At 43.3% G+C, this 72,089-nt stretch overlaps 2 protein-coding genes and 1 pseudogene across 2 annotated transcripts in view; 1 reads left to right on the forward strand and 2 right to left on the reverse strand.

The window, feature by feature from the left end:
* Window positions 1-6,042, reverse strand: part of LOC133792292 (uncharacterized) — a gene marked incomplete at its 3' end in the record, with an annotated part of 23,345 nt that extends 17,303 nt beyond the window's left edge. The window contains exons 1-2 of the mRNA XM_062230197.1: window positions 5,991-6,042; window positions 5,163-5,687 (exon numbers count right to left, since the gene is read on the reverse strand). Coding sequence (XP_062086181.1) covers window positions 5,163-5,687; window positions 5,991-6,042 — 577 coding nt within the window. The remainder of the gene's footprint in view (window positions 1-5,162; window positions 5,688-5,990) is intronic.
* A 10,294-nt stretch (window positions 6,043-16,336) lies between these two features.
* On the reverse strand, window positions 16,337-20,481 carry LOC133789956 (uncharacterized; the record flags this gene model as incomplete). Its single annotated transcript, XM_062227605.1, has 5 exons — window positions 19,208-20,481; window positions 18,586-18,838; window positions 17,511-18,144; window positions 16,610-17,378; window positions 16,337-16,474 (listed from the first exon to the last, which is right to left on the reverse strand). Coding segments are annotated over exons 1-5 (3,012 nt in total), but the record flags the coding sequence as incomplete, so codon positions are not given.
* A 6,755-nt stretch (window positions 20,482-27,236) lies between these two features.
* On the forward strand, window positions 27,237-40,005 carry LOC133792293 (uncharacterized; annotated as a pseudogene).
* Window positions 40,006-72,089: the final 32,084 nt, after the last annotated feature.

Here is a 72,089-nt window from a genome sequence, read left to right on the forward strand (position 1 = left end):
CACTATACTATTGTTCCAAATGAGCAGGCCCTGAAGTTTAACAACACCTGGGAAAGCAATCGGTTGGCCACAGTGATACTGGGAGTTCGGCGTCATTGCCGCCGAATCCAAACCTAGAATACTTAACTGCGGTGGAAATGGAAAATGTGTAGTTAAGAAGCAATCTTGCTAGGGAAAATAGGAAAATCAAGGAGGTTTTGGCTCGGTTACCCCCTCTTGCAACCAAAGTTAATGTTGGAAAGAGGCAAAGTGGGTCTCATAAGTCCCACAGGAATAACTGATCCAAGCCAAGTCGATTAGTTAGAACTGCCACCCCAAGTTTTGTGCCCACAGCACAAGATCGCCGAACTACTCAACCTAGTGGCCCTCCCAGGGGTCATCGAAAAATTAGTCGGTTGGTCAGAACTGCGACTCCAAGCTCAGTACCACCATCGCACGCACATGGTAATACCCATGAATCAAACCAGAGCTTAGGTGAACCAGGACACTCCTCCTCCGATAATAGGAGGAGATATAGCCACCATATCGGGAGGACCTCATTTGGCAGGCACGAGCAGAGGTGCCAAGAAGATGTATATCAACGAGTTGAAATCCCATAACAGAGTCGAGTTTGTCCCGGAGCAATGGTTGTCAAAGAAGCAGCGATTGGAAAAACCACCAATCAATTTTATAGAGGAAGATGCTAGCCACGTTCAGTTCCCACATAATGATCCTCTGGTGATAACCGTTTAGCTCGCCAACAGGAGAGGTAGGAGGACGCTAGTAGATAATGGAAGTTCCGTGAATCTACTCTTTAGGTCCACTTTAGAAAATATGGGATTGTCTGTAACTGAGATAAAGGTCACCTCCATGATTCAATATGGGTTTTCTGGTGAAGGTTCGACAGCTATAAGAACAATAGAGTTAGTGGTAACATTGGGTGAAGGTCGGCGAACTGTCTCCAAACTTCTCGAGTTCGTGGTCATCGATTGTCCAGTTGCATACAATGCAATTTTGGGTCGACGTGCATTGATGGCATTCGAAGCCATAACCTCTATCTGCCACCTAGAAATCACATTCCCCTCATCCACAGGAATATGCACTATTAAAGGCGATCAGCTCGCTGCCAGGGAATGTTATAGCATTTCCGTGAAGGGAAAATCACAGCCCGGGTAGCATGCAATGGCCATAAATGACGGAGGTGAGGAGTCCCAAGAAGTAGAAGTTGCCTCCGGGACGGAAGAACCTCAAGGAACAAAGGATAGAGACGTCGCCCCAAGTAATGACATCGATCGATGAATGGGCGAAGATAGGTTAGAGATCCAAGCTATGAGGAGCTCGATGAAATAAATATAGATCCCGCAGACGCTTCAAGAGTCGTTAAGATTGGACAAAATCTTGGCGATGATAGGAAGAAGGAGTTGATTAATTTTCTACAAGGGAATCTAGATGTCTTCGCTTGGTCTCATGAAGACATGGTGGGAATAAGCCCAAGTGTGATCATGCATACCCTAAACTTGGATGAGAACGTGCCTGCCCAATCCCAAAAACAGAGACGTTTGGGAACAATCCGAGCTGAGGCATTGGAAGAAGAAGTAACTCGATTATTAAAGTGCGGATTCATTCGTGAAAAAAAATACCCGATCTGGGTAGCGAATCCTGTCCTGGTACCAAAGTCGAATGGAAAGTGGCGAACCTGCATCGATTTCTCCGATCTGAATAAAGCTTGTCCTAAGGCTTGTTTCCCATTGCCGAGGATTAATCAGTTGGTAGACGCCATCGTGGGACACAAGCATTATGGATGCATACTCTGGATATAACTAGATCGTGATGAATCCTGTGGACCATGAGCATACTAGCGTTATGACTCCAACGAATGTATACTGTTATAAAGTTTTGCCCTTTCGGCTGAAGAACGCTGGGGCTACCTACCAATAGATAGTCAACAAAATGTTCGTTGATCAGATCGAGAAAAACATGGAAGTGTATGTCGATGATATGCTATTCAAGTCAAAGACTGACGATAACCATGTTTCCGATCTGAAGGAATGTTTTGAAATCTCGAGGAAATACAATATGAGGCTAAATCCCCATAAATGTACTTTTAGAGTAGCGTCGGGAAAGTTTCTGGGATTCATAGTCAATACAAGGGGGATAGGGGTGAACCCAGAGAAAATCAGGTCATTGTTGGAGATGCCTTTGCCCAGCTCGTGCAAAGAAGTTCAGAGCTTGACTGGAAAAGTGGCGGCACTAAACCGATTTATTTCAAAGTCCACTGACAAGTGTTTGCCGTTTTACAACTTGCTGAGAGGAAATAAGAAATTTAATGGACTGAGGAGTGTGAGCTGGCATTCCTCTCCCTAAAGACGCATTTGGCCGAACCCCCAGTATTGTCTAAGCCTATATCTGGAGAACCCCGTTCCTATATTTGGCCGTAACAGAAAACGCGGCCAGCACCGTGTTAGTTCGGGAAGAAGACCGTGCTAAAAAACCAGAGTACTATATAAGCAAAAGACTCCTTGGGGCTGAATCACGGTACCCACTAATAGAAAAGATAGCATTATGCCTGATATTGGCTTCCAGGAAACTTAGACCATATTTCCAGTCCCATTCAATCAATGTCATGACCGACCAACCTCTAAGGCAGGTATTACAAAAACCTGAAGCATCGAGACACCTTTTAAAATGGTCAGTAGAACTCAGCCAGCTCGAGATACTGTACACACCACGAACCTCGATCAAGAGCAAGGCCTTGCTGATTTTGTGGCTGAATGCACCAAATTTCAAGAGGAGAATTTGAAGGAGCCGGTGCAAGAGTTGTGGAAGATATTTGTGGATGGCTCATTTAACGAGAATGGATCCGGAGTTGGGATCATATTGATCTCTCCAGAGGGGCATCGATTCCATACATCGCTGAGATTCGGATTCGAAGCATTAAACAACGAAGCCGAGTATGAGGCTTTGTTGGTCGGGCTCAAAGTGGCAAAGGAATTGAAAGCAGGGGTCATCCAATGTTATAGTGATTCCCAGCTTGTGGTTAATCAAGTTCTGGGAGAATATCAAGCGTGTGGTATCAAGATGGCAGCTTACCTAGCCAAGGTGAAGAAAGAGCTGTTAGAATTTGAATGTGGTACTGTTGAACATATCCCTCATGAGAAGAACACTAATGCTAATGCTTTGGCAAGACTTGCCACCACCAAGGAAGCTGAGACTTTGAACATAGTACCAGTGGAATTCTTGGAGAGTCCAAGGGTGTTAGAAAAAGTGATAGAGGTTGAGATGATTAACACAAGGCTGACCTGGATGACCCCCATAGTGGAATACCTTACAACAGGAAGGTTACCTGAGGAAAGAAAGACAGTGAGAAAGATACTCTATCAAGCTCCGAGATATGTGATAATAGATGGAACGTTACACGGACGTGGTCATTCACAACCTCTTCTACGATGTGTTCTGCCTGAGGAGGCTAAAACCATTCTGCAAGAGGTGCATGAAGGCTTTTGTGGAGATCATGCTGGGGGGCAAAACTAAGCCTTGAAAATATTAAGACAGGGTTATTTTTGGCCCACTTTAACAAAAGATTCCATCTCCCATGTTTAGAAATGTGACAAATGCCAGCACTTCACCATAGTTGCCCGAGCTGCTCTAGTTGAGCTGACAATGATCTCATCCCCATGCCCATTTGTAGTATGGGAAATTGATTTAATAGGATCTTTACTTATGGGAAAGGGAGGAGTTCGTTATGCGGTGGTGGCTATTGACTATTTCACGAAGTGGGTAGAGGCCGAGCCTTTGGCAACCATCACTTCAAAGAGAGTCCTCGACTTTGTGGTTAAAATCATTGTGTGCCTGTTTGGGCTTCCTAAAAAGATCGTGTCAGATAATGGAACCCAGTTTGATAGTGATCTCTTCACCGATTTCTGTGAAAGACACGGCGTAATCAAAAGTTTTTCTTCGGTTGCATATCCACATGCCCATGGACAGGTCGAAGCTGTGAATAAGACCCTAATAGCGAGCCTCAAGAATAGGTTAGATGAGGCCAAAGGAGTCTGGCCCGAGCAGCTCCCACAAGTTACTTGGGGGGCATATAACCCGAGATGAATCAGAGCAAGGTAGCCGATTTAAAATCCTGGATACAACCAGGTAGAAAAATATCCTGGATATAACCAGGTTGGAAACTTAGAAGCTTGGAAAATTAATTATTTGACGGCTTCTTAAGAGCACAAGGTGTCAATAAACCTAGCGCGAACTAAGCTCAAATTACTTAAAACCCTAGATACAACTAGACCCAAAACTTAGAAGTTAGCAAAATTTGAATATTTGATGGCTTTCCAAAAAGCTCAAGATGTCAATAAACCTAACGCAAACTAAGTTTGAAATATTTAAAACCCCGAATATAACTGGGTCCAAGGCCTGACACATAACAGGTACGATATAAATCAACACATTTAATTTGGAAATTACCAAACAAAATATCTATCCCGTTCTAATGATCAATTCCTAAAATCTTGAATGTGCAAGTATCATAAAGCATAAACATGAGGGATAATCAAGGAAAAGACAAATAGATTAAAAATTAGATATATAAATTAAAATTCAAGTTTTCCCGAAAAAAAAACTCGAACTGGCCCAAGGACAATTGTTTACAAACACATAAAAATAAAAAAGAGAAATAAAAAAAGGCTTCATCAAGCCCCTCCAGAGCGTTCTGAGGAAGCATCCCCAGTCTCCGACTGCTCTTATAAGATCCGGGCATTAAATTTCTCAAGGTATGGATCCCACAGCACGGGAGCCATGAAAGAGAAGTTGCCATCCTGGTTAAATGCCCAGCAATGGTACAACATGCCTTCCATGGAGGACATTGAGGCCGTTTTCTCCTCCTTAACAGCGACCTCAGCCTCTAGCTACTACTTGGCTTTGGCCTCAGCAACCTCGACCTGAAGGGCAGCCAAGGCAACCTTTGCAACCTGTTCGTTTTCTTGAGATGATGCAAGGGCATCCTGGGCATCGTGCTCGCCTTTTTGAGCAGCTACAAGGGTAGCTTTGGCAGTTCGCTTGCCTTCTGGAGCAGCGGTTAAGGCGGTCTTGGCAGCCTGGAGCTTAGTTTGGAGTTCATCATTCCTAGCCCTAGCCCGGGCTATATTGTGGTGCTGAGCCAGGGTCGAGACAAGTTAGACGCATACTTGGGCAAAATGAAAAGAAGAAATTCACTAAGGAACGATATCTTACTTTGAGAGTCATCCCCAAGGCGTACTCTAGGACGTTCTCTGGGCTCCTCTCTTCTAGCGTCCTCAAATCCCTCGGGTTGGCTTTATATACGTGCTCCACCATGTGGTTCCCTGTCTCGTAGAGAGTTCCCCGAAAAGTATCGGGGATCTTCTCCAGATCCTGAGGATTGATTGGGATACGCACAGTAGTGGTGGGGACAAAAGGAGTTGGGGGGTCAACTTGTATAACTTGATCCCGAGTAGGAGCAAGTGGAAATCGAGGAGGAGGCGGAGGAGGAGGAATCCTTTGCTCTTTCACGATGGAAGTTGGAGCTGTTGAGCTCGTAATTTTCCCCTTAGCAAGAGATTTGCAGGTGTTTCCTGCCGCAGGAAGCATTTTCTTTGCAAACCGGGGCTTCTTTATGGCAGAACCCAAGCTGGTTCTTCCCCCCTGGAATGCTGTGCGGAGGTCGGGAGCTCTTGATCGTTCCAACTCTTCGCCTGAAAATAACAAGAAGGGAGTTAATACACAAGTACAGTCATAAATTTACATGAAAGAAATAAATGAAAGTCCTACCCTCTGGGCTAGGGGAGGAGTCTATTATCACGACCTCCGGCCTTGGGATTACTGGAGGAGATGGGGAGTCTAAGTCTACAATTTCTTGGATTATAGGAGGTTCGGGTTCAAGTTCTACCTCGGGGCTAGACTCATCTACATATTGCCTAAATCCAGGGCCAAAGGTGCCTTGGAGTAAAGAAGGCCACGACCTACGATTTGTCCCATGCACCTCAAAAATGGCTGACCTAAAAAGGTTGCGGTGTTATCTACAACAATAGTGCCCTTAGGATAACCCATATCATGACGCAACACTGGATGGTCCACACACAGGAGTAGGGTTATGTTACGGTCTGGATTGCTAGGGTGGCAGTGAACGAGCTGATTTGGGTTAAATCTAACTAGCTTAAAATCGGCGACAACCCTATCTAATTCCCTATAAGGGTATGGGTTACCTTGGCCGGAGGAGCCGGCTGCTGCCCACTATGCAGCTCGTTCTAGGTCAGGGTCCTGAGTAGCCTCAGGAGCCTGCCTCTTTCGCACAAGAGGCACTTCATCTTCTTCTTGTTCCTCCTCTTCAGCAGCCTTAGGGTCTCCTTCTTAGGGAGGCGGGAGCTCGTGGACTACCGGAAGGGTAGCCCGTGTCCTTCTTAAGGCCAAAGTTCTGGCTTCACCAATCAATTTGCACGCCAACATTGTGACGTCAGTCATGAGCTAACTGTAATCCTTCTCGCGGGCCGAAAGCCCAGATAATGTGTCATACTTGATGAGGACATCAAGACTAACGACCCAATTCAAGTTCCAGTTGGTCCGATGACGAGGGTGTGAGCTAGGAGATTCAAAGAAGAACTTAACCACTTAGTCCGGAGAATTATACAACAGGAAGAGGTCGAGTTCACTACTGAGGGTGAACAAAAGCTTGTGTTGCTCATCAAAGTTGATTCAGTTTAGGGGCTTGTTTCCTTTTATTATTTTGGGCTTTTGTTATTTGGAGTCAAAAGACATGTCATTTTGGGCTTTTGTTTTGGGCCTTTTCATTATGGTTATTTTAGGGTTTTTATTTGTCTAAAAACATCCTCCTTGTATTTTCGGCTATATTAGGCCTTGTGGACAACTTGGAATTCAGATTATTTTGTTTAATGAAAAATATTGTGAGGTTTTCTTCTTGAGTTCTTGAAGAGACTTTTCGAACTTATCAAGGGTTTCCTTGTGGCGTTCAACCTGACTTATCAAACGGATATTCCATCCCCGTTTGTGGCGTCTTTCACTATACCAAGGTTCGTGCTTTACTAAGTGTTGATCCTCATAATCTCATTGATAGAAAGCATGAGGTCGAGGCAAGGCCCTTAGGCCGCCGGCGTCTCGGGAAGCCATCGCACCATTGCAACACAAGTCTGGGTTCGTTTCTCGTGGGGGCGATGCCGAGTGGCCCACGTTGGCAAGGCATAGGTGCCAAGGCTCAGTAGCCTCGCGAGACCCATCTCACCCACGCACTCGGCCCCATTGCCTCGCGAGACGCCTAGGCCACGCCTCCCAAGGTGGCCCCGCGAGATGCCTAAGCCACGCCACCCAAGTGGCCTCGCGAGATGCCTAGGCCACACTTCCCAAGTGGCCTCGCGAGACGCCTAGGCCATGCCTCCCAAAGTGGCCTCGCGAGATGCCTAGGCCGTTCAACCCAAGTGGCCCGCGAGTTTCCTAGGCCACACTTCCCAAGTGGCCTCGCGAGACGCCTAGGCCATGCCTCCCAAAGTGGCCTCGCGAGATGCCTAGGCCATGCCACCCAAATGGCCTCGCGAGTTGCCTAGGCCACACTTCCCAAGTGGCCTCGCGAGACGCCTAGGCCATGCCTCCCAAAGTGGCCTCGCGAGATGCCTAGGCCGTACAACCCAAGTGGCCTCGCGAGTTTCCTAGGTCACACTTCCCAAGTGGCCTCGCGAGATGCCTAGACCATGCCTCCCAAAGTGGCCTCGTGAGATGCCTAGGCCATGCCACCCAAATGGCCTCGCGAGTTTCCTAGGCCACATCTCCCAAAGTGGCCTCGCGAGATGCCTAGGCCATGCCACCCAAGTGGCTTCGCGAGTTGCCTAGGCCACACCTCCCAAGTGGCCTCGCGAGACGCCTAGGCCACACCTTCCAAAGTGGCCTCGCGAGATGCCTAGGCCATGCCTCCCAATGTGGCCTCGCGAGATGCCTAGGCCACGCCTCCCAAGTGGCCTCGCGAGACGCCTAGGCCACACCTCCCAAAGTGGCCTCGCAAGATGTCCAGGCCACGCCACGCCTCCCTAGACATCTGTCAGGACCACATGCCTATCGCTCATACTCGTGAGTGACCTCAGGAGGCTTCGGATATCTTATACCAAGGACTCAAGATCTCCACCTCACTCCAAGGGTCCCATTCCTTACACCTTGAGATTCCTATGCTTAGGAGATCCAGTACGAGTCGAATGGGACATACTTGTACGACCAAGTACTGAGTACGGATACTAGTGCCAGTGAGGCTGCTGGGGTAAGGATCATGGTCCGTACGTCTACGGTGGTAGGTCAGAGCCGACACCACTACCTCCTGCCCCACTACGCCTGCCACCACGCATCAGATATGGGTACAGACAAGTAGTGGAGACATCTTCCTGACACCTGCTCCTGTACGGGATGTACGACCACAACCTCTGAAGCCACTCCCCTAATACAGTACGTATGTACCACTTGGTCCCCTGGACCACTATGTACCTAAGGCCATTAGAGCCTACTATAAAATGAATTCTAAGACCACCTGGAAGGGGGTTGGAAATTTTACTGTAGCAGAAGCTTAAGTGTAAATGAAAGACTAAATTCTCCATTATTGATCCATCATTGTTCCTGAGTTTTTGTTCAAGTTTTTACAGCTTTCCGATTAGCGATCTTAATTTGACAATTTTTCCAACTTAACTTCGTTGACGAGTTCTCACCGTCAACAGTTTGGCGCCGTCTGTGGGAAGGTTAGTTTCAAGCTACTGTTCCACCATTGTTTCTGACAAGAAGAAGATGCCAAGACGCTCGAAGCGACTGAGGGAGATGCGGGAGGTAGAAGTTCACCTGAACGGAGTCCAGCTGAAGGCCTCCATGAAGGACGCTCCTCCACCCAGGGACATGGAGCCCCCGAAAGACCCTGAGGTTCACGGAGGCGACAGGGTGGCCTCATCGCCGGCCGCTCCACCTGGAGGGAGTCCTCCCTGAGCACCACCGGTACACACTGATGAGTCCCCTCCTCCAAAACCGCCGCGGGCACCGAACTCCGGCCGGCAAGACCCGGGCCCTTCCGCCCGTAGGCCTGACAAACACCCCCGGGTCCACTCCGTTAGCTCGAGTTCGAAGTCCCGGTTTTACGAAGAGGAGATACGTGAGCTCCACCGTAAAAACCAAAGGTTAGAAACTACCTTAGAAAACATGCAAGAGGTCCTTAACGGCCTGCTGCAGGGTAAGTCCAGCATAACCTTGCCTAAGGGAAAGGAGAAGGGCAAGGATGGGGTGGAGACCACTGTGCCGGTAGATGATGGAAGAACCCGACATTCAACTAGCAACACCCCGCGCAAAGCAACATGATCACCCCGAACCGCCTAAGCAGACCCAGAAGCCAGCGCCGAGGACAAACGCTGCCCCTCGCCATGAGGATGAGGTCACCTCCAAAAGAACACCCCCAGACTTGCGGGAGGAGCTCAATAAGATGAGGGCGGGCAAAGGGACCACGCCCCCGGTGGCGCGTCGAGAAGGCAAGGGAAAGGCGGATCTTAGCCCGTCCACTTTGAGAGACACTCTCAGCAAAAGGAGGCAGGACCTAGACACGGAGATGCGGAGTTTGCGGAGCAAGATCGTCATCGCGTCGGGCGGCCAGGCCTTTGAGGAAGACTTCGACCATGAGTCGCCCTTTGTGAGAGAAATTCAGGCAATCCGGCTCCCTGCCAATTTTAAGGAGCCCAATATGACCCCTTACGTAGGGAACACGGATCCAAAATACCACCTGGATGCATTTAATGATCTGATGAAACTGAGGGGGATCGGAAGTGGTGCCAGGTGCCATTGCTTCGCTGTTACTCTGAAAGGACCCGCCTACAAATGGTTCAAAAGGCTAAGGCCAGGGTCCATCAGGTCCTGGCAGCAGTTCTCTGACGAATTCCTCCAACAGCACCATACCGTGCGAGACTACACGATGCCAGGTACCAGCCTGGCCAACGTGAAGCAAGGGGAGAAGGAGAGCCTGAAGAGCTACATTCACCGGTTCAATATGGAGGCCGCAAAAGTGGGAAGCCTAACGCGCCTGGAGTTAAAAATGGCCATTACCGCTGGGGTGCTCCCAGGAAGCAAATTGTGGGACAACATGTTAAAGAGGGAAGTCACTGACTTGGATGATTTCTATGAAAGAGCACAGAAGTACATCCGTGTGGAGGATGGCCACGCAAACCTGAAGGCAGGGAAGGAGGAGCCCCACGCGAAGCCTCCAACTAACGACGGGTCGAATGTAGCAAAGAAGAAAAGGACGTACGAAGGGTCGAGGGATGACCAGCAGAAGAAGACCAAGCGAGGGGGAGATCATAGGCCAACAGCCTATACTTATTATACGAACCTCACGGACACCAGGGAGCATATTTACATCACCAACGAAGATCGAGTGCCCTTCAAAAAGCCCCCGCCAATGAGAAAGGATCGGTCCAAAAGGGACCCCAGTAGACACTGCCAATACCACAAGGACATCGGGCACACCACGGCAGAGTGTATCCACCTGAAGGAGGAAATTGAAGAGCTTATCCGCCGGGGCACTTGGGCCGCTATGTCAGGAGAGAAAGGCAAAGGCCAGAAGGCGAGCCCACAGCACCCCAGGCACAAGAGCGAGCCCCAGAAATACAGGGGGAGGTCCGAACCATTTTTGGAGGTCCAGGATTTGGGGGAGACTCTAGGAAGGGGCGAGATAGGTATGCAAGAGAAGCTCGGCGAAGCCCGCCTCCCTGCGTCATGAATTTAGAACAACGACCCCCGAAGAGTTTCAAAGGGGAAAACGACTCGATAACGTTCACTGAGGAGGACGCACGGGGGGTACACTTTCCCCACAATGATCTGCTGGTGTTGACAGTCCAATTGGCAAATATGCGTGTGCATCGAGTCCTAGTGGACAACGGGAGCTCGGTGGACATCCTATATCGCCCTGCTTTGGAAAAGATGGGACTGGGCATTCGTCACCTGAAGCCCTGCCAGTCGTCCCTATACGGATTCACAGGGGACTCAGTGCAACCCCTTGGAATGATCGAATTAACACTTACCATGGGGGAACAACCTCGGCAGGCTACAGTCATGTCCAACTTTGTTGTAGTAGATTGTGCATCAGCTTTCAACGCGGTATTGGGGAGACCCTCCCTGAGAGAATTGAAAGCCATAACTTCAATATATCACTTGGTTGTCAAGTTCCCGACCCCAGGAGGGGTCACAAGCATGAAGGGAGACAGAAGGAGGCGAGGGAATGTTACAACACCTCACTCCGCACGCCTGTAAAACCGCGTGAGCCAATGGCCATGGTGGTGCATGAGGCGCTATGTATGCCCACGGGGAGTCCGCAGGAGCTGGACCCTCGGGTCGTAGATGAGTCAAGAGCAGAACCGGTGGAAGAAGTAGAGGAGGTTACGGTGACGGAAGAACCATTAAGGAAATTGAAGATAGGGAGAAGCCTGCAGGATGATGTGAAGGAGGAGCTGACGAAATTTTTGAAAGACAACCTAGACGTGTTTGCATGGAGTCATGAGGACATGGTGGGCATAGACCCCAGTGTGATGTGTCACCACCTGAACATATCCCCAGAAGCAAGGCCTGTCCGGCAAAAAAGGCGGGCGCTAGACCCAACAAGATACGCCGCGTTAAAGGAGGAGGTTGACAAGTTGAAGGCCAACGGTTTCATCCGTGAGTCTTTCTACCCTGTGTGGGTATCGAACCCAATACTCGTGCCAAAGCCGAATGGGAAGTGGAGAACCTACGTCGATTTCACAAATTTGAATAAAGCTTGTCCTAAGGACAGCTTCCCACTTCCCAGGATAGATCAGATAGTAGATGCAACAGCGGGACATGAGTTACTAAGTTTTATGGACGCCTACTCAGGGTACAACCAAATCCCAATGAACCCGGCAGATGAAGAGCACACGCTCACAGACAAAGGGCTATACTGTTACAAGGTGATGCCCTTCGGGCTCAAGAACGCGGGAGCCACCTATCAAAGGGTGGTGAATAAAATGTTCGCCAATCAGATAGGAAGGAATATGGAGGTGTATGTGGATGACATGCTAGTGAAGACCAACATAGCAGCAGAGCTCAACAAAGACCTTGGTGAGATGTTTGACACGCTCAGGAAGTACCGGATGAAGTTGAAGCCTTATTTCCATGCACATACAATTGAAGTCTTAACAGATAGTCCTTTGAGACAGTTCTTACATAAGCCAGAGACTTCAGGGAGACTCATGAAATGGTCGATTGAGCTAAGTCAGTTTGATATTATATACACTCCGAGGGCTTCCATCAATGGACAGGTGCTGGCAGATTTCATAGTAGAACTCACCCATCAGTCGAATGAAGGAAGGAATGAAGTAGAAGAGCAGCCTGTTACGGAGGAGGAGATAGGAGGTTTAGAGGAGTGGAGTTTGCACATTGATGGGGCGTCAAATGAAGGAGGATCAGGAGCGGGCATCATGATGACTGGGCCCGAAGGGCATAGAATGTATTGCGCAATCCGATTTGGGTTTGAGGCCTCCAATAATGAAGCAGAGTACGAGGCGCTCTTAGCTGGCCTGCGTTTGGCCCAGGAGCTGAAAGTGACGCGCCTTCAAATCTTCAGCGACTCTCAACTGGTAGTATGCCAAGTAAAGGGAGAGTACCAGGCGAGGGGACCCAAGATGGCAGCATACTTGGAGAAGGTGAAGGGCTATCTGGGACGGTTGGTGGCATATACTATAGAGCAAATTCCCAGAGAAAAGAACACCCATGCCGATGCACTCGCATAGCTGGCATCTACCAAGGATAGCGATGTCTTGGAATCAATACCCGTAGAGTACTTGCCAAAACCCAGCATCGAAGGTGCGGACGTACACATGATTAGTGCCCCGAGGGAATCATGGACCGAGCCAATCAAAAGGTACCTGGAAGAAGGAACCTTGCCTGCAGATAAAAACAAATCCCAGAGGTTGGTGTACAAGGCCGCAAGATACACCCTGGTAGATGGGGTCCTTTACAAAAGAGGATTCTCAATGCCCCTCCTGCGGTGTGTAGAAGAAGAGGAGGCGTTGAAAGTGCTACAGGAGATACATGAGGGAGAGTGCAGCAACCACGAGAGCGGACCCTCCACGGCTAGGAAGGCCATGAGACAAGGATACTATTGGCCTTCCATGGAGAAAGATGCGCATGATTTTGCCACGAAATGCGACAAATGCCAGCGACACGCCAACTACCCTCGGAGACCCCCAAGCGAACTGACCAGCATGACCAGACTGTCTGGGGGATAGACTTGATCGGTGCTCTTCCTACAGGCAGGGGTGGAGCAAAGTATGCGGTGGTGGCAGTGGATTATTTCACTAAGTGGGTAGAAGCAGAACCCCTTGTGAAGATAACTGCAAAGCACATCACCTCTTTCGTCAACAAATTCATTGTGTGTCGATATGGAGTACCCTACAAGATTATTTCCGACAATGGTACCCAGTTCGAGGGAGGAGCCTTCGATGAATGTTGTAAGGAAAGAGGCATAAGGAGGAGTTTCTCCGCGGTTGTGCACCCCTAGGCCAATGGGCAAGTGGAGGCCATAAACAGGGTCCTCAAGAAGAACCTGAAGACAAAGCTGGAGAAGATGAAGGGAGCCTGGGTAGATGAGCTACCAAATGTGTTGTGGGCCTACAGGACCACCCCACGCACGACTACTGGGGAATCCCCATTCTCCTTGGCCTACGGGTGCGAGGCCGTGCTCCCAGTCGAGATGCGAGTCGAGTCCCACAGGGTACAGGCATATGGAGACGAAGCCAACCGCGTAGCCCTAGCCGAAAGCTTAGACATGCTGGAAGAGAAGAGAGAAAAAGCCCAAATGAGGGTGGCGGTATACCAGCAGCGCGCCGCAAGGTACTACAATTCGAGGGTGCGAGAAAGAACTTTCAGAGTGGGCGACCTGGTGCTAAGGAAAGTACTCCCAAACACACGAGACGCAGGCACAGGAGTGCTGGGGGCGAATTGGGAGGGGCCCTATCAGGTTGCTCAGTGCATCCCCCCGAACACTTACAAGCTGGCTCGCATGGACGACACCCTCATACCTAGAGCATGGAACGCGGAGCACCTGAGGAAGTACTACCAGTAAGGCGCCCATGTTCAATGGAAAAAGAACAAGTGTTGCACATTGCTTTAATATGATAGGAAGAAATCAAAGAGGTTACTTAGATAGCCTCCTAAGTAGGTGTGAGTCTTTTATTTTTGTTTTATATAAAAAAAAAAACTTCGTATGTACCATTGCAACTATTTGTATGAGACCGTTTATTATGAATGTGATGAATGGAACTGCATGTTGTGGGTAAAACTGTTCAACCTCATGTATTATTTTCCTTCACTACGTGGGCATCAGCCAAAGTGCCTGCCGAAATAAATTTCACCAGACACTTGGGGGGCAGGATAGGAGGCGACAGCAGACAGCTAGCAAAGGGACCTAAAAAGGGCCCTATATCAAAGGATCCTAAAAAGGGACCCCTTGCCCTCCTAAAAACGAGGCCCCTAAAAGGGACCCTCTACCAAGAGGATCCCTTGCCCTCCTAAAAACGAGGCCACCCCTAAAAGGGACCCCTACCAAGAGGATCCCTTGCCCTCCTAAAAATGAGGCCGCCCCTAAAAGGGACCCTCTACCAAGAGGATCCCTTGCCCTCCTAAAAACGAGGCCCCTAAAAGGGACCCTCTACCAAGACGACCCCTGGCCTTCCTAAAAAAAGGGCCCTCTATCAAGAGGAAGTGACCCAAAACCAAAAAGACCCCCTATACTAGGGCCTTCAACGAAGTCCTTACAAGGCACCCCTTGGGATCGTAAGGATTAGCTACCCTTATGAACACCAAGGGAGGCCATAGGGACTTACAAAAAAACGCATGGTGACGACAATAATAATAAGTCTAGAGCGGCCACCAAGCCGCCTAGCCAAAAAGGGTCCCAAAGGAGACCCTTGCAAAAATAGTACTATGAATAACGACGAGAAGGACGCTTCTCGCAAAGAAATAATAAGCGCGCGCAAGAAAAACATAAAAGGATAACTACGACCCAAGGGGTCAAAATATCCTTATGAAAGCAACCAAGAGGCACCAAAAGAGGTCCCAGCGAACCCTGTCACATGGGCTCCAAAGGACCTCCAGCCTGATAGATAAAAGAGGGGAACCAACTGATGAGGACACCAAGACCCAAGTATCAAGTCAAGTTCCAGTTGGTCCAGTGACGAGGGCACGAGCCAAGAGATTCAAGGAAGAACTTAACAGCCTAGTCCACAAAGTCCTAAAACAAGAGGAGACCGTGGTCAACATTGAAGGAGAACAAAGACTTGTCTTACTCATCAAAGTTGACTGAGTTTAGGAGCTTAATGAGTCTTTTTATTTTTAGTCACGTTTTTTAGTCTTTGTTTAATTTGTGATAAGTCAAACATTTGACTTGTGTGAGTCCAATAGTCCTTTTGTCTTTAATTTTCGGTTTTCATTAGGAAGACAAAGGGGCTGTCCTTAATTTTTCGGTTTCATTAGGAAGACCAAGGGTCTTTGATACGAACCACGCCAACAAGTGTGACGAAACCCGACACCAAATATGGAACAGCCACCAAGAACACACGAGATTGGAATGGAACCGCGACCCAATGCTTAGCCAAGCACGAACCTTGGTATGAGGAAGACGCCACAAACGGGGATGGAATCCGTTTGATAAGTCAGGATGAACGCCACAAGGAATCTCCTTGATAAGTTCAAAAGTTTCTTCAAGAACTCAAGAAGAAATAAACTCACAATTTCATTCAACATAATCTGATTTTTCACATTGTTTTGGCAGTCCTTATAAGGACGAAAATTACATGAAAACAAGACCCTTGGTCTTCCTAATGAAACCGAAAAATTAAGGACAGCCCCTTTGTCTTCCTAATGAAAACCGAAATAAAAGACAAGCCTTTTGTCTTCCTCATGAAAACCGAAAATTAAAGACAAAAGGACTATTGGACTCACACAAGTCAAATGTTTGACTTATCACAAATTAAACAAAGACTAAAAAACGTGACTAAAAATAAAAAGACTCATTAAGCTCCTAAACTCAGTCAACTTTGATGAGTAAGACAAGTCTTTGTTCTCCTTCAATGTTGACCACGGTCTCCTCTTGTTTTAGGACTTTGTGGACTAGGCTGTTAAGTTCTTCCTTGAATCTCTTGGCTCGTGCCCTCGTCACTGGACCAACTGGAACTTGACTTGATACTTGGGTCTTGGTGTCCTCATCATTCCCCCCCTCTTTAGAAGGATTTGACCTCAAATCGTCACCTGCATCAAAAGGACTCAAATCAGAAACATTAAAAGTAGCACTAACATTATACTCACCTGGTAAATCGAGTCTGTAGGCATTGTCATTGATCCTTTCAAGTACTTGAAATGGACCATCTCCTCGAGGTAGCAATTTTGAACGCCTTTGTGTTGGGAATCGCTCTTTCCTCATGTGTAACCATACCCAATCACCGGGCTCAAAAACCTGCTTATGACGACCCTTGTTAGCTTGCTTAATGTATTGTTCAGTCCTTCTCTCTATGTTGAGTCGCGCCCTCTCATGGATTTTCTTCACAAATTCTGCCTTCTTCTCGCCATCTAAATTCAAATGCTCAGAAACAGGTAAAGGTGATAAATCCAAAGGAGTTAGAGGATTAAAACCATAAACAATTTCAAATGGTGAAAATTTAGTAGCAGAATGCATTGAACGATTATAAGCAAACTCAACATGTGGCAAACAATCTTCCCAAGTCTTAATATTTTTACTTATGATAGCCCTCAACAAGGTGGATAGGGTCCTATTAACTACTTCTGTTTGACCATCGGTTTGAGGGTGACAAGTAGTAGAAAATAATAGTTTTGTCCCAAGTTTTCCCCACAATGTTTTCCAAAAATAGCTTAAGAACTTGGCATCCCTATCTGATACAATTGTTCTAGGCATACCATGTAATCTCACAATCTCCCTAAAGAACAAATCTGCAACGTTAGAGGCATCATCAGTTTTATGACAAGGAATAAAATGAGCCATCTTAGAGAATCTGTCTACAACCACAAAGATTGAATCCCTCCCACGCTTACTTCTAGGTAAACCCAACACAAAATCCATTGAAATGTCAACCCATGGTGAACTAGGGATAGGTAGGGGTGTGTAAAGGCCATTTGGCTGAACTCTTGATTTAGCTTGCCTACAAGTGACACACCTACCACAAATTCGCTCAACATCTCGTTTCATGTGGGGCCAAAAGAAGTGCTCTTGCAACATAGCTAGGGTCTTAGCAACTCCAAAATGTCCCATCAACCCTCCCCCGTGGGACTCTCTAACTAGCAAATCTCTCAAAGAACAATTAGGTACACACAACCTATGCTCCCTAAACAAGAAACCCTCATGCCTATAAAATTTTCCTTCAGCAGATTTTTCACAAACACCATAAATTTCCCCAAAATCATGGTCAGCAGAATACAGCTCCTTTATGTGTTCAAACCCAAGTAATTTAGCATCAAGAGTGGAGATTAGGGCATACCTGCGAGAAAGGGCATCAGCAACCACATTCTCCTTACCTTGTTTATAGCGAATGACATAAGGAAATGTCTCAATGAACTCAACCCATCTTGCATGTCTCTTGTTGAGCTTGTGTTGGCCTTTCAAATGTTTCAAGGATTCATGATCTGTGCGAATCACAAACTCCTTTGGCCACAAATAGTGCTGCCATGTTTCTAAAGCACGCACTAGTGCATACAATTCTTTGTCATAGGTGGGGTAATTGAGGGCAGCCCCACTTAGCTTTTCGCTAAAGTATGCAAGCGGTCTCCCATCCTGCATAAGAACAGCGCCAATACCTATTCCAGAAGCATCACATTCAACTTCAAAAGTGTTAGAAAAGTTAGGCAAAGCAAGTAAAGGAGCATGAGTAAGCTTGTATTTCAGTAGCTGAAATGCCTCCTCTTGAGCTTCGCCCCATTTAAATATCACATTCTTTTTGATAACTTCTGTAAGTGGTGCGGCGATGGTGCTAAAATTTTTCACAAACCTCCTGTAGAAGCTAGCAAGTCCATGAAAACTTCTAACATTACCTATAGTTGTAGGGGTCGGCCACTCTTGGATGGCTTTGATCTTTTCTTCATCCACCTGAATACCTGTAGCACTTACAACAAAGCCTAGGAAAACAAGCTTATCGGTGCAGAAAGTACACTTACTGAGGTTAGCATATAAACTCTGTTTCCTAAGAACATCCAAAACAGAATGCAAATGCAAAACATGGTCATGCAAATTCTTACTATAAATAAGAATATCATCAAAATACACAACCACAAATTTTCCAATGAAAGCACGCAATACATGATTCATTAAGCGCATGAAAGTGCTAGGTGCATTAGTTAGTCCAAAAGGCATGACTAACCACTCATACAATCCATGTTTAGTTTTAAAAGCAGTTTTCCACTCATCCCCTTCTTTCATACGTATCTGATGATACCCACTTTTAAGATCAATTTTGGAAAACACACAAGAACCATGCAATTCATCTAACATGTCATCTAAACGAGGAATGGGATGTCGATATTTTACCGTTATATTGTTGATGGCTCGACAGTCAACACACATCCTCCATGTTCCATCCTTCTTGGGAACTAGAATCACTGGAACAGCACAAGGGCTCATGCTTTCTCTCACATGCCCTTTCTCCATCAATTCTTCAATTTGCCTTTGCAATTCCTTTGTTTCATCAGGATTACTTCTGTAGGCTGGTCGGTTTGGGATGGAAGCACCTGGAACAAAATCAATTTGATGTTCTATTCCTCGAACAGGTGGCAATCCATGTGGTACTTTCTCAGGAAACACATCCTCAAATTCCTGCAAAATAGACACAACAACACTTGGCAGCGAAGAATCAAGTTGGTTAGTATTTAAAAGAGCCTCCTTATACATGAGTAAAATCATGGGCTGTTTTGTACACAATGCTCTCTTAACCTCACTTTTTTTTGCATAAAAATTATTTTGTTTTCTCTCACTTGATTCCACACTTTTCTCTCTTTGTCTCTCTTTTTCCTTACTCTCATTCATCTTTTCACTCTCTTTGTGCTCACTCATTTTCTTTTTGTCACTCAATTTTTGCAACCTCACTTGATCTTCATACACTTGCTTTGGTGTCAAAGGCGCTAGAGTGATTGTTCGTTGACGGAATGTGAATGAATACTTGTTGGTGAAGCCGTCATGCTGCACCCGCCGATCAAATTGCCAAGGCCTTCCTAGAAGGAGGTGTCCAGCTTGCATGGGAACCACATCACACAACACCTCATCTTCATACTTGCCAATTCGAAATGAGACTAGCACCTGTTTTGTAACCCTCACTTCACCACTATCATTCAGCCATTGCAATTTGTATGGACAAGGATGCCTAAGAGTTGTAAGCCCCAGCTTGGCAACCATGGAAGCACTAGCAACATTAGTACAACTACCTCCATCAATAATGACACTACATACCTTGTCTCTCACATGACAACGGGTGTGAAAGATGTTCTCTCGCTGCACCTCTTCTTCCTCTTCTTTTGCTTGCAAATTCAGGACTCGCCTTGTGACTAGTGCAAGCATCTCACCAGATTCTGGTCCATACTCATTGTCAGAAGCATCTTCCAAAGGTGGCATGTCAGCAAGATCATCTTCATCTTCAGAATCTATCTCTCCACTTTCTCGAATCACCATGACTCTCTTGTTTGGACACTGGCTAGCTATGTGTCCTCGCCCCTGACATTTGAAACACCTTATCTCACTAGAATGAGACTTAGTAGGAGTTGTTTTACCTTGAGGTGGTGTGGCTGTGGTGGCTGGTTTTGGTGTAGATGATGAAGTGGGTTGGTCTTCTTTCTTTGGATAGTTCGACCTCCAAGGTGTTGTACTTGGATTGTGTGGGCTCGGTCTTGACCTCGAACTTGAACTACCCTTCTTGAGCTGCCTCTCCACTTTGATTGCCATATGAACCAAATCCTCCAATTCCACATAATGGTGTAGCTCGATTGGGTCAGCAATCTCTCGGTTCAACCCACTCAAAAACCTTGCCATGGTTGCCTCCCGATCCTCTTCAACATTGGCTCTAATCATAGCCATCTCCATCTCCTTGTAATACTCATCAACACTCTTGGAACCTTGACGAAGGCCCTGCAACTTAAGGTATAGATCTCGATAATAATGAGGTGGTACAAACCGTCGCCTCATCACCCTCTTCATTGCCTCCCATGTGTCAATAGGACGATCTCCACTCCGCCTCCTGTTGATGCACAACTGATCCCACCAAACAATAGCATAATCAGTAAACTCAATGGCAGCTAGTTTTACCTTCTTCATGTCGGAGTAGTTGTGACAATCAAAAACTAACTCCATCTTCTTTTCCCACTCAAGGTATGCCTCAGGATCGCTCTTCCCCTGAAATGCTGGAATTCTCATCTTTATATTTCCTAAATAATCATCTACCTGGTTCCTAGCTTCTCTATCCCGACCATACCTCCTATGGTTACCCGTCGACATCCTATCAAACTCATCATCAGAAACTAACCCTTCCAAATCCCCTTCATTCTCATCCTCCCTTTGGTACATCCTATTCCTCCGTGGCCTCCTTTGTGTTCCCTCTTCTACCCTATCCAACCTCTCATGTATCTGCTCACACTCCGCCCTCATCATCCTTCGCATCTCCCCGATTAATGCTTGCATTTGTAGATTCGGAACCTCAGGTGGCGGATTATCATTGCTTGCATCTTTCTCTGGATTTTGTGACATGATAGAGAATCTGCAAAACAATAAGGTTAGACAATTATAGAAAGGACCTCGCTGCACTCCCTCACGTGTTTCACTCAAAGAAAATGGTCACTCAAGTACACTCGTGTTTGCACTCAATGATGGCTTTTACCCTCAAATAAGCTCACACCTCTGCCTTTTTCCACTCTATTTCCTTCTTTAAGCTCTTTGAAAACTAATGAAACGGTAATATGGAGTATTCAAGTAGCAAATCCAACCAAACAACCAAACGAACACCGACGAAAACTGGTGAAAATGACGAAAAAATGAGGATTTTTTGGAACACTTGTGTGGGGTTTTGGCCAAAAGGCCTCTAGACCATAAGGAACAAGAATAGAACAAAAATTTTTAAGAGAGGTTTCCAGACTTTTTTTTTTTTTATTTTTTAAATTCGGATCCTCTTGGTTTTCTTCTTCTTTCTTTTCTTTCTTTCTTCTTTTCTTTGATTTCTCAAATGCAGATGCAAGGAACGAATTTGAAAGCAAAAATGAATCGGTTTTCACAAGAGAAACAATGGAGACTCAAAAAGAAAAGAGAAACAATGCAGATTCAGATTTCACAAAAAGAAAAGAGAAAACCCAACCCACTTTCGGATTTAACAATAAGAATAAGTGAAACTCAATCCCAACTCAGATTTCACCATAAGAACAAGATAAAACCCAATCTCAATTCAGATTTCACTACAAGAACAAGAGAAAACTCAATCCCAATTACAGAAACCAATATTCCCAAAATCCAATCTGTGATTCAAACAATAAGATCAAAACCAAAATAATTGGTGGCACTATAACAGTCTCGGATTCCACAACAAATAAAGGAACCAATTGAAACCAGGGACACAATTGAAACAAGGGAATTATCAATACCAATTTCGGATTTCACAACAAGAACAAGAGAAACCCAAGGCAAAATTCGGATTTCAAAACAAAACAGCACTAGAAACTCAATGAAAATTCAGATTCTACAATTAGAACAAGAGAAAAAAAAAAAAAACTCAAAGCCCTAATTCACGATTTCAACAAGCTCTAGAATAGTTTCCGATTTCACAACAAACAATTGGAACAAGAATATTAAGAACACGATTTGAACAAAGAAATAATCTGGAATAAAGAGATTAACTATAATGGTTTCGGATTTTTAGAAGGAAAACAAGAACAAAGACTAAGAAAATCAAGAACACGAATAGATAGATTTTTTTTTTTTTTGATTTCAGAAACCCTAAAATTGAAATACGAATAGAATAGCAAACACAAATGAAAAAAAAAAAAAAAAAGGATAGGCCAAACCGGATGATCCTAATCTCTGATACCAACTGATACGAACCACGCCAACAAGTGTGACGAAACCCGACACCAAATATGGAACAGCCACCAAGAACACACGAGATTGGAATGAAACCGCGACCCAATGCTTAGCCAAGCACGAACCTTGGTATGAGGAAGACGCCACAAACGGGGATGGAATCCGTTTGATAAGTCAGGATGAACGCCACAAGGAATCTCCTTGATAAGTTCAAAAGTTTCTTCAAGAACTCAAGAAGAAATAAACTCACAATTTCATTCAACATAATCTGATTTTTCACATTGTTTTGGCAGTCCTTATAAGGACGAAAATTACATGAAAACAAGACCCTTGGTCTTCCTAATGAAACCGAAAAATTAAGGACAGCCCCTTTGTCTTCCTAATGAAAACCGAAATAAAAGACAAGCCTTTTGTCTTCCTCATGAAAACCGAAAATTAAAGACAAAAGGACTATTGGACTCACACAAGTCAAATGTTTGACTTATCACAAATTAAACAAAGACTAAAAAACGTGACTAAAAATAAAAAGACTCATTAAGCTCCTAAACTCAGTCAACTTTGATGAGTAAGACAAGTCTTTGTTCTCCTTCAATGTTGACCACGGTCTCCTCTTGTTTTAGGACTTTGTGGACTAGGCTGTTAAGTTCTTCCTTGAATCTCTTGGCTCGTGCCCTCGTCACTGGACCAACTGGAACTTGACTTGATACTTGGGTCTTGGTGTCCTCATCAGTCTTGTTTTCATGTAATTTTCGTCCTTATAAGGACTGCCAAAACAATGTGAAAAATCAGATTATGTTGAATGAAATTGTGAGTTTATTTCTTCTTGAGTTCTTGAAGAAACTTTTGAACTTATCAAGGAGATTCCTTGTGGCGTTCATCCTGACTTATCAAACGGATTCCATCCCCGTTTGTGGCGTCTTCCTCATACCAAGGTTCGTGCTTGGCTAAGCATTGGGTCGCGGTTCCATTCCAATCTCGTGTGTTCTTGGTGGCTGTTCCATATTTGGTGTCGGGTTTCGTCACACTTGTTGGCGTGGTTCGTATCAGTTGGTATCAGAGCTTAGGATCATCCGGTTTGGCCTATCCTTTTTTTTTTTCATTTGTGTTCTATTCGTATTTCAATTTTAGGGTTTCTGAAATCAAAAAAAAAAAAAAAATCTATCTATTCGTGTTCTTGATTTTCTTAGTCTTTGTTCTTGTTTTCCTTCTAAAAATCTGAAACCATTATAGTTAATCTCTTTATTCCAGATTGTTTCTTTGTTCAAATCGTGTTCTTAATATCCTTGTTCCAATTGTTTGTTGTGAAATCAGAAACTATTCTAGAGCTTGTTGAAATCGTGAATTAGGGCTTTGAGTTTTTCTCTTGTTCTAATTGTAGAATCTGAATTTTCATTGAGTTTCTAGTGCTGTTTTGTTTTGAAATCCGAATTTTGCCTTGGGTTTCTTGTTCTTGTTGTGAAATCCGAAATTGGTATTGATAATTCCCTTGTTTCAATTGTGTCCCTGGTTTCAATTGGTTCCTTTATTTGTTGTGGAATCCGAGACTGTTATAGTGCCACCAATTATTTTGGTTTTGATCTTATTGTTTGAATCACAGATTGGATTTTGGGAATATTGGTTTCTGTAATTGGGATTGAGTTTTCTCTTGTTCTTGTAGTGAAATCTGAATTGAGATTGGGTTTTATCTTGTTCTTATGGTGAAATCTGAGTTGGGATTGAGTTTCACTTATTCTTATTGTTAAATCCAAAAGTGGGTTGGGTTTTCTCTTTTCTTTTTGTGAAATCTGAATCTGCATTGTTTCTCTTTTCTTTTTGAGTCTCCATTGTTTCTCTTGTGAAAACCGATTCATTTTTTGCTTTCAAATTTGTTCCTTGCATCTGCATTTGAGAAATCAAAGAAAAGAAAAGAAGAAAGAAAGAAAGAAAAGAAAGAAAAAGAAAACCAAGAGGATCCGAACTAAAAAAAAAAAAAAAAAAAAAGAGTCTGGAAACCTCTCTTAAAAATTTTTGTTCTATTCTTGTTCCTTATGGTCTAGAGGCCTTTTGGCTAAAACCCCACACAAGTGTTCCAAAAATCCTCTTTTTTTTCGTCATTTTCACCAGTTTTCGTCGGTGTTCGTTTGGTTGTTTGGTTGGATTTGCTGCTTGAATACTCCATATTACCGTTTCATTAGTTTTCAAAGAGCTTAAAGAAGGAAATAGAGTGGAAAAAGGCAGAGGTGTGAGCTTATTTGAGGGTAAAAGCCATCATTGAGTGCAAACACGAGTGTACTTGAGTGACCATTTTTCTTTGAGTGAAACACGTGAGGGAGTGCAGCGAGGTCCTTTCTATAATTGTCTAACCTTATTGTTTTGCAGATTCTCTATCATGTCACAAAATCCAGAGAAAGATGCAAGCAATGATAATCCGCCACCTGAGGTTCCGAATCTACAAATGCAAGCATTAATCGGGGAGATGCGAAGGATGATGAGGGCGGAGTGTGAGCAGATACATGAGAGGTTGGATAGGGTAGAAGAGGGAACACAACGGAGGCCACGGAGGAATAGGATGTACCAAAGGGAGGATGAGAATGAAGGGGATTTGGAAGGGTTAGTTTCTGATGATGAGTTTGATAGGATGTCGACGGGTAACCATAGGAGGTATGGTCGGGATAGAGAAGCTAGGAACCAGGTAGATGATTATTTAGGAAATATAAAGATGAGAATTCCAGCATTTCAGGGGAAGAGCGATCCTGAGGCATACCTTGAGTGGGAAAAGAAGATGGAGTTAGTTTTTGATTGTCACAACTAATCCGACATGAAGAAGGTAAAACTAGCTGCCATTGAGTTTACTGATTATGCTATTGTTTGGTGGGATCAGTTGTGCATCAACAGGAGGCGGAGTGGAGATCGTCCTATTGACACATGGGAGGCAATGAAGAGGGTGATGAGGCGACGGTTTGTACCACCTCATTATTATCGAGATCTATACCTTAAGTTGCAGGGCCTTCGTCAAGGTTCCAAGAGTGTTGATGAGTATTACAAGGAGATGGAGATGGCTATGATTAGAGCCAATGTTGAAGAGGATCGGGAGGCAACCATGGCAAGGTTTTTGAATGGGTTGAACCGAGAGATTGCTGACCCAATCGAGCTACACCATTATGTGGAATTGGAGGATTTGGTTCATATGGCAATCAAAGTGGAGAGGCAGCTCAAGAAGGGTAGTTCAAGTTCGAGGTCAAGACCGAGCCCACACAATCCAAGTACAACACTGATGAGGACACCAAGACTAAAGATCCAAGTCTAGTTCCAGTTGGACTGGTGACGAGGGCGCGAGCCAAAAGCCTCAGTTTAGGAGCTTGATGAGTCTTATTGTATTTTGTTATCTTATATTTTTATTTAGTCTTTGTTTTTTTGTGAAAAGTCAAACACTTGACTTGTGTGAGTCCAAGAGTCCTTTTTCTTTATTTTTCGGTTTTTATTAGGAAGACAAAATGTTTGTCTTTAATTTTGGTTTTCATTAGGAAGACAAAAGGCTGTCTTTAATTTTCGGTTTTTAGGAAGACAAAGGGGCTTGTCTTGATGTAATTTTCGGCTATATAATGCCTTGAAAACATTTGGAAAAAAATCAGATTATGTTGAATGAAATTGTGAGTTTATTTCTTCTTGAGTTCTTGAAGAAACTTTTGAACTTATCAAGGAGATTCCTTGTGGCGTTCATCCTGACTTATCAAACGGATTCCATCCCCATTTGTGGCGTCTTCCTCATACCAAGGTTCGTGCTTGGCTAAGCATTGGGTCGCGGTTCCATTCCAATCTCGTGTGTTCTTGGTGGCTGTTCCATATTTGGTGTCGGGTTTCATCACAATGTTGGTGTGGTTCGTATCAGTTGGTATCAGAGCTTAGGATCATCCGGTTTGGCCTATCCTTTTTTTTTTCATTTGTGTTTTCTATTCAATTCGTTTTTCAATTCTGAAATCAAAAAAACAAAAAATCAATTCGTGTTCCTCTATATTCAATTCGTGTTCATCTAGTCATGTTTTTCTATTCTAGAGCTTATTAATTTCCTTGTTGCAATTGTTTCCTTGTTTCCCTTATTTGTTGTGAAATCCGAAACTATTCCCTTATTTCCAAAGTTTCCATTATTTCTTTGTGAAATCCTTGAAATTCGAAATTGGAATTGAGTTCCCTTGTTCTTATTGTGAAATATGAATTGGGATTGAGTAAATCTGAATTGGGATTGATATTCTCTTATTCATAGTGTTAAATCCGAATGTGGGTTGAGTTTTCTCTTTTCTTTTTTGTGAAATCCGAATCTGCATTGTTTCTCTTTTCTTTTTGAGTCTCTATTGTCTTGTGAAAACCGATTCATTTTGTTTTTGAATTGTTCCTTGTATCTGCATTTGAGAAAAAGAAAAGAAAAGAAGAAAGAAAGAAAAGTAACAAAAAGAAAACCAAGAGGATCCGAATTCTAAAAAAAAAAAAAAAGAGTCTGGAAACCTCTCTTAAAAATTTTGTTCTATTCTTGTTCCCCATGGTCTAGAGGCCTTTTTGCCAAAACCCCACACAAGTGTTCCAAAAATCATCATTTTTCATCAGTTTTTCTATGTTCGTTTGGTTTGTTCTAGTTTGATTTGCTACTTGAATCCTCCATGATATTGTGGATTAGTTTTGAAAGAACTTAAAGAAGAATACGAGTGGAAAAAGGCAGAGGTGTGAGCCTATTAGAGGGTAAAAGCCATTTGAAATTGAGTGAAACACGAGGGGATTTGAGTGAAAATATTGTTCGACGAAACACGTGAGGGAGTGTGGTGAGGTCTTTTCTCCATATTATTCTAACCTTATTTTGCAGATTTCCATCATGGCACAAAATCCAGAGAAAGATGCAAGCAATGATATTCCGCCACCTGAGGTTCCGAATCTACAAATGCAAGCATTAATTGGGGAGATGCGAAGGATGATGAGGGCGGAGTGTGAGCAGATACATGAAAGGTTGGATAGGGTAGAAGAGGGAACGCAATGGAGGGCACGGAGGAACAGGGTGCAACAACGGACTGTTGAGGGTGAAAGAGAGTTTGATGGGGGCGATTTAGAGGAAGAATATGATAGGATGTCAGAGGGTAACCATAGGAGGTATGGCCGAGATAGAGAAGCTAGGAACTGGGTAGACAATAATTTGGGAAATATCAAGATGAGAATCCCCGCCTTTCAAGGCAATAGTGATCCTGAGGCATACCTTGAGTGGGAGAAGAAAATGGAGTTGGTTTTCGATTGTCACAACTACTCTGACATGAAGAAGGTAAAACTAGCTGTCATTGAATTTACTGATTATGCTATTGTTTGGTGGGATCAGTTGTGCATCAATAGGAGGCGAAATGGAGATCGTGCCATTGACACTTGGGAGGCTATGAAGAGGGTGATGAGGCGACGGTTTGTACCATCTCATTATTATCGAGATCTATACCTTAAGTTGCAGGGTCTTCGTCAAGGTTCCAAGAGTGTTGATGAGTATTACAAGGAGATGGAGATGGCTATGATTAGAGCCAATGTGGAAGAGGATCGGGAGGCAACAATGGCAAGGTTTTTGAATGGGTTGAACCGAGAGATTGCTAATCCAATTGAGCTACACCATTATGTGGAATTGGAAGATTTGGTGCATATGGCAATCAAAGTTGAGAGGCAGCTCAAGAGGGGTAGTACAAGTGCAACACCTTGGCGGTCGAACTATCCAAAGAAGGAAGAAGACCAACCTACTTCATCCTTTACACCAAAACCAGCCACGACCCCTCAAGGTAAAACAGCCCCTACTTCGTCTCGTTCTAGTGAGATAAAGTGTTTCAAATGTCAGGGGCGAGGACACATAGCTAGCCAATGTCCAAACAAGAGAGTTATGGTGATTCGAGAAAGTGGCGAGCTCGATTCTGAAGATGAAGATGATCTTGCTGACATGCCACCATTGGAAGATGCTTCTATCGATGATGAAGAGTATGGGCCAGAATCTGGTAAGATGGTTGCACTAGTCACACGACGAGCCTTGAATTTGCAAGCAAAAGAAGAGGAAGAAGAGGTGCAGCGGGCGAACATCTTTCACACTCGTTGTCATGTGAAAGACAAGGTATGTAGTGTGATTATTGATGGAGGTAGTTGTACTAATGTTGCTAGTTCTTCCATGGTTGAGAAGCTGGGGCTCCCAACGCTTAAACATCCTTGTCCATACAAGTTGCAATGGTTGAATGATAGTGGGGAAGTGAGGGTTACAAAACAGGTACTGGTATCATTTCGAATTGGCAAGTATGAGGATGAGGTATTGTGCGATGTGGTTCCCATGCAAGCTGGACACCTCCTTCTAGGAAGGCCTTGGCTATTTGATCGACGAGTACAGCATGATGGCTTCACCAACAAGTACTCATTCACGTTCCATCAACGAACAATCACTCTTGCTCCATTGACGCCAAAGCAAGTATATGAAGACCAAGTGAGGTTGCAAAAATTGAGTGATAAAAAAAAATTGAGTGAGCAAAAGAATGAGAGTGAGAAAAAAGAGAGACAAAGAGAGAGAAGGGTCGAATCAAGTGAGAGAGAAAAGAAAGAGAAGAGTTCGATCAATGAGGGAAAATTAGAGAGAAAACAAAATAATTTTTATGCAAAAAAAAGTGAGGTGAAGGAGGCTGTTTTAAACACTAACCAACTTGATGCTAACAAGGGTCGTCACAAGCAGGTTTTTGACCCCGGTGATTGGGTATGGGTACACATGAGGAAAGAGCGATTCCCAGCACAAAGACGTTCCAAATTGCTACCTCGAGGAGATGGTCCATTACAAGTGCTAGAAAGGATCAATGACAATGCCTACAGACTCGATTTACGAGGTGAGTATACTGTTAGTGCTACTTTTAATGTTTCTGATTTGAGTCCTTTTGATGCAGGTGCAGATTTGAGGACAAATCCTTCTCAAGAGGGGGGGAATGATGAGGACACCAAGACTAAAGATCCAAGTCTAGTTTCAGTTGGACTGGTGACGAGGGCGCGAGCCAAAAGCCTCAGTTTAGGAGCTTGATGAGTCTTATTGTATTTTGTCATCTTATATTTTTATTTAGTCTTTGTTTTTTTGTGAAAAGTCAAACACTTGACTTGTGTGAGTCCAAGAGTCCTTTTTCTTTATTTTTCGGTTTTTATTAGGAAGACAAAATGTTTGTCTTTAATTTTGGTTTTCATTAGGAAGACAAAAGGCTGTCTTTAATTTTCAGTTTTTAGGAAGACAAAGGGGCTTGTCTTGATGTAATTTTCGGCTATATAATGCCTTGAAAACATTTGGAAAAAAATCAGATTATGTTGAATGAAATTGTGAGTTTATTTCTTCTTGAGTTCTTGAAGAAACTTTTGAACTTATCAAGGAGATTCCTTGTGGCGTTCATCCTGACTTATCAAACGGATTCCATCCCCGTTTGTGGCGTCTTCCTCATACCAAGGTTCGTGCTTGGCTAAGCATTGGGTCGCGGTTCCATTCCAATCTCGTGTGTTCTTGGTGGCTGTTCCATATTTGGTGTCGGGTTTCATCACAATGTTGGTGTGGTTCGTATCAAACACCTTGGAGGTCGAACTATCCAAAGAAAGAAGACCAACCCACTTCATCATCTACACCAAAACCAGCCACCACAGCCACACCACCTCAAGGTAAAACAACTCCTACTAAGTCTCATTCTAGTGAGATAAGGTGTTTCAAATGTCAGGGGCGAGGACACATAGCTAGCCAGTGTCCAAACAAGAGAGTCATGGTGATTCGAGAAAGTGGAGAGATAGATTCTGAAGATGAAGATGATCTTGCTGACATGCCACCTTTGGAAGATGCTTCTGACAATGAGTATGGACCAGAATCTGGTGAGATGCTTGCACTAGTCACAAGGCGAGTCCTGAATTTGCAAGCAAAAGAAGAGGAAGAAGAGGTGCAGCGAGAGAACATCTTTCACACTCGTTGTCATGTGAGAGACAAGGTATGTAGTGTCATTATTGATGGAGGTAGTTGTACTAATGTTGCTAGTGCTTCCATGGTTGCCAAGCTGGGGCTTACAACGCTTAGGCATCCTTGTCCATACAAATTGCAATGGCTGAATGATAGTGGTGAAGTGAGGGTTACAAAACAGGTGCTAGTCTCATTTCGAATTGGCAAGTATGAAGATGAGGTGTTGTGTGATGTGGTTCCCATGCAAGCTGGACACCTCCTTCTAGGAAGGCCTTGGCAATTTGATCGGCGGGTGCAGCATGACGGCTTCACCAACAAGTATTCATTCACATTCCGTCAACGAACAATCACTCTAGCGCCTTTGACACCAAAGCAAGTGTATGAAGATCAAGTGAGGTTGCAAAAATTGAGTGACAAAAAGAAAATGAGTGAGCACAAAGAGAGTGAAAAGATGAATGAGAGTAAGGAAAAAGAGAGACAAAGAGAGAAAAGTGTGGAATCAAGTGAGAGAAAACAAAATAATTTTTATGCAAAAAAAAGTGAGGATAAGAGAGCATTGTGTACAAAACAGCCCATGATTTTACTCATGTATAAGGAGGCTCTTTTAAATACTAACCAACTTGATTCTTCGCTGCCAAGTGTTGTTGTGTCTATTTTGCAGGAATTTGAGGATGTGTTTCCTGAGAAAGTACCACATGGATTGCCACCTGTTCGAGGAATAGAACATCAAATTTATTTTGTTCCAGGTGTTTCCATCCCAAACCGACCAGCCTACAGAAGTAATCCTGATGAAACAAAGGAATTGCAAAGGCAAATTGAAGAATTGATGGAGCCCTTGTGCTGTTCCAGTGATTCTAGTTCCCAAGAAGGATGGAACATGGAGGATGTGTGTTGACTGTCGAGCCATCAACAATATAACGGTAAAATATCGACATCCCATTCCTCGTTTAGATGACATGTTAGATGAATTGCATGGTTCTTGTGTGTTTTCCAAAATTGATCTTAAAAGTGGGTATCATCAGATACGTATGAAAGAAGGGGATGAGTGGAAAACTGCTTTTAAAACTAAACATGGATTGTATGAGTGGTTAGTCATGCCTTTTGGGCTAACTAATGCACCTAGCACTTTCATGCGCTTAATGAATCATGTATTGCGTGCTTTCATTGGAAAATTTGTGGTTGTGTATTTTGATGATATTCTTATTTATAGTAAGAATTTGCATGACCATGTTTTGCATTTGCATTCTGTTTTGGATGTTCTTAGGAAACAGAGTTTATATGCTAACCTCAGTAAGTGTACTTTCTGCACCGATAAGCTTGTTTTCCTAGGCTTTGTTGTAAGTGCTACAGGTATTCAGGTGGATGAAGAAAAGATCAAAGCCATCCAAGAGTGGCCGACCCCTACAACTATAGGTAATGTTAGAAGTTTTCATGGACTTGCTAGCTTCTACAGGAGGTTTGTGAAAAATTTTAGCACCATCGCCGCACCACTTACAGAAGTTATCAAAAAGAATGTGATATTTAAATGGGGCGAAGCTCAAGAGGAGGCATTTCAGCTACTGAAATACAAGCTTACTCATGCTCCTTTACTTGCTTTGCCTAACTTTTCTAACACTTTTGAAGTTGAATGTGATGCTTCTGGAATAGGTATTGGCGCTGTTCTTATGCAGGATGGGAGACCCCTTGCATACTTTAGCGAAAAGCTAAGTGGGGCTGCCCTCAATTACCCCACCATGACAAAGAATTGTATGCACTAGTGCGTGCTTTAGAAACATGGCAGCACTATTTGTGGCCAAAGGAGTTTGTGATTCGCACAGATCATGAATCCTAGAAACATTTGAAAGGCCAACACAAGCTCAACAAGAGACATGCAAGATGGGTTGAGTTCATTGAGACATTTCCTTATGTCATTCGCTATAAACAAGGTAAGGAGAATGTGGTTGCTGATGCCCTTTCTCGCAGGTATGCCCTAATCTCCACTCTTGATGCTAAATTACTTGGGTTTGAACACATAAAGGAGCTGTATTCTGCTGACCATGATTTTGGGGAAATTTATGGTGTTTGTGAAAAATCTGCTGAAGGAAAATTTTATAGGCATGAGGGTTTCTTGTTTAGGGAGCATAGGTTGTGTGTACCTAATTGTTCTTTGAGAGATTTGCTAGTTAGAGAGTCCCACGGGGGAGGGTTGATGGGACATTTTGGAGTTGCTAAGACCATAGCTATGTTGCAAGAGCACTTCTTTTGGCCCCACATGAAACGAGATGTTGAGCGAATTTGTGGTAGGTGTGTCACTTGTAGGCAAGCTAAATCAAGAGTTCAGCCAAATGGCCTTTACACACCCCTACCTATCCCTAGTTCACCATGGGTTGACATTTCAATGGATTTTGTGTTGGGTTTACCTAGAAGTAAGCGTGGGAGGGATTCAATCTTTGTGGTTGTAGACAGATTCTCTAAGATGGCTCATTTTATTCCTTGTCATAAAACTGATGATGCCTCTAACGTTGCAGATTTGTTCTTTAGGGAGATTGTGAGATTACATGGTATGCCTAGAACAATTGTATCAGATAGGGATGCCAAGTTCTTAAGCTATTTTTGGAAAAACATTGTGGGGAAAACTTGGGACAAAACTATTATTTTCTACTACTTGTCACCCTCAAACCGATGGTCAAACAGAAGTAGTTAATAAGACCCTATCCACCTTGTTGAGGGCTATCATAAGTAAAAATATTAAGACTTGGGAAGATTGTTTGCCACATGTTGAGTTTGCTTATAATCGTTCAATGCATTCTGCTACTAAATTTTCACCATTTGAAATTGTTTATGGTTTTAATCCTCTAACTCCTTTGGATTTATCACCTTTACCTGTTTCTGAGCATTTGAATTTAGATGGCGAGAAGAAGGCAGAATTTGTGAAGAAAATCCATGAGAGGGCGCGACTCAACATAGAGAGAAGGACTGAACAATACATTAAGCAAGCTAACAAGGGTCGTCATAAGCAGGTTTTTGAGCCCGGTGATTGGGTATGGTTACACATGAGGAAAGAGCGATTCCCAACACAAAGGCGTTCAAAATTGCTACCTCGAGGAGATGGTCCATTTCAAGTACTTGAAAGGATCAATGACAATGCCTACAGACTCGATTTACCAGGTGAGTATAATGTTAGTGCTACTTTTAATGTTTCTGATTTGAGTCCTTTTGATGCAGGTGACGATTTGAGGTCAAATCCTTCTAAAGAGGGGGGGAATGATGAGGACACCAAGACCCAAGTATCAAGTCAAGTTCTAGTAGGTCCAGTGACGAGGGCACGAGCCAAGAGATTCAAGGAAGAACTTAATAGCCTAGTCCACAAAGTCCTAAAACAAGAGGAGACCGTGGTCAACATTGAAGGAGAACAAAGACTTGTCTTACTCATCAAAGTTGACTGAGTTTAGGAGCTTAATGAGTCTTTTTATTTTTAGTCACGTTTTTTAGTCTTTGTTTAATTTGTGATAAGTCAAACATTTGACTTGTGTGAGTCCAATAGTCCTTTTGTCTTTAATTTTCGGTTTTCATTAGGAAGACAAAGGGGATGTCCTTAATTTTTCTGTTTCATTAGGAAGACCAAGGGTCTTGTTTTCATGTAATTTTCGTCCTTATAAGGACTGCCAAAACAATGTGAAAAATCAGATTATGTTGAATGAAATTGTGAATTTATTTCTTCTTGAGTTCTTGAAGAAACTTTTGAACTTATCAAGGAGATTCCTTGTGGCGTTCATCCTGACTTATCAAACGGATTCCATCCCCGTTTGTGGCGTCTTCCTCATACCAAGGTTCGTGCTTGGCTAAGCATTGGGTCGCGGTTCCATTCCAATCTCGTGTGTTCTTGGTGGCTGTTCCATATTTGGTGTCGGGTTTCGTCACACTTGTTGGCGTGGTTCGTATCACCAACTAAACCCCGGGCTTAAAAGGGCCTCGAATGCAATAGAACAAGAGATAAACAGCAACATATGTATTTATACATTAAAAAAAAAAAAAGAGTTCTCGAGATAATACAAGAGTTACTAACAGAAAAGTAGCACTGGTAATGATGTTACAAAAGAAAAAGAAAACAAAAAAGGAGCGAGACTATTTCAAGGCCTCCCGTAGTGGGCACTCCACCAGGCCGCTCGGGCAATGACCTGTTCGCCAAAAGAGGAGAAGTCGAAGTTGGGATCCTGCTTCCACACATTGTAAAGAGCACGGTCTATAGACTTGCCCTCGGTTATGACCCTCTCCGCCTCCAAAGAAGCCCTCGCCGCCTCCCAGGAAGCCCTCTCCGCCTCCAAGGAAGCGACCTTCTCCTGAGCCGACTGTAGTTCAGCCCTAAGGGCCTCAACTTCAGTCCCATTTGAGTAACCCTCTCCTGCGACGCGGTCACGGCGGCCTTGGCCCCCTGGAGCTCGCGCTCCAAGCATCTAGCCTTGCCCTTTAGCTCCTTGATCGTGGCCTTCAGCTTCTCCTTCTTCGAGACCAACTTGGCATACTTAGTCCTGGCCTTTGACAATTGGACCTTGGTTATGCTAAGCTCATTTTCGAGCTCCTGGACCTGGGCCATGAGGCCGTCCCTCTCAGCAGTAGACGCAGAGAGAATGCCGGACGAGTCAGTATGCCGAAGAGACACGATGTAGACCTGCACAAGAAAGTCAATGGCGTCAGCAATAAGTAACAAAAAGGAAAACACATGTACACCTATACATAATATTAATCAACACAAGGTGCAAGACCTCACCCAGGCCGCGGCACGCCTTAGGATTTCCCCAAGATCTGGTTGGGTCACATTCCCTAGGCCTCTCCAGTCGGAGGTAGGGAGGTCCGAGGCAATCTGAATAAAGCGCTGGGCATAGGATGAGGCCATCCTAGTCACCCAAGGCTCCACCTCCACGCTAGGAACATCTGGTTGGACAGGAACGGATGACCCACTCGCCGAAGCAGGAGGAGGCCCAGGGAAGGGGAAAAACTGGAACCCTGGTGCATTAGAAGGGGGCTCCGCAAGGTCGACGAAATCAGCATCCGGTAAGCCAATATCGTGAGGGACCGGAGGGAAGGCGTCATTGCCATCAAGGCCAGGAGGAGCGTAAGATCCCGCGGCGGCCTGCGGGTCCGGAGATTGACAGGCCATGTCCTGGTCATGGGAATCATAAGGAGGGCATCCTTCGGGGGACAGGGGGCGCTGATGAGACCCCCCACATTCGAGGGGAACATCCTCCATCTACTCCTCAGCCTCACCATCGTGTAGAGACGGCCCAGCCGGCATAGCCATAGCCTTCTTAGACCCAGTCACTGACCACAGGAACTTGGGGCTAGAAACCGGGGACAATTGGTGGCGGTTGAGATTCGCCACAGTAAATAGGACTGCTGCCTTCTTCAGGGCAGAGTCTGCAGCAAGGAGTTTGCCAATGGCCTCCGCCTCCGGCCCAATGACCGAGGGATCAGCAAATTTCCCTACAAGAACCACGCCAACGTCAGTACAAGCAAGAGTGCCAAACAGTAAGTTCTAATAAGAAAAAGAGAAACACCAGGATACTTACTAGGGCCGGCGCGAAAGCCTTCACGTACCGAGAGAGGCCCCTCTACCCAGAAAAAGTCTTGTTTCCAAGACCCTGTGTTGGACACCGAGCCCTCTATTAAGGGAAGCTCACTGTTGGCCTTCTGCAGGTAGTAGAAGCCCTTGGACTTGGGCACTGCCATAAGGTTATACAAGGAGTGCACCTCCTGCGCCGTCGGGGCGCGTTGGACGTTATCCTTGAACCAAATGAAGAGACAACTTAAAGTCAACCAACTGTTGGGCAACAGTTGGAGAGGGGCCAAATCAAAATAATTGAGAACCGCCACGAAGAACGGGTGCAGAGGAATGGTGCCACCCGCCTTCAAAATCTGCTCACTCAAAGCCACAAAGCCCCTCTCAGGGCGGTCGGCCCAACAGGCCTCCTGAGGAGCATGCAGGGCGTATTCTGGAGGAGCTCGGTATTGCTTCACGATTGCCTTCAATTTGTTCGGAGACACGTGTGACACTAGACTTGACGCCAGTAGGGGGGCGTCGTCCTCTTCCTGGGCGGACACCTGTCTGCGTGCTTTCGACATATCTGCAAAATCAAAAGAAATATTTGAGGAAGAGGCAGAACACTTAACCCTCCATTTTTTCTTCCTAGCAAGAGTTTTCCATCGAGCGAGCGATGGCGGAAGCACTAAGCTAGGATAAACTAAGACTAGGGGCTGGGGAGAGGAGCTAGCAGCCCCATGACTGTCATCAGGCGAAGAGGGAGTAGGAGGTTCTGGCGGAATGTGTCCCTCCATAAATTCTAACTCCCACCGCAATTCAAAAAGGGTCGTCCTAAGACGCGCTATATGGTCACTAAGGCCCAGGGGTGAAGGTCCTCCATCCCCTCTCGACACCGAGTCAATTTCGCTCTCCACCACCCAAATTTTACGTCTAAGTTCGGTCATGCACTCAAGGTGGCGGATGTGGGCTTGTCTTAAAGAGTCATAGTCCTGGTGAGGGTTGCCCTCAGGGGACTCTGAGTCTGAGGACAGGTCAATAAACTCAGCCCTTGGGGGTATGTCGGACGGGCCGTCACTGGCCATGAAACCGCGTCCCAACAGCAAAAAGGGGCTCACGTATGAACGAGGGGAAGGCTACAAAACACAAAGGAATGGGCTTAATACCTCTAGATGCAAACGCCCTAAATGGACTACTACAGGGTATATATAAAAAAAAAAAAAAGGAGGAGGGGCGTGCATATGGTCAAACACACTACAAGCTCAGACTAATGTACCCCATCCCGAGTATTGCTGGTTTGGACCCGATAAAATAAATGAATAAAAGGGAGAAGGAAAGAAAATATACCTCAAGCGATTAAGAAAGCGAAGGCGGGATCCAAAGAAGGTCAGGGAGCGAAAAGAACCACAGAGTCGAAAGTGCGCGTCTGCAAGAATAAACCAGAAAGATGTGTTAGTCGTAAAATATACACACCAAGAAATTAGCTCATAAAAAAAATGAAAAATGAAGTGAAAAAATATACAAAACAAATGAAAGGAATTATGGTGAAAGTGAGGTTGTGGGGGATTGAACCCCTTACCTCTTGAAAGGAATAAGGGTCTATGCACCACTAAGCCAAGGGAGTAAAGTGAGAATATCAAGCCATGCATGAGAGCCTATTTATAGGAATCAAGGTGAATAGTCTACAAGGGCACCTAAAGGTACTCTCCTAGACTGGGGGGCAAGTGTTGATCCTCATAATCTCATCGATAGAAAGCATGAGGCCGAGGCAAGGCCCTTAGGCCGCCGGCGTCTCGGGAAGCCATCGCACCATCGCAACACAAGTCTGGGTTCGTTTCTCGTGGGGGCGATGCCGAGTGGCCCACGTTGGCAAGGCATAGGTGCCAAGGCTCAGTAGCCTCGCGAGACCCATCTCGCCCACGCACTCGGCCCCATTGCCTCACGAGACGCCTAGGCCACGCTTTCCAAGGTGGCCTCACGAGATGCCTAGGCCACGCCACCCAAGTGACCTCGCGAGATGCCTAGGCCACACTTCCCAAGTGGCCTCGCGAGACGCCTAGGCAATGCCTCCCAAAGTGGCCTCGCGAGATGCCTAGGTCGTGCAACCCAAGTGGCCTCGCGAGTTTCCTAGGCCACACTTCCCAAGTGGCCTCGCGAGAGGCCTAGGCCATGCCTCCCAAAGTGGCCTCGCGAGATGCCTAGGCCATGCCACCCAAATGGCCTCGCGAGTTGCCTAGGCCACACTTCCCAAGTGGCCTCGCGAGACGCCTAGGCCATGCCTCCCAAAGTGGCCTCGCGAGAAGCCTAGGCCGTGCAACCCAAGTGGCCTCGCGAGTTTCCTAGGTCACACTTCCCAAGTGGCCTCGCGAGACGCCTAGGCCATGCCTCCCAAAGTGGCCTCGCAAGATGTCCAGGCCACGCCACGCCTCCCTAGACATCTGTCAGGACCACATGCCTATCGCTCATACTCGTGAGTGACCTCAGGAGGCTTCGGATATCTCATACCAAGGACCCAAGATCTCCACCTCACTCCAAGGGTCCCATTCCTTACACCTTGAGATTCCTATGCTTAGGAGATCCAGTACGAGTCGAATGGGACATACTTGTATGACCAAGTACTGAGTACGGATACTAGTGCCAGTGAGGCTGCTGGGGTAAGGATCATGGTCCGTACGTCTACGGTGGTAGGTCAGAGCCGACACCACTACCTCCTGCCCCACTACGCCTGCCACCACGCATCAGATATGGGTACAGACAAGTAGTGGAGACATCTTCCTGACACCTGCTCCTGTACGGGATGTACGACCACAACCTCTGAAGCCACTCCCCTAATACAGTACGTATGTACCACTTGGTCCCCTGGACCACTATGTACCTAAGGCCATTAGAGCCTACTATAAAATGAATTCTAAGACCACCTGGAAGGGGGTTGGAAATTTTACTGTAGCAGAAGCTTAAGTGTAAAAGAAAGACTAAATTCTCCATTATTGATCCATCATTGTTCCTGAGTTTTTGTTCAAGTTTTTACAGCTTTCCGATTAGCGATCTTAATTTGACAATTTTTCCAACTTAACTTTGTTGACGAGTTCTCACCGTCAACACTAAGCATTGGGTCGCAGTTATCCATTCCAATTTTGAGTGTTCTTGGGTTGTTTGTCCAGATTTGGTTCGGGTTTCGTCACACTTGTTGGCGTGGTTCGTATCAGTTGGTATCAAAGCCTAGGTTTATACGGTTTGACCTATCCTTTTTCCTTGTTTTTCTTTTCGATTCTTTGTTCAATTGGTGCGTTTGATTTAGGGTTGTTGAAAATCCATTTACTTTTTTTTTCTGAAATCGTGAATTAGGGTTCTTAACGTGAATTAGGGCTTTGAGTTTTCCCTTGTTCTTATTGTGAAATCTGAATTGGGATTGAGTTTCTCTTGTTCTTATTGTGCAATCCGAATTGGCATTGAGTTTTTCTCTTGTTCTTATTGTGAAATCTGAATTGGCATTGAGTTTTTCTCTTGTTCTTATTGTGAAATCTGAATTGGCATTGAGTTTCTCTTGTTTTATTGTGAAATCTGAATTGACAGTGAGTTTCTCTTGTTTTCATTGTGAAATCTGAATTGATAGTGAGTTTCTCTTGTTGGATGAGTTGCATGGAGTTTCTCTTGTTTTATTGTGAAATCTGAATTGACAGTGAGTTTCTCTTGTTTTCATTGTGAAATCTGAATTGATAGTGAGTTTCTCTTGTTGGATGAGTTGCATGGTTCTTGTGTATTTTCTAAGATTGATCTTAAGAGTGGGTATCATCAAATACGAATGAAAGAAGGTGATGAATGGAAGACTGCATTTAAAACTAAACATGGATTGTATGAGTGGTTAGTCATGCCTTTTGGATTAACTAATGAACCTAGCACTTTCATGCGCTTGATGAATCGTGTTTTACGTGCTTTCATTGGAAAATTTGTTGTTGTGTATTTTGATGATATTCTTATTTATAGCAAGAGTTTGCATGATCATGCCTCACATTTGCATTCGGTTTTGGATGTGCTTAGGAAAGAGAAATTATATGCTAACCTCAAGAAATGTAGTTTCTGCACCGATAAGCTTGTTTTCCTAGGTTTTGTTGTGAGTGCTACAAGTATTGAGGTTGATGAGGAGAAGATCAAAGCCATCCAAGAGTGGCCGACCCCACCAGCGTAAGTAATGTTAGAAGTTTTCATGGACTTGCTAGCTTTTACAAGAGGTTTGTAAAGGATTTTAGCACCATCGCCGCACCACTTACTGAAGTTACCAAGAAGAACATTGCCTGCAAATGGGGTGATGCACAAGAGGAGGCATTTCAGCTTATTAAACACAAAGCACTCACGCTCCTTTACTTGCTTTACCTAACTTTTCTAACACATTTGAAGTTGAATGTGATGCTTCTGGTACTGGTATTGGCGCTGTTCTTATGCAGGATGGGAGACCACTTGCGTACTTTAGCGAGAAACTAAGTGGGGCTTCACTTAACTACCCCACTTATGACAAAGAATTGTACGCATTGGTTCGAGCTTTAGAGACATGGCAGCACTATTTGTGGCCGAAGGAGTTTGTGATTCGTACGGATCACGAATCTGTGAAACATTTGAAAGGACAACATAAGCTGAACAAGAGACATGCACGATGGGTTGAGTTCATTGAGACATTTCCTTATGTCATTCGGTATAAACAAGGTAAGGAGAATGTGGTTGCTGATGCACTTTCACGCAGGTATGCCTTAATCTCTACTCTTGATGCTAAATTACTTGGTTTTGAGCACAATAAGGAACTTTATCATGTTGACCATGACTTTGGGGAGATTTATGGTGCTTGTGAAAAATCTGCTGAGGGAAAGTTTTATAGGCATGAGGGTTTCTTGTTTAGGGAGCATCGGTTGTGTGTACCTAATTGTTCTTTGTGAGATTTGTTAGTTCGAGAGTCCCACGGTGGAGGGTTGATGGGACATTTTGGAGTCGCTAAGACTCTAGCTAAGTTACAGGAGCACTTCTATTGGTCACACATGAAACAAGATGTTGAGCGAATTTGTGGTAGATGTGTCACTTGCAGGCAGGCTAAATCGAGAGTCCAACCAAATGGTCTTTACACGCCACTACCTATTCCTAGTTCACCCTGGGTTGATATTTCGATGGATTTTGTTTTGGGTTTACCTAGGAGTAAGCGTGGGAGGGATTCAATCTTTGTGGTTGTAGACCGGTTTTCTAAGATGGCTCACTTTATACCTTGTCATAAAACTGATGATGCTTCTAATGTTGCAGATTTGTTCTTTAGGGAGATTCTGAGATTACATGGTATGCCTAGGACAATTGTGTCAAATCGGGATGCTAAGTTCTTGAGTTACTTTTGGAAGACGTTGTGGGGTAAACTTGGAACGAAACTGTTGTTTTCTACTACTTGTCATCCTCAAACTGATGGTCAAACAGAAGTAGTTAATAGAACTTTATCCACTTTGTTGAGGGCTATCATTAGTAAGAACATTTAGACTTGGGAGGATTGTTTACCACATGTTGAGTTTTCTTATAATCGTTTTCACCGTTTGAAATTGTTTATGGTTTTAACCCTTTAACTCCTTTGGATTTATCACCATTACCTTTTTCTGAGCATGTGAATTTAGATGGCAAGAAGAAGGCAGAATTTGTGAAGCAATCCCATGAGCACGCCTCAACATAGAGAGGAGGACAGAGCAATACATCAACAATAAGGGACGTCATAAGCAGGTTTTTGAGCCCGGTGATTGGGTGTGGATGCACATGAGGAAAGAAAGATTTCCAGCACAACGACGTTCCAAATTGCTACCTCGAGGAGATGGTCTGTTTCAAGTGCTAGAACGAATCAATGACAATGCCTACTGACTAGATTTACCAGGTGAGTACAATGTTAGTGCTACTTTCAATGTTTCTGATCTGAGTCCTTTTGATGTAGGTGACGATTTGAGGACAAATCCTTCTCAAGAGGGGGGGAATGATGAGGACATCAAGACTAATGACCCAATTCAAGTTCCAGTTGGTCCGGTGACGAGGGTGAATGTCATAGTTTTTAAGAGATATTTTAAACCTTCTCAGTAAACCTAAAGTTGAAACCTAAGTGCCAAAAACATTGAGAAAACACCCTAATATCAACTACGGCAAAGCATGGATGAGCATGGTAAATAAAACACAGAAATCCGTAAAGAAAGAGTTTATTTGAAACAACAAGACGTACAGTGTGTTCGTCGGTTGAGGAAGTATATTTCACAAGGCTATTGAGTTGGGATGATTTTAGAAGGATTGGCTCGAAGGAAATGCAGGAAAAATGGAGGTTTTCTGGGTTTGGAGATGAGGGTCGCGGCCCTAGGAGGGGCATGCCGCGGCCCATGTGCACGCAAGGCCTGGGGAGGAAACTGACCATGGGGGGCGCCGCAGTGCTTGGCCAAGCATTCCGCGGCCTGTGTGTGTTTCCAGGGAGGCGTTTAGCCTCTGTTTTGGAGGCAAGCCGCGACCCTTAAAGGATTGGGCCGCAGCCCTAGTTCAAGATGCAGGGTGTCTAGTGGGATTTGACTTGGGAACCTAACTGTTAGGGCTCGGGATGGATTTTAACACCCGGATTGATAAGATCCAAGGTCCCCGAGACAAGAATTATGACCCAAAGTTATTTAATGGTTTAGAATTGATGGATGGATATTGTTGGTGCGTTGTGACTAGGGTTTCAGCGAGTCTCGGACTAGGGGACTGTGCTCGGGACATCGGTGCTTGGAAAGCTCGTGACACAGGTATGAAAACTACTGTTCCCATAGAGCTTGAGTTGCAGGGCTCGACCCTATATGATTGAGTTGTAGGGCTTGGCCCTATATGACTGTGTTGCAGGGCGTGGCCCTTTGATTGAACTTATATGTGTTTAAGTATCTGTTTAGTTATACTATGTGTGCATATAAATGAATGAACGGTGATGGCCAGGAATGGCGTAGGCCGAGAACAGTGATGGCCGGGAACGGCGAAGGCCGAGAACGGAAAGGGGCCGGGATTAGTGTTTAGCACGCGAGGTGCGAGTTGCCAGGGCGAGACCCTAGAGGATACCTGGGATATCCTCACGGTGTGGACCGCGAACCTGCAAATACCTGGTAAAGCATTTGGGACGGCATGGCCGTATGTGTATAGCTTGATGATGACTTGTTTATATGTTAAGTGTCTGATATGCATATATTATCTTCTTGTGAGGCTTTTCTTGCTGGGCTTTGACTCACGGGTGCTCTATGGTGCAGGTAAAGGCAAGGGAAAAGTCTACCAACCTTGAGTATGGTGAGTGTGATGAGCGACGCGTACATGTCTGGTCTATCTGGCTGCCACAGCCGGGGATACTTTTGGGAGATGATTGTACTAAACTTAAATTTTTTCGTTTAGCCGACTCTGGATATATTTTTAAATTGTAAATATTTCTAAACAATATTTTTGGGATCCCAAATGCTAAACGCTTTATAATTTTCAATGAAAGGTTTATTTTCAAGTTTATGACTCTGAATATGGTTTAATTACACTTTTGTTCTAAAACCTCGCTCAGCGAGTTAATTGCACATTTTAAACTCACTTAGTAATGGCTCTAAGGCTGTAGGGCGTTACACTCTCTATGAGACAGCAAACCATACGGTGGAGCATTTTTACAAGGCCAATCCGAAGGATCTGAGGGTGATCGAGGAGAGGAGCCCGGAGAACATCATGGAGTTCGCACTTGGGATGAACCTTACAGTAAGACAACTTTCCTTAGTCGAACATACACTCTTTTGATTTTATCCCAGCATGTGTCTAACTTGCTTCCTTTTTTTTTTGCAGGCGGTCTTGCCCCAGCACCGTAGCATAGTTCGGGCCAGGGCCAGGAAAGAAGAGCTTTGAGTCGAGCTCCGGCTGCTAAGACGACTTGACTGCAGCCCCAACTACCCTTACAACTGCTCAACAAGGCGAGCTAGATGCCAAGGCAGCTCTTGCAGTGTCTCAAGAGGGCGAGCATGCTGCAATGGCCGCCTTGGCTGCTCTTCAAGCCGAGCTCGTGGAGGCCAAAGCCAAGCAATTGACGGTCGAGATGGCTGCTAAAGAGGAGAAGGCGACCTCGCTATCCTCCATGGAAAGCATGCTATACAACTACTGGGCCTTGAACCAAGACGACAACTTCTCTTTCCTAGCTTGTGAGGTGTGGGATCCCTACCTCGAGAAGTTCAAGGCAAGGATCCAACAAGAGCAATCTGAGACTGGAGATGATACGAACCACACCAACGATTGTGGTGAAACCCGACACCAAATATGGCAGCCACCTCACACACGAAATGGGAATGGAGAACCGCGACCCAATGCTTAGCCAAGCACGAACCTTGGTATGAGGAAGACGCCACAAACGGGGATGGGAATCCGTTTGATAAGTCAGGTTGAACGCCACAAGGAACCCCTTGATAAGTTCTAATAGTTTCTTCAAGAACTCAAGAAGCAAACCTCTCAATTTTCATTTCATCAAAATCTGCCATTCCCAAACGTTTACAAAGGCCTAATATAGGAGAAAATTACATCAAGACAGCCCTTTGTCTTCCTAAAGAAAACCGAAAATTAAAGACAAGCCCTTTGTCTTCCTAATGAAAACCGAAAATTAAAGACAAGCCTTTTGTCTTCCTAATGAAAACCGAAAATTAAAGACAAAAGGACTCTTGGACTCACACAAGTCAAGTGTTTGACTTTTCACAAAATAAACAAAGACTAAATAAAAAATACAAGATGACAAAATACAATAAGACTCATCAAGCTCCTAAACTGAGGCTTTTGGCTCGCGCCCTCGTCACCAGACCAACTGGAACTAGACTTGGATCTTTAGTCTTGGTGTCCTCATCATTCCCCCCCTCTTGAGAAGGATTTGTCCTCAAATCTTCACCTGCATCAAAAGGACTCAAATCATAAACATTAAAAGTAGCAGTAACAGTATACTCACCAGGTAAATCGAGTCTGTAGGCTTTGTCATTGATCCTTTCTAGCACTTGAAATGGACCATCTCCTCGAGGTAGCAATTTGGAACGTCTTTGTGCTGGAAATCGCTCTTTCCTCATGTGTACCCATACCCAATCACCGGGGTCAAAAACCTGCTTGTGACGACCCATGTTAGCATCAAGTTGGTTAGTGTTTAAAAGAGCCTCCTTAACCTCACTTTTTTTTGCATAAAAATTATTTTGTTTTCTCTCTAATTTTCCCTCATTGATCGAACTCTTCTCTTTCTTTTCTCTCTCACTTGATTCGACCCTTTTCTCTCTTTGTCTCTCTTTTTTCTCACTCTCATTCATCTTTTCACTCTCCTTCTTTTGCTCACTCAATTTTTTTTTATCACTCAATTTTTGCAACCTCACTTGGTCTTCATATACTTGCTTTGGCGTCAATGGAGCTAGAGTGATTGTTCGTTGACGGAACGTGAATGAGAACTTGTTGGTGAAGCCATCCTGCTGGACTCGCCGATCAAATAGCCAAGGCCTTCCTAGAAGGAGGTGTCCAGCTTGCATTGGAACCACATCGCACAATACCTCATCCTCATATTTGCCAATTCGAAATGATACCAGAACTTGTTTTGTAACCCTCACTTCACCACTATCATTCAACCACTGCTACTTGTATGGACAAGGATGTTTAAGCGTTGGGAGCCCTAGCTTTTCAACCATGGAAGAACTAGCAACGTTAGTGCACCTACCTCCATCAATAATCACACTACATACCTTGTCTTTCACATGACAACGAGTGTGAAAGATGTTCTCCCGCTGCACCTCTTCTTCCTCTTCTTTTGCTTGCAAATTCAAGGCTCGTCGTGTGACTAGTGCAAGCATCTCACCAGATTCTGCCCCAAACTCCTCACCACCCATAGAAGCGTCCTCCAATGGTGGCATGTCATCAAGATCATCTTCCTCTTCGGAATCTATCTCCCCATTATCCCGAATTACCATAACTCGCTTATTTGGACATTGACTAGCTATGTGTCCTCGCCCCTGACATTTGAAACATTTTATCTCACTAGAATGGGACGAAGTAGGGGCTGTTTTACCTTGAGGGGTCGTGGCTGGTTTTGGTGTAAAGGATGAAGTAGGTTGGTCTTCTTCCTTCTTTGGATAGTTTGATCGCCAAGGTGTTGCACTTGAATTGTGTGGGCTCGGTCTTGGCTTTGAACTTGTACTACCCCTCTTGAGCTACCTCTCAACTTTGATTGCCATATGCACCAAATCTTCCAATTCCACATAATGGTGTAGCTCAATTGGATTAGCAATCTCTCGGTTCAACCCATTCAAAAACCTTGCCATTGTTGCCTCCCAATCCTCTTCCACATTGGCTCTAATCATAGCCATCTCCATCTCCTTGCAATACTCATCAACACTCTTGGAACCTTGACGAAGACCCTGCAACTTAAGGTATAGATCTCGATAATAATGAGATGGTACAAACCGTCGCCTCATCACCCTCTTCATAGCCTCCTAAGTGTCAATGGCACGATCTCCATTTCGCCTCCTATTGATGCACAACTGATCCCACCAAACAATAGCATAATCAGTAAATTCAATGACAGCTAGTTTTACCTTCTTCATGTCAGAGTAGTTGTGACAATCGAAAACCAACTCCATCTTCTTTTCCCACTCAAGGTATGCCTCAGGATCACTCTTGCCTTGAAAGGCGGGGATTCTCATCTTGATATTTCCCAAATTATTGCCTACCCAGTTCCTAGCTTCTCTATCTCGGCCATACCTCCTATGGTTACCCTCTGACATCCTATCATGTTCTTCCTCTAAACCGCCCCCATCAATCTCTCTTTCACCCTCAACATCCCGTTGTTGCACCCTGTTCCTCTGTGCCCTCCATTGCGTTCCCTCTTCTACCCTATTCAACCTCTCATGTATTTGCTCACACTCCGCCCTCATCATCCTTCGCATCTCCCCAATTAGTGCTTGCATTTGTAGATTCGGAACTTCAAGTGGTGGAATATTATTGCTTGCATTTTTCTCTTGATTTTGTGCCATGATGGAAATCTGCAAAATAAGGTTAGAATAATATGGAGAAAAGACCTCACCACACTCCCTCACGTATTTCGCTCGAACAATATTTTCACTCAAATCCCCTCGTGTTTCACTCAATTTCAATGGCTTTTACCCTCAAATAGGCTCACACCTCTTCCTTTTTCCACTCGTATTCTTCTTTAAGTTCTTTCAAAACTAATCCAACGGTAATATGGAGTATTCAAGCAGCAAATCCAACCAAACAAACCAAACGAACACCGATGATAAATTGGCGAAAAATGATGATTTTTGGAACACTTGACTGGGGTTTTGGCAAAAAGGCCTCTAGACCATAGGGAACAAGAATAGAACAAAATTTTTTAAGAGGGGTTTCCAGACTCTTTTTTTTTTTTTAGTCTCGGATCCCCTTGACTTTTCCTTTTCTTTCATCAAGAACAAAGAGCCAACCCGAACAAAAAAAATGAATACCAAAGAGCCAACCCGAAAACCAAGCAATTTGTGTTACTAAAACAGATTCAAGAACAAACCAATCTATGATTCAACAACACTCCCAATAACATGAAAACCAATCTGTGAAAACCAATACTCCCAATAACAATCTGTGGTACACGCCCAATAACAGAGAACCAATATTCCCCAAAACCAATAATAGAGAACCAATCAATCCGTGGCACCAAAACAATCTCAGATTTCACCACAACTAAAGCAACAATTGAAACCAGGGACACAATTGAAACAAGGGAATTAACAATACCAATTTGTGGCTCTAGAGTACTTTCGGATTTCACCAAAAAAAATCAAATGAAACTTTGTGTAGACTAGTTTCGGATTTCAAGGGATTTCACAAAGAAATAATGGAAACTTTGGAAATAAGGAAATGATTGAACAAGGAAACAATTGAAATAAGGAAATGAACTATAGTAGTTTCGGATTTCACAATAAGAACTAGAAAAAAAACCAATGCAAATTCAGATTCCACAATTAGAACAAGAGAAACCCAAAGCACATTCGGATTTCACAACAAAACAAGAGGAACTCAATGAAAATTCGGTTTTTTTTTTTTTTTTTTTACAATAAGAACCCTAATTCGCGAATTCAGAAACAAAAAGAAAACAAATTAGGGGAAATTTCAGAAACCCTAATTCAATTGCACGATTTGAACAATGAAACGAGAAAAGAAAAAACAAGGAAACAAATGAAATAAGGAAATCAACAAGCTCTAGAATAGTTTCAGATTTCACAAGGAAACAAGGACAAAGAAATCAAAACACGAGTAGATGATGATTTTTTTTTTCTAATATAGAAACACGAATTGAAAGAAAAACACAAAGTAAAGGATAGGCCAAACCGGATGATCCCAATCTCTGATACCAACTGATACGAACCACACCAACGATTGTGGTGAAACCCGACACCGAATATGGCAGCCACCAAGAACACACGAAATAGGAATGAAGAACCGCGACCCAATGCTTAGCCAAGCACGAACCTTGGTATGAGGAAGACGCCACAAACGGGGATGGGAATCCGTTTGATAAGTCGGGTTGAACGCCACAAGGAATCCCTTGATAAGTTCTAATAGTTTCTTCAAGAACTCAAGAAGAAAAACTCACAAATTTTCATTTCATAATAATCTGATTTTTCCAAATGTTTTCAAGGCCTAATATAGGCGAAAATTACATCAAGACATGCCCCTTTGTCTTCCTAAAGCAAAACCGAAATTTAAAAAACAAGCCTTTTGTCTTCCTAATGAAAACCGAAATTAAAGACAAGCCTTTTGTCTTCCTAATGAAAACCGAAAATTAAAGACAAAAGGACTCTTGGACTCACACAAGTCAAGTGTTTGACTTTTCACAAAATAAACAAAGACTAAATAAAAAATACAAGATGACAAAATACAATAAGACTCATCAAGCTCCTAAAACTGAGGCTTTTGGCTCGCGCCCTCGTCACCATACCAACTGGAACTAGACTTGGATCCTTAGTCTTGGTATCCTTATCAGGAGATGCTTCTACTGTGGACGAGTAGGAGGTCGAGGTGGTCACATCCTCAGAGCGCCCTGGGGGTGATACGAACTACGCCAACAATTGTGACGAAACCCGAACTAAATCTGGAAAAACAACCCAAGAACACTCGAATTTTGCAATGGAAACCGCAACCCAATGCTTATCAAAAGCACGAACCTTGGTATGGTGAAGACGCGACAAACGGGGATGGATTATCTGTTTGATAAGTCAGATTTGAACGCCACAAGGAAACCCCTTGATAAGTTCGAAAGTTTCTTCAAGAACTCCAGAACAAAACTCACAATGTTTTTTTCATTAACCAAAAACTATCTGAATTTCGAACCGTCCACAAGGCCTAATGTAGCCGAAAATTACAAAAAGATTTTTTAGACATATAAAAAACCCTAAAATACCCATAATGAAAAATCCCAAAACGACATGTCTTTCACTCCAACAAAGACTCTAATAAAACATGAAAATATAGTTCAAACAAAAACAAATAATTTACAAAGAAGCCAAATCTTAATGAAGCTCCTAAACTGAATAAACTTTGATGAGTAGCACAAGCCTTTGTTCACCCTCAGTAGAACTCGATCTCTTCCTGTTGTAGAATTCTCCAGACTAAGTTGTTAAGCTCTTCTTTGAATCTCCTAGCTCGCGCCCTCATCACCAAACCAACTGGAACTTGAATTGGATTGTTACTCTTGATGTCCTCATCATTCCCCCCCCTCTTGAGAAGGATTTGTCCTCAAATCGTCACCTACGTCAAAAGGACTCAGATCGGTAACATTGAAAGTAGCACTAACATTGTACTCACCTGGTAAATCTAGTCGGTAGGCATTGTCATTGATCCGTTCTAGCACTTGAAACGGACCATCTCCTCGAGGTAGCAACTTGGAATGTCTTTGTGCTGGAAATCTTTCTTTCCTCATGTGCAACCACACCCAATCACCGGGCTCAAAAACTTGCTTGTGATGTCCCTTGTTAGCTTGCTTGATGTATTGCTCTGTCCTCCTCTCTATGTTGAGCCGTGCCCTCTCATGGAATTGCTTCACAAATTCTGCCTTCTTCTTGCCATCTAAATTCACATGCTCAGAAACAGGTAAAGGTGATAAATCCAAAGGAGTTAAAGGGTTAAAACCATAAACAATTTCAAACGGTGAAAACTTAGTAGCAGAATGCATGGAACGATTATAAGCAAACTCAACATGTGGTAAACAATCCTCCCAAGTCTTAATGTTCTTACTAAAGATAGCCCTCAACAAAGTGGATAAAGTTCTGTTAACTACTTCTGTTTGACCATCAGTTTGAGGATGACAAGTAGTAGAAAACAACAGTTTCGTTCTAAGTTTACCCCACAATGTCTTCCAAAAGTAACTCAAGAACTTAGCATCCCGATCTGACACAATTGTCCTAGGCATCCCATATAATCTCACAATCTCCCTAAAGAACAAATCTGCAACATTAGAAGCATCATCGGTTTTATGACAAGGTATAAAGTGAGCCATGTTAGAAAACCGATCTACAACCACAAAGATTGAATCCCTCCCACGCTTACTCGTAGGTAAGCCCAAAACAAAATCCATCGAAATATCAACCCAGGGTGAACTAGAAATAGGTAGGAGCGTGCGAAGACCATTTGTCTGAACTCTCAATTTAGCCTGCCTACAAGTGACAGACCTATCGCAAATTCGCTCAACATCTCATTTCATGTGTGGCCAATAGAAGTGCTCCTTTAACATAGCTAGAGTCTTAGCGACTCCAAAATGTCCCATCAACCCTCCACCGTGGGACTCCTGAACTAACAAATCTCTCAACGAACAACTAGGTACACACAACCGATGCTGCCTAAACAAGAAACCCTTATGCCTATAAAAATTTCCCTCAAAAGATTTTTCACAAGCACCATAAATCTCCCCAAAGTCGTGGTCAACATGATAAAGTTCCTTAATGTGCTCAAAACCAAGTAATTTAGCATCAAGAGTAGAGATTAAGGCATACCTGCGTGAAAGTGCATCAGCCACCACATTCTCCTTACCTTGTCCATACCGAATGACATAAGGAAACGTCTCAATGTACTCAACCCATCGTGCATGTCTCTTGTTCAGCTTATGTTGTCCTTTCAAATGTTTCAAAGATTCATGATCCGTACTGATGAGGACACCAAGACTAAAGATCCAAGTCTAGTTCCAATTGGTTTGGTGGCGAGGGCGCGAGCCAAAAGACTCAGTTTAAGAGCTTGATGAGTCTTATTGTATTTTGTCATCTTGTATTTTTTATTTAGTCTTTGTTTATTTTGTGAAAAGTCAAACACTTGACTTGTGTGAGTCCAAGAGTCCTTTTGTCTTTAATTTTCGGTTTTCATTAGGAAGACAAAAGGCTTGTCTTTAATTTCGGTTTTCATTAGGAAGACAAAAGGCTTGTTTTTTAAATTTCGGTTTTGCTTTAGGAAGACAAAGGGGCATGTCTTGATGTAATTTTCGCCTATATTAGGCCTTGAAAACATTTGGAAAAATCAGATTATTATGAAATGAAAATTTGTGAGTTTTTCTTCTTGAGTTCTTGAAGAAACTATTAGAACTTATCAAGGGATTCCTTGTGGCGTTCAACCCGACTTATCAAACGGATTCCCATCCCCGTTTGTGGCGTCTTCCTCATACCAAGGTTCGTGCTTGGCTAAGCATTGGGTCGCGGTTCTACCATTCCAATTTCGAGTGTTCTTGGGTTGTTTGTCCAGATTTGGTTCGGGTTTCGTCACACTTGTTGGCGTGGTTCGTATCACGTACGAATCACAAACTCCTTCGCCCATAAATAGTGCTGCCATGTCTCTAAAGCTCGAACCAATGCTTACAACTCTTTGTCATAAGTGGGGTAGTTAAGTGCAGCCCCACTTAGCTTCTCGCTAAAGTACGCAAGCAGTCTCCCATCCTGCATAAGAACAGTGCCAATACCTACACCAGAAGCATCACATTCGACTTCAAACGTGTTAGAAAAGTTAGGCAAAACAAGTAAAGGAGCGTGAGTAAGCTTGTGTTTAATAAGCTGAAATGCCTCCTCTTGTGCTTCACCCCATTTGAATGCAATGTTCTTCTTGATAACTTCGGTAAGTGGTGCGGCGATGGTGCTCTCAAACCTCCTGTAAAAGCTAGCAAGTCCATGAAAACTTCTAACATTACCTACACTGGAGGGGGTCGGCCACTCTTGGATGGCTTTGATCTTCTCTTCATCAACCTCAATACCTGTAGCACTCACAACAAAACCTAGGAAAACAAGCTTATCTGTACAGAAAGTACACTTCTTGAGGTTAGCATATAACTTCTCTTTCCTAAGCACATCCAGAACCGAAGGCAAATGTGAGGCATGATCATGCAAACTCTTGCTATAAATAAGAATATCATCAAAATACACAACAGCGAATTTTCCAATGAAAGCACGCAAAAACAAGATTCATTAAGCGTATGAAAGTGCTAGGTGCATTAGTTAATCCAAAAGGCATGACTAACCACTCATACAATCCATGTTTAGTTTTAAAGGCTGTCTTCCATTCATCTCCTTCTTTCATTCGTATTTGATGATACACACTCTTAAGATCAATCTTAGAAAACACACAAGAACCATGCAATTCATCCAACATATCATCTAATCGAGGAATGGGGTGTCGATATTTTACCGTTACGTTGTTGATGGCTCCGCAATCAACACACATTCTCCATGTCCCATCCTTCTTGGGAACTAGAATCACTGGAACAGCACAAGGACTCTTGCTTTCTCTCACATGCCTTTTCTCCATCAATTCTTCAACTTGCCTTTGAAGTTCCTTCGTCTCCTCCGGATTGCTCCTGTATGCTGGTCGGTTTGGGATTGAAGCACCGGGAACAAAATCAATTTGATGTTCAATCCCTCGGATAGGTGGTAAACCATGTGGTACCTCCTCAGGAAACACATCCTCGAACTCCTGCAAAATAGAAACAACAACACTAGGCAGCGAAGAATCAAGTTGGTTAGTGTTTAAAAGAGCCTCCTTGTACACGAGTACAATCATCAGCCGTTTTGCAATCAATGCTTGCTTAACCTCACTTGTTTTTGCATAAAAGTTTATTTGTTTTCTCTCTGATTTTCCCTCCTTGGCCGAACTCTTCTCTCTCTTTTCTCTTTCACTTGATTCGACCCTGCTCTCCGTTTGTCTCTGTTTTCCCTGACTCTCATTCATCTTTTCACTCTCTTTCTTTTGCTCACTCAATTTTTTTTTATCACTCAATTTTTGCAACCTCACTTGATCTTCATATATTTGTTTTGGTGTCAACGGAGCTAGAGTGATTGTCTGTTGACGGACGTGAATGAGTACTTGTTGGTGAAGCCATCATGCTGCACCCGCCGATCAAATTGCCAAGGTCTTCCTAAGGAAATGTCCAGCATGCTGATACTGTAATGACCCACTAATCTAGACTAATTGGACCATTATCGAAACTATACATAAAAACTTACATTTTACGAAAATACCATAATTTATTGAGTAACTTGAAAATAAGAGTTATTTACAAAAAAACGAATACTAAGAAGGATTTTGGGATCCCATTGTCTTTAAAACAAAATAAGATTTAAAATAAAAGACATTACATAATAATGCGGAAAATACATGTAAAACCATAAAAAACATAAAAGGAGACTACATCCTCGAATCGATAACGCTCGGCCCCTTGACTCCATTCATCATCGATACACATCCTCCCAAGCATCACGAATCTTACCGCCTCTAAGCTTATTTTCCTGCACATAAACAGAAAGGAGTGAGCCTAATGCCCAGCAAGGAAAAACCTAACACATAGTCATATACACAATTTCATAAGAAAACATAAAGACTTAACATAATACATATAACATACACTTATTATAATGGCCATTATTACTTGGGGTCCCATAGACTAAACAAGCATATGCCCATGGGGTTAATGGGGTCCTACTAGCTAAGTAGGTCATATGCCCATAACCCATTTGGGGTCTTGTTAGTCATATGGGTCATATGCCCAAGCCTACATACACATATACATATCATAACACTTTTAATAACATAAACATATAGATAACATAAGCACATAACATATTAATTCTAGCCTATTTTCCTTACCAAAGTTACCGGGATAAAATGGACTGAGTTAGGACTTTTGGAACACTCCTAAAACCACAATGAACAAGGGTGAGTCTAAAGAAAGGAGATGAAATGAAAGAGAATAGGAAGACTAAACCATTAAACGAAAATATGCTTACCACCACTTAAGTGCTTAAGAACTTGGATTCCCTAACCAAAAATAAGAATAAGGTTAGGGGACTGAGTAGAAGGTTTTGAGAAAAGAAATAACATAGAATACAGAAAGGACTAGAGTTTTGGGTTTACCTCAAAGATTGCAAGATCAATCTAACATCCACCGAAATACTATAGCACTCACTTACTTCCCAAGTGTTTGATAAGCTTATGATGTTTAAGCTTATAGTTTTTCCCCAAACCAAGTGTTTACACTCTCTCACTCACTTAACACTAGCAGCCTCTGAACTTAGAGCAAATGGTGAATAATGGCTGGGTACTAGGTCCTATTTATAGAGTTTGGGAATGAAAATATCTTGATTTTACTTGAATAAAAATAATGGCTTTTTAGGTGAAAATCATTTGAATAATCGTTCAGCAGAGGCTGAAGACTCGTTCAGAAGATGCTGGACTGTTGAAGGAGTTTGAATGGCTGAAGGGAAAAGAATTCAAATGTATTTGAATTCATGCTGGTGGAGGCGATATATCGCCCCCTATAGGCGATATATCGCCTGGACCTTTGTTCCCGAGGCGACCGTGCATCGATTCGTGTTTGCCGTATCTACGTGCTGCGACATATCGCCCCCTATAGCTGCGATATATCGGCATACGCTGAATATTTAAACACGAATTTACACATTTTTAGCTGAGTTTGAATGGAGTAAACAGCCTTGACTAAGCCCTCAACGTGCTCAAAGCTGCTGACTGACCCTATACATTCAAACTTTTACCCTTATTTAATTTAATCCTCAAAAATACTAAATCCTTAATTACCATTCAAAACATGTGCTTAAAATCCTATTGGTTGATGTCTAAACCTTATAATATAATAATATATTCCTTAATATCAGACACATTAATCAAACCTTAGGTTATACTTAATATTCTTAAACTATAGGTTAAACTTAGAAAATCTATAAGTACTACTATGAGTGTCCAAATAACTCCCGGTCTGAACCAAAAATCCAAAGTAACAATGATAACACTAAACATACTATAATACTACTAAACAATTAGCTAAATAAAGTTCTTGGACTCTACAGATACGAACCACACTAACACTGTGATGAAACCCGACACCAAATATGGAACAGCCACCAAGAACATATGAGATGGGAATGGAATCGCGACCCAATGCTTAGCCAAGCACGAACCTTGGTATGAGGAAGACGCCACAAACGGGGATGGGAATCCGTTTGATAAGTCGGATTGAACGCCACAAGGGATACCCTTGATAAGTTCGGATAGTCTCTTCAAGAACTCAAGAAGAAAACTCACAAATTTTCATTTCATCAAAATCTGCCCTTTCACATTGTTTTGGCAGTCCTTATAAGGACGAAAATTACATGAAAACAAGACCCTTGGTCTTCCTAATGAAACCGAAAAATTAAGGACAGCCCCTTTGTCTTCCTAATGAAAACCGAAATTAAAGACAAGCCTTTTGTCTTCCTCATGAAAACCGAAAATTAAAGACAAAAAGGACTCTTGGACTCACACAAGTCAATGTTTGACTTATCACAAAATAAACAAAGACTAAAAAACGTGATTAAAAATAAAAAGACTCATTACAAGAAGCTAAATATTGATCAAGCTCCTAAACTGGTGTCCTCATCATTCCTCCCCTCTTGACTTGGATCAACTGGAACTTGACTTGGATTTTGAGTCTTGGTGTCCTCATCATTCCCCCCCTCTTGAGAAAGATTTGACCTCAAATCGTCACCTGCATCAAAAGGACTCAAATCAGAAACATTAAAAGTAGCACTAACAGTATACTCACCTGGTAAATCGAGTCTGTAGGCATTGTCATTGATCCTTTCTAGCACTTGAAACGGCCCATCTCCTCGAGGTAGCAATTTGGAACGTCTTTGTGCTGGGAATCGCTCTTTCCTCATGTGTAACCATACCCAATCACCGGGATCAAAAACCTGCTTGTGACGACCCTTGTTAGCATCAAGTTGGTTAGTGTTTAAAAGAGCCTCCTTAACCTCACTTTTTTTTGCATAAAAATTACTTTGTTTTCTCTCTAATTTTCCCTCATTGATCGAACTCTTCTCTTTCTTTTCTCTCTCACTTGATTCGACCCTTTTCTCTCTTTGTCTCTTTTTTTTCTCCCTCTCATTCATCTTTTCACTCGCCTTCTTTTGCTCACTCAATATTTTTTTATCACTCAATTTTTGCAACCTCACTTGGTCTTCATATACTTGCTTTGGAGTCAATGGAGCTAGAGTGATTGTTCGTTGATGGAACGTGAATGAGTACTTGTTGGTGAAGCCATCATGCTGGACTCGTCGATCAAATATCCAAGGCCTTCCTAGAAGGAGGTGTCCAGCTTGCATGGGAACCACATCGCACAATACTTCATCCTCATACTTTCCAATTCGAAATGATACCAGCACCTGTTTTGTAACCCTCACTTCACCACTATCATTCAACCACTGCAACTTGTATGGACAAGGATGTTTAAGCGTTGGGAGCCCCAGCTTTTCAACCATGGAAGAACTAGCAACGTTAGTGCAACTACCACCATCAATAATAACACTGCATACCTTGTCTTTCACATGACAACGAGTGTGAAAGATGTTCTCCCGCTGCACCTCTTCTTCCTCTTCTTTTGCTTGCAAATTTAAGGCTCGTCGTGTGACTAGTGCAAGCATCTCACCAAATTCTGCCCCAAACTCCTCATCATCGATAGAAACATCTTCCAATGGTGGCATGTCAGCAAGATCTTCATCTTCAGAATCGAGCTCGCCACTTTCTCGAATCACCATAACTCTCTTGTTTGGGCATTGGCTAGCTATGTGTCCTCGCCCCTGACATTTGAAACACTTTATCTCACTAGAATGGGACGAAGTAGGGGCTGTGTTACCTTGAGGGGTCTTGGCTGGTTTTGGTGCCATATTTGGTGTAAATGATGAAGTGGGTTGGTCTTCTTTCTTTGGATAGTTCGACCTCCAAGGTGTTGTACTTGGATTGTGTGGGCTCGGTCTTGGCCTCGAACTTGAACTACCCTTCTTGAGCTGCCTCTCAACTTTGATTTCCATATGAACCAAATCCTCCAATTCTACATAATGGTGTAGTTCGATTGGGTCAGCAATCTCTCGGTTCAACCCATTCAAAATCCTTGCCATGGTTGCCTCCCGATCCTCTTCAACATTGGCTCTAATCATAGCCATCTCCATCTCCTTGTAATACTCATCAACGCTTTTGTAGCCCTGACGAAGACCCTGCAACTTAAGGTACAGATCTCGATAATAATGAGGTGGTACAAACCGTCGCCTCATCACCCTCTTCATTGCCTCCCATGTGTCAATAGGGCGATCTCCACTCCGCCTCCTGTTGATGCACAACTGATCCCACCAAACAATAGCATAATCAGTAAACTCAATGGCAGCAAGTTTTACCTTCTTCATGTCGGAGTAGTTGTGACAATAAAAAACTAGCTCCATCTTCTTCTCCCACTCAAGGTATGCTTCAGGATCACTCTTCCCCTGAAATGCTGGGATTCTCATTTTGATATTCCCCATATAATTATCTACCTGGTTCCTATCTTCTCTATTCCCACCATACCTCCTATGGTTACCCGTCGACATCCTATCAAACTCATCATCAGAAACTACCCCTTCTAAATCCCCTTCATTCTCATCCTCCCTTTGGTGTACCCTACCCCTCCTTGGTCTCCGTTGTGCCCCCTCTTCTACCATATCCAACCGCTCATGTATTTGCTCACACTCCTCCCTCAACATCCTCCTCATCTCCCCCATTAAAGCTTCAATTTGTAGATTTGGTACTGTAGGTGGTGGAGCGTCATTGCCTGCATTTCTTTCTGTATTTTGTGACATGATGGAGAATCTGCAAAACAATAAGGTTAGACAATTATAGAAAGGACCTCACTGCACTCCCTCACGTGTTTCACTCAAAGAAAATGGTCACTCAAGTACACTCGTGTTTGCACTCAATGATGGCTTTTACCCTCAAATAAGCTCACACCTCTGCCTTTTTCCACTCTATTTTCTTCTTTAAGCACTTTGAAAACTAATGAAACGGTGATATGGAGGTTCAAGCAGCCAATTCTACCAAACAAATCAAACGAAAATCGATGAAAAAGTGGCGAAAAATGGTGATTTTTGGAACACTTGTGTGGGGTTTTGGCAAAAGGGCCTCTAGGCTATAGGGATCAAGAATAGAACAAAATTTTTTAAGAGAGGATCAGAATTTTTTTTTTTTTTTTTTTTTTTTTTTTTTAGAGTTCGGATCCTCTTGGTTTTCTTCTTCTTTCTTTTCTTTTATTTATTATTATTTTTTTTAACCTCTCAAATTGGAGAAACCAGATACGAATTTCTGAAAAGGAGAAAAAAAATGAATACCAAAGAGCCAACCCGAAATCAAACAATCTGAGTTACTAACACAGGTTCAAGAACAAACCAATCTGTGAAAACCAATAAGATCAAAACCAAAATAATTTGTGGCACTATAACAGTCTCGGATTCCACAACAAATAAAGGAACCAATTGAAACCAGGGACACAATTGAAACAAGGGAGTTATCAATACCAAATTCGGATTTCACAAATGGAAAAAGAGAAACCCAATGATGAGGACACCAAGACTAAAGATCCAAGTCTAGTTCCAGTTGGTCTGGTGACGAGGGCGCGAGCCAAAAGACTCAGTTTAGGAGCTTGATGAGTCTTTTGCGTTTTGTCATCTTGTATTTTTTATTTAGTCTTTGTTTTTTTTTTGTGAAAAGTCAAACACTTGACTTGTGTGAGTCCAAGAGTCCTTTTTGTCTTTAATTTTTGGTTTTTATTAGGAAGACAAAGGGTTGTCTTTAAATTTCAGTTTTCATTAGGAAGACAAAGGGTTGTCTTTATTTTTCGGTTTCATTAGGAAGACAAAAGGCTTGTCTTTAATATTTCGGTTTTTAGGAAGACAAAGGGGCTTGTATTGATGTAATTTTCGGCTATATAAGGCCTTGAAAACATTTGGAAAAATCAGATTATGTTGAAATGAAAATTTGTGAGTTTTCTTCTTGAGTTCTTGAAGAGACTATCCGAACTTATCAAGGGTATCCCTTGTGGCGTTCAATCCGACTTATCAAACGGATTCCCATCCCCGTTTGTGGCGTCTTCCTCATACCAAGGTTCGTGCTTTCCTAAGCATAGGGTCGCGGTTTACCATTCCAAATTTCGTGTGTTCTTGGTGGCTGCCATATTTGGTGTCGGGTTTCATCACAGTGTTGGTGTGGTTCGTATCAGTTGGTATCAGAGCTTAGGATCATCCGGTTTGGCCTATCCTTTACTTTGTGTTTTTCTTTCAATTCGTGTTTCTATATTAGAAAAAAAAAATAAAAGAATTCATCATCTACTCGTGTTTTGATTTCTTTGTCCTTGTTTCCTTGTGAAATCTGAAACTATTCTAGAGCTTGTTGTTTTCCTTATTTCAATTGTTTCCTTGTTTGAAATCCGAGCCTAGGTTCATACGGTTTACCTATCTTTTTTTTTTCTTGTTTTTCCATTTCGTTTCTTTGTTCAAATATTGCAATTGAATTAGGGTTTCTGAAATTTCCCCTATTTTGTTTTCTTTTCGTTTCTAAAATCTTGAATTAGGGTTCTTAATTGTGAAAACCGAATTTTCATTGAGTCCTCTTGTTTTGTTGTGAAATCCGAATGTGCTTTGGGTTTCTCTTGTTCTTATTGTGCAATCCGAATTGGCATTGAGTTTTCTCTTATTCTTATTGTGAAATCTGAAATTTGGATTGAGATTCTCTTATTCTTATTGTGAAATCTGAAATTGGGATTGAGTTTCTCTTGTTCTTATTGTAAAATCTGAAATTGGGTTTGATATTTCTCTTGTTCTTATGGTGAAATCTGAGTTGGGCTTGAGTTTCTCTTATTCTTATTGTTAAATCCGAATTTTGCCTTGGGTTTCTCATGTTCTTGTTGTGAAATCCGAAATTGGTATTGATAATTCCCTTGTTTCAATTGTGTCCCTGGTTTCAATTGGTTCCTTTATTGGTTGTGGAATCCGAGACTGTTATAGTGCCACAAATTATTTTGGTTTTGATTTTATTGGTTGAATCACAGATTATATTTTGGGAATAATCGTTTTCTGTTATTGGGATTGTTCTTGAATCTGTTATAGTACCACAGTTTGTTTGGTTTTCGGATTGGTTCTTTGGTGTTCTTAATTTCAAGGGGATCCGAACTCTAAATTTTTTTTGTTCTAATCTTGTTCCTTATGGTCTAGAGGCCTTTTGACCAAAACCCCACACAAGTGTTCCAAAAATCATCATTTTTTCGTCATTTTCACCAATTTTCGTCGGTGTTCGTTTGGTTTGTTTGGTTGGATTTGCTGCTTGAATACTCCATATTACCGTTGGATTAGTTTTGAAAGAACTTAAAGAAGAATACGAGTGGAAAAAGGCAGAGGTGTGAGCCTATTTGAGGGTAAAAGCCATTGAAATTGAGTGAAACACGAGGGGATTTGAGTGAAAATATTATTTGAGCGAAACACATGAGGGAGTGTGGTGAGGTCTTTTCTCCATATTATTCTAACCTTATTTTGCAGATTTCTATCATGGCACAAAATCCAGAGAAAAATGCAAGCAATGATATTCCACCACTTGAAGTTCCGAATCTGCAAATGCAAGCACTAATTGGGGAGATGCGAAGGATGATGAGGGCGGAGTGTGAGCAAATACATGAGAGGTTGGAGAGGGTAGAAGAAGGAACACAACGGAGGCCACGGAGGAATAAGGTGTACCAAAGGGAGGATGAGAATGAAGGGGATTTGGAAGGGTTAGTTTCTGATGAAGAGTTTGATAGGATGTCGGCAGGTAACCATAGGAGGTATGGTCGGGATAGAGAAGCTAGGAACCAGGTAGATGATTATTTAGGAAATATAAAGATGAGAATTCCAGCATTTCAGGGGAAGAGCGATCCTGAGGCATACCTTGAGTGGGAAAAGAAGATGGAGTTAGTTTTTGATTGTCACAACTACTCCGACATGAAGAAGGTAAAACTAGCTGCCATTGAGTTTACTGATTATGCTATTGTTTGGTGGGATCAGTTGTGCATCAACAGGAGGCGGAGTGGAGATCGTCCTATTGACACATGGGAGGCAATGAAGAGGGTGATGAGGCAACGGTTTGTACCACCTCATTATTATCGAGATCTATACCTTAAGTTGCAGGGCCTTCGTCAAGGTTCCAAGAGTGTTGATGAATATTACAAGGAGATGGAGATGGCTATGATTAGAGCCAATGTTGAAGAGGATCGGGAGGCAACCATGGCAAGGTTTTTGAATGGGTTGAACCGAGAGATTGCTAATCCAATTGAGCTACACCATTATGTGGAATTGGAAGATTTGGTGCATATGGCAATCAAAGTTGAGAGGCAGCTCAAGAGGGGTAGTACAAGTTCAAAGCCAAGACCGAGCCCACACCATTCAAGTGCAACACCTTGGCAGTCGAACTATCCAAAGAAGGAAGAAGACCAACCTACTTCATCCTTTACACCAAAACCAGCCACGACCCCTCAAGGTAAAACAGCCCCTACTTCTTCCCATTCTAGTGAGATAAAATGCTTCAAATGTCAGGGGCGAGTACACATAGCTAGCCAATGTCCAAACAAGCGAGTTATGGTAATTCGGGATAATGGGGAGATAGATTCCGAAGAGGAAGATGATCTTGATGACATGCCACCATTGGAGGACGCTTCTATGGGTGATGAGGAGTTTGGGGCAGAATCTGGTGAAATGCTTGCACTAGTCACAAGACGAGCCTTAAACTTGCAAGCAAAAGAAGAGGAAGAAGAGGTGCAGCGAGAGAACATCTTTCACACTCGTTGTCATGTGAAAGACAAGGTATGCAGTGTTATTATTGATGGTGGTAGTTGCACTAACGTTGCTAGTTCTTCCATGGTTGAAAAGCTAGGGCTCCCAACGCTTAAACATACTCATCCATACAAGTTGCAGTGGTTGAATGATAGTGGTGAAGTGAGGGTTACAAAACAGGTGCTGGTATCATTTCGAATTGGCAAGTATGAGGATGAGGTATTGTGTGATGTGGTTCCCATGCAAGCTAGACACCTCCTTCTAGGAAGACCTTGGCTATTTGACCGGCGAGTCCAGCATGATGGCTTCACCAACAAGTACTCGTTCACGTTCCGTCAACGAACAATCACTCTAGCTCCATTGACGCCAAAACAAGTATATGAAGACCAAGTGAGGTTGCAAAAATTGAGTGATAAAAAAAAATTGAGTGAGCAAAAGAAGGAGAGTGAAAAGATGAATGAGAATGAGAATGAGAAAAAAGAGAGACAAAGAGAGAAAAGGGTCGAATCAAGTGAGAGAGAGAAGAAAGAGAAGAGTTCGATCAATGAGGGAAAATTAGAGAGAAAACAAAATACTTTTTATGCAAAAAAAAGTGAGGTGAAGGAGGCTCTTTTAAACACTAACCAACTTGATGCTAACAAAGGTCGTCACAAGCAGGTTTTTGACCCTGGTGATTGGGTATGGTTACACATGAGAAAAGAGCGATTCCCAGCACAAAGATGTTCCAAATTGCTACCTCGAGGAGATGGTCCGTTTCAAGTGCTAGAAAGGATCAATGACAATGCCTACAAACTCGATTTACCAGGTGAGTATACTGTTAGTGCTACTTTTAATGTTTCTGATTTGAGTCCTTTTGATGCAGGTGAAGATTTGAGGACAAATGCTTCTCAAGAGGGGGGGAATGATGAGGACACCAAGACTAAAGATCCAAGTCTAGTTCCAGTTGGTCTGGTGACGAGGGCGCGAGCCAAAAGACTCAGTTTAGGAGCTTGATGAGTCTTTTGCGTTTTGTCATCTTGTATTTTTTATTTAGTCTTTGTTTTTTTTTTGTGAAAAGTCAAACACTTGACTTGTGTGAGTCCAAGAGTCCTTTTTGTCTTTAATTTTTGGTTTTTATTAGGAAGACAAAGGGTTGTCTTTAAATTTCAGTTTTCATTAGGAAGACAAAGGGTTGTCTTTATTTTTCGGTTTCATTAGGAAGACAAAAGGCTTGTCTTTAATATTTCAGTTTTTAGGAAGAGAAAGGGGCTTGTATTTATGTAATTTTCGGCTATATAAGGCCTTGAAAACATTTGGAAAAATCAGATTATGTTGAAATGAAAATTTGTGAGTTTTCTTCTTGAGTTCTTGAAGAGACTATCCGAACTTATCAAGGGTATCCCTTGTGGCGTTCAATCCGACTTATCAAACGGATTCCCATCCCCGTTTGTGGCGTCTTCCTCATACCAAGGTTCGTGCTTTCCTAAGCATAGGGTCGCGGTTTACCATTCCAAATTTCGTGTGTTCTTGGTGGCTGCCATATTTGGTGTCGGGTTTCATCACAGTGTTGGTGTGGTTCGTATCACCCAAGACAAAATTCGGATTTCAAAACAAAACAGCAAGAGAAACTCAAAGAAAATTCAGATTCCACAATTAGAACAAGAGAAAAACTCAAAGCCCTAATTCACGTTAAGAACCCTAATTCACGATTTCAACATGAAAAGAAAACAAAATAGGGGATTACAAAGGAATTGAAACTTTGTGTAGACTCCCAATACAATCTGTGATTCAAGAACACTTCCCCAATAACATAAAAATCAATCGGTGATTCACCCAAAACAGAATACCAAAAAACAATCCCAATTACAGAAATCCCAAATAGACTTGTAGCACTATAACAATCTCGAATTTCACAAAGGAAACAAGGATTTTCACAAACTCGATAACAATTTCAGTTGATTAGTTTCGGATTTCAAGGGATTTCACAAAGAACTAATGTAAACAAGGAAATTAGAACACGATTTGAACAAAGAAACAATCTGGAATAAAGAGATTAACTATAATGGTTTCGAATTTTTTTAGAAGGAAAACAAGAACAAAGACTAAGAAAATCAAGAACACGAATAGATAGATTTTTTTTTTTTTTTATTTCAGAAACCCTAAAATTGAAATACGACTAGAATAGCAAACACAAATGAAAAAAAAAGGATAGGCCAAACCGGATGATCCTAATCTCTGATACCAACTGATACGAACCACACCAACACTGTGATGAAACCCGACACCAAATATGGAACAGCCACCAAGAACATATGAGATGGGAATGGAACCGCGACCCAATGCTTAGCCAAGCACGAACCTTGGTATGAGGAAGACGCCACAAACGGGGATGGGAATCCGTTTGATAAGTCGGATTGAACGCCACAAGGGATACCCTTGATAAGTTCGGATAGTCTCTTCAAGAACTCAAGAAGAAAACTCACAAATTTTCATTTCATCAAAATCTGCCCTTTCACATTGTTTTGGCAGTCCTTATAAGGACGAAAATTACATGAAAACAAGACCCTTGGTCTTCCTAATGAAACCGAAAAATTAAGGACAGCCCCTTTGTCTTCCTAATGAAAACCGAAATTAAAGACAAGCCTTTTGTCTTCCTCATGAAAACCGAAAATTAAAGACAAAAAGGACTCTTGGACTCACACAAGTCAATGTTTGACTTATCACAAAATAAACGAAGACTAAAAAACGTGATTAAAAATAAAAAGACTCATTACAAGAAGCTAAATATTGATCAAGCTCCTAAACTGGTGTCCTCATCATTCCTCCCCTCTTGACTTGGATCAACTGGAACTTGACTTGGATTTTGAGTCTTGGTGTCCTCATCACATGCATTGGAACCACATCGCACAATACTTCATCCTCGCATTTACCAATTCGAAATGATACAACAACCTGCTTTGTAACCGTTACTTCACCACTATCATTCAACCATTGCAACTTGTATGGACGAGGATGTCTAAGTGGTGTGAGCCCCAGCTTCTCAACCATGGAAGAACTAGCAACGTTAGTGCAACTACCACCATCAATAATATCACTACATACCTTGTTTTTCACATGACAACGAGTGTGAAAGATGTTCTCCCACTGCACCTCTTCTTCCTCTTCTTTCGCTTGCAAATTTAAGGCTCGTCGAGTGACTAGTGCAAGCATCTCACCATATTCTGCCCCAAACTCCTCACCATCCATAGAAGCGTCCTCCAATGGTGGCATGTCATCAAGATCATCTTCATCTTCAGAATCTATCTCCCCATTATCCCGAATTACCATAACTCACTTGTTTGGGCATTGACTAGCTATGTGTCCTCTCCCCTGACATTTGAAACACTCAATCTCAGTAGAACGAGATGAAGTAGGGGCTGTTTGACCTTGAGAGGTTGTGGTTGTGGTGGCTGGTTTTGGCTTGTGAGTAAAAGGGTTTTCTTCTTTCTTTGGATAGTTCGACGGCCAAGGTGCTGCACTTGGATTTTGTGGGATTTGTCTCAGATTTGATCTTGTACTACCCCTCTTGAGCTGCCTCTCAACTCTCATTGCCATATGCACCAAATCTTCCAATTCCACATAATGGTGTAGCTCAATTGTATTAGCAATCTCTCAGTTCAACCCATTCAAAAACCTTGCCATTGTCGCCTCCCGGTCTTCTTCCACATTGGCTCTAATCATATCCATCTCCATCTCCATCTCTTTGTAATACTCATCAACACTCTTGTAACCTTGACAAAGACCCTGCAGCTTAAGGTATAGATCCCGATAGTAATGAGATGGTACAAAACGTCGCCTCATCACCCTCTTCATATCATCCCAAGTCTCAATAGGACGATCTCCATTTCGCCTCATGTTGATGCACAACTGATCCCACCAAACAATAGCATAATCAGTAAATTCAATTGCAGCAAGTTTTACCTTCTTCACTTCGGAGTAGTTGTGACAATCGAAAACCAACTCCATCTTCTTTTCCCAATCAAGGTATGCTTCGGGATCACTCTTCCCATGAAATGCGAGGATTCTCATCTTGATATTTCTTAAATTATTATCTGCCCAGTTCCTAGCTTCTCTATCTCGGCCATACCTCCTATGGTCATATCCAGTATTTTTAAATGGTTTAAAACTCAGTTCGTTTTAGCTTTTGACACCTCGTGTTTTTTGCAAAAATCATTGGTTAATCAATTTTACTAACTTTCGAGTTTTGGAGCTGGTTGTATCCAGGATAGTTTTGTACCTGGTTATATCCTAGATTTTTAAGGATTTAGAACTTAGTTCGTGCTATATTTATTGACACCTCGTGTTTTCCTGAAAGAAAACCTCAGTTAATCATTTTCGCTAGCGTCCAAGTTTTAATCCTTCTCGGGTTGTATGCCCCCCAAGTAATCAGAAAGTGAACTTTCTTGGTTCCTTTGGACAAATGTTATCACGTTAACTAATACTGATACGAACCACACAAACGATTGTGGTGAAACCCAACACCAAATATGGCAGCCACCAAGAACACACGAATCTGGAATGATGAACCGTGACCCAATGCTTAGCCAAGCACGAACCTTGGTATGAAGAAGACGCCACAAACGGTGATGGGAATCCGTTTGATAAGTCAGATTGAACGCCACAAGGAATACCCTTGATAAGTTCGAATGGTCTCTTCAAGAACTCAAGAAGAAAACCTCTCAATTTTCATTTCATCAAAATCTGAATTTCCCAAACGTTTACAAGCCCTAATATGGCCGAAATTACATGAAAGAAAAGCCCCTTTGTCTTCCTAATGAAAACCCTAACAATCACAAATAGAAAGACTCTTGGACTCTCACAAGTCAAATGTTTGACTTTTCACAAAAAAAAACAAAGACTAAATAAAACGTGATTAAGTGACTGATTAAAATAAAAATACAAGATGCCAAAATCCAATAAAACTCATTACAAGAAGCTAAATATTGATCAAGCTCCTAAACTGAGTCTACTTTGATGAGCAGTACAAGTCTTTGTTCTCCTTCAATGTTGACCACGGTCTCCTCCTGTTTTAGGACTCTGTGGACTAGGTGTTAAGTTCTTCTTTAATTCTCTTGGCTCGTGCCCTCGTCATCGGACCAACTGGAACTTGACTTGAATCCTTAGTCTTGGTGTCCTCATCATAATACATAAATGAAACTATATGGAAGACAAGAAATACACAATGATTCCCTTATTTCTTAATCAAACAACTTTTATAACTAAGCCTAAATAGACGAGTGGTATCATCGTTGATAATACTTCTTTAGGTGCATAGCATTCTAGGTCCGTGGGACTGTTTCTCCATTAAGTCGAGCTAATTTGAAGGTTCCCTCATGTATGACCTCCACTATTTGATAGGACCCTTCTAAGGCACCTTCTTTGGGGTCCTTGTTTGCCAAAAAGACCCTTCGGAGTACCGGGTCGCCCAAACCAAAGATACACCTCCTGACCTTGGAATTAAAATAACAAGTGATTTTCTACTGGTAATGTGCGAGCTGTAGTTGCGAACCTCTTGTTTTTCATCAATTAGGTCGAGAGACGCACTGAGCTACTCATCATTCCGCTCCTGGTTGAATGTCTGGAGCTTGTGTGTGGTTTTCTTTGTTTGGACGGGAAGGACGACCTCACTTTCGAAAGTCAGGGAGAAATGGGTGTGCCCCGTAGAAGATCGGTGGGAGGTCTGGTACGCCCATAGTACCTGCGGGAGCTGCTCAGGCAAGACTCCCATGGCCGCCTTGTCTATCCTTTTCATAAGGCTTGCTTTGAGGGTCTTATTCACGGCCTCGACCAGCCCATTGGCTTGTGGCTAGGCAAGTGAAGAGAAACTTTTAATTATGCCGTGCCTCTCACAAAACTCGGTGAAGAGATCACTATCAAACTGAGTTCCATTATCTAATACAATTTTCTTGGGCAGTCCGAATCGGCACACAATACTCTTGACAACAAAGTCGAGGACTCTTTTTGAGGTGATTGTTGCCAGGGGCTCGGCTTCTGCCCACTTCATGAAATAATCAATGGCTACAACCGCATAGTTAACTCCTCCTTTTCCCGTGGGTGAAGCTCCTATTAAATCAATTCCCCATACCACGAATGGCCATGGGGATGAGATCATTTTTAGCTCGACTGGTGGAGCTCAGGCAACTGTGGTGAACTGCTGGAATTTGTCGCACTTTTGGACATAGGAGATGAAATCCTTTGAGAAAGTGGGCCAATAATATCCCCGCCTTAATATTTTTAAGGCCAAGTTTTGCCCCCAGCATGATTCCCACAAAAGCCTTCATGCACCTCCTGTAAAATAGTTTTGGCCTCCTCTGGTAGAACACATCGTAGAAGAGGCATGGAATGACCACGTCAGTATAACGCTCCACCCATGATTACATACCTTGGAGCTTGATAGAGTATCCTTCTCGCATCTTTTCGTTCATCAGGAAACTTCCCTGTTGTAAGATAATCTACTATGGGGGTCATCCAGGTCGGCCTAGTGTCAATCATCTCGACCTCCATCCTACTTCTTGCCATACTTGGGCTCTCCAAGAATTCCACCGGTACTATGCTCAGAGTCTCGACTTCTTTGGAGGTAGTGAGTCTTGTCAAAGCGTTAGCATTGTCGTTCTGCTCGCGAGGGATCTGCTCGACTAGGCCATATTCAAATTATGATAGCTCTTTCTTCACTTTGGCTAGGTAAGCCGCCATCTTGGCCCCCCGCGCTTGGTATTCTCCTGACACTTGGTTTACCACGAGCTGGGAATCGCTATAGCACTGGACGGCCCTGGCCTTCAATTCCTTTGCCACTCTAAGCCCAGCCAACAAAGCTTCGTATTCGACTTCGTTGTTGGATGCCTTGAACCCGAACCATAGCGCGAAGTGTAATCGATGCCCTTCCGGAGAGATCAATATGAACCCAACTCCGGACCCATTCTCGTTAGACGAACCGTCCACGAATATTCTCCACAATGCCTGTACTGGTTCTCTCAAAAGCTCCTCTTGAAATCCGGTGCATTCAGCCATGAAATCAGCTAGGGCTTGGCTTTTGACCGTAGACCGTGGTATGTACAGTATTTCGAACTGGCTGAGTTCGATTGCCAATTTTAAGAGACATCTCGATGCTTCAGGTTTCTGCAATACTTGCCTTAAAGGTTGGTCAGTCATGATGTGGATTGAATGGGATTGGAAGTACCGCCTAAGCTTCCTGGAGGCTAGAATAAGGCAAAAGGCCATCTTTTCCATTAAGGGATACCACAATTCAGCTCCAAGAAGTCTTTTGTTTATATATAATATACCAGTTTTGAACCCGGTCTTCTTCCCGGACCAGCACGGCACTAGCTGCATTTTCCGTAACAGCCAAATAAAGGAAAAGAGGCTCCTCCACTACTGGTTTAGGCAATACTGGTGGCTCAGCCAAAATGTGTTTTTAGATCGAGAAATGCATGTTCGCACTCCTCAGTCTTTTCGAACTTCTTATTTCCTCAAAGCAGATTATAGAATGGCAGGCACTTGTCAGTGGATTTAGAAATAAACTTATTCAGGGTTGCCACTCTTCCAGTCAGACTCTGGACAACTTTACGTGACCTGGGCGAAGGCATTTCTAATAACGATCTGATTTTGTCTGGGTTCTCCTCTATCCCCCTTGTGTTGACTATGAATCCTAGAAACTTTCCTGACGCCACTCCGAAAGTACACTTCTGGGGATTCAACCTCATGTTATATCTCCTTAAGATCTCAAAACATTCCTTCAGATCGGGAACATGGTTATCGGCAGTCTTAGATTTGACCAACATATAATCAACATACACTTCCATGTTTTTCCTGATCTGATCATCGAACATTCTATTGACCAATCGCTGGTAGGTAGCCCAAGCATTCTTCAGCCCGAAGGGCATAACTTTATAACAGTATACACTCATTGGAGTCATAAAGCTAGTATGCTCCTGGTCTATTGGGTTCATCGCGATCTGGTTATACCCAGAATACGCATCCATGAAGGACATGGGCTCGTGCCCTGCCATGGCATCCACCAACTGATCAATTCTTGGCAATTTGAAGCAATCCTTGGGGCAAGCTTTGTTTAGGTTAGAGAAATCGATGCAGGTCCGCCACTTTCCATTTGGCTTTGGGACCAGGATAGGATTTGCGACCCAGATCTAATATTTAGCCTCGCTAATAAACCCGCATTTTAATATCCGAGCTACTTCTTCTTCCAGGGCCTCAGCTCGGGTTGTACCCAGACACGTCTTCTTTTGGGATTTCGCAAGCATGCTTTTATCCAAGTTTAGGGTGTGCATGATCATACTCAGGCATATCCCTACCATGTCTTCATGAGACCAAGCGAAAACATCTAGATTTCCTTGTAAAAAATTTATCAGCTCCACCTTCCTCTCATCGTCAAGATTTTTCCCGAGTTTAACGATTCTTGAAATATCTCTACGATCGATGTTTACCTCTTCGAGTTCTTCAATAGCTCAAATCTATCTTCGCCTACCCGTGGATCAATATCATCACTTGGGGTAATACCCCCACCATTGGCTTGCTGAGGTTCTTCCATTCTAGGAGTAGCCCTTACTTCTTGGGACTCCTCGCCTTCGTCTTGTATGACCATCATTTCCTGCCCGGGTTGTGATTTTCCCTTCATGGAAATGTTGTAGCATTCCTTGGAAGCAAGTTGATCACCTCGGACAGTACATATTCCTGCAGATGAGGGGAAGTTGATCACAAGTTGGCGGATAAATGTTATGGCTTCGAATGCCATCAACGTAGGTCGGCCCAAGATTGCATTGTACGCGATCGGACAATCAACGACCACAAACTCTAGAAGCTTGGAAATAATTCGTGGTCCTTCACCCAAGGTTATCACTAACTCGATTGTTCCGATAGATGCCGATCCCTCACCAAAAAACCCATATTGCATCATGGAGGTTGCTTTCAGCTCGGTTACGGTCACCGATCTTCCATTATCCACTAGTGTCCTCCTAACCCTCTGGTTGGCGAGCTGGACTGTTATGACTAGAGGATCGTTATGCAGAAATTGGACATGGCTAGCATCTTCTTCAGTAAAATTGATTGGTTGTTTCTCCAATCGCTGTTGCTTGGATAAACGCTACTCCGGGACAAACTCAACTCCGTTGTGAGATCTCAGCTCATTGATATACCTCTTCTGGGCACCTCTTCTCGTGTTGGCCAGATGAGGGCCTCCAGAGATGGTTGTTATCCCTCTCCATGTTATCGGAGGAGGGGTATCCTGATTCACCTGAGCTCCGGTCTGATTTTCTGGGGACTCCGGAGCTGATGGGATGTTTTGTCCAACGAGCTGACCCGGAGTTATTCGATTCTGGGCATACTGACCCAAATGTCTGGCCCTGATGAGTGTCTCGATCTCATCCTTCAAGTGCCTGCATTCATCAGTGTTGTGACCGGTGTAGTTGTGGAATCGAAAAAATTTCAAAGGATCTCTCTTCGCCCTTTGATTTTTTAAAGGCTCTAGCTTTTTCCACGGAAGGCGAGCAAAATTCGCCAGGAAAATGCGTTCTCTAGTATCTGTGAGGTTGGGATAAGTTGTATAGACCGGCTTAAACTTCTCCACAAGCTTGTTTTTCTTTAAACCGCCCTGGCCGCCCTCACCATTTCCCTTCCTCTAGTTATTTCCCCCTTGGTTATTCTGGGTAATAGTTTGAGCCGTAGCTGCAACATCTGTTACCGCTCCAACGGGCTGGGTAGGGACTTGGCTAGTTCGTACGACTGAAGCTCGTGCCTATTCCAAATTGATCCACCTTTGAGCCTTGTTCAGGAACTCATCTACGGTGTTGACCCCCTTTCTTTGGAGTTCTTGCCATAGGTCGCCCCCAACAAGAATTCATGTTCTCATCGCCATGATCCTGGAACTTTCATTCGTGTCTCTTGCTCACGCAGCAACATTGGCAATCCTACTCAGATATGCCTTGAGAGGCTCTCCGGGTTGCTGCTTTACATTTGCAAGGGAGTCTGCCTTGATGCGAGTCGACTGAGAAGCCTGGAATGCCCTCGTGAAATCAGTGGAGAAACTCTTCCACGAGCTGATAGAATGCCTTTTGTATTGCTTGAATCATTGCCTAGCCGGCTCGACCAGAGTTGAGAGGAATACTAGGCACCTCAACTCGGGTCCAATATTGTGGGCCATCATCAGGGTGTTGAACATTCCCAAGTGGTCTGATGGATCTCCATCTCCATCAAATTTTGACAAATGGGGCATCCTGAAACCCGACGGGTATGTTGTTGCTGCGATGCTGGGGGCAAAGAGTTCGAGCTTATACCCTGAGTCATATTCGTCTTTTTCCTTCTCTGATAGGAGTCTTTTCATCAGCTCTTCCGTCTAGGCTAACCTTTCTAGGGTTTGGTCCTTGGTTCCCTGGTTGTTATGGGGCT

Source organism: Humulus lupulus, chromosome 7 (genome assembly GCF_963169125.1).
Source record: "Humulus lupulus chromosome 7, drHumLupu1.1, whole genome shotgun sequence".
Taxonomy (NCBI): Eukaryota; Viridiplantae; Streptophyta; class Magnoliopsida; order Rosales; family Cannabaceae; genus Humulus; species Humulus lupulus.